The sequence below is a fragment of the Solanum dulcamara genome, chromosome 9 (genome assembly GCF_947179165.1).
Source record: "Solanum dulcamara chromosome 9, daSolDulc1.2, whole genome shotgun sequence".
Classification (NCBI taxonomy): domain Eukaryota; kingdom Viridiplantae; phylum Streptophyta; class Magnoliopsida; order Solanales; family Solanaceae; genus Solanum; species Solanum dulcamara.
Window position 1 is genome coordinate 70,975,724 of NC_077245.1, and position 72,089 is coordinate 71,047,812.

Below are 72,089 nucleotides of genomic sequence, written 5' to 3' on the forward strand. Positions count from 1 at the left end.
AAATTCCATGTTTTAGTTCAGGCTTACATACCTAGACTCGAAAAACAATCGAGAATTTAAAGACCTCGCTTGAAAAACTTGAACCCTAACATTTCTCTTCTTCTCAAAATCTCATTCTCAAATAATCTAAGTGTTAATAAGAGTGTTATGCGTTGAGGGTACTGATAAACGGCTCAAATAGTATCAAAACATCAAGATTTTTGCTTGTAAAAAGTGGAAAAAGACAATCTACCTTCACTAAAACTTGAAATTGGTCGTCTAAGAGTCGTCATTACGACTCATAGAAACTTTAACCGGTCATCAATTCCATTCATGGAACTGGGCTGGAAAATATTGTGGTCTACAATCAGGTCTATGAGTCATGAACTACTCGATGAGTTGTAGACTCGACTCATCCTACAGGTCTTTAAAACTCAGAGAAAATTGAGTCTCTGAACTTTTCCTATGAGTCGTTCTTACGACTCGTTGACTCTTTGACAAGTCATCGACTTCACTCATAGAAGTGACTCAGAGTCTTGAAATTTTGGCTAAGTGTCAAGGGTATCTATGAGTCATTTCTACGAATCGTGATACTTTCTAGGATTAGTCGTGTCAACTTGTAGCCAAAGTACTGAGGCTTATCTTTTTCAGAATTTTGACCTTGACCCTACGACTCATTCTTACGAGTCGTCAATAGACTCGTAGAGTCACTTCTAGGCTTGACCAGATTTCAAACCTCAAGCCAACTTATGAGTCCCTCCTACAATCCGTATGAGTTCCCACAACTCGTAGGTCGACTAGTACAAATAGACACAACTCTTTTTTCTCAATTTTTCTAATTGTCCTCAAACTTAGTGTAGGCTAGAATAACACGGGGTGTTACATAAATGATGGTTGTTGGTTAGAAAAACTCCCTACAATTTGATGGTTGAGTTGCATATCATTGAGTTTATTTTCAAAGCATTGTCTATTTTCTTTAAACTTGCTTGCTTATTAAGTTGAGCATTTTCAGAGTGAGTCCTTTGAGTTGAGTTACATGATATTGAGTATTGTTGATCGTATTTCCTTTAAGCTATTTTACATACTCGTACTTTTATGTACTAACATCATTTGACCTGCATCATTTATTGATGCAGATACAGGTGTCAGATATCCTCAACAGACGCTTAATTGATTTTCTTTATTGGAGTAGTTCTTTTGAGGTTGTTGTGGGCCTGTCCTGTTACCTTCCTATAATGAGTTTAGAGGTTTCATAGACAGTGACAGAGTAAAGTTGATGTTTTCATTTTGAACTTGTTTTGAAAAATTATTCTTATGATTTTGAGTTGGTTTGATCTGTTTATTAAAAAATATTTCTTTATAGAGTTGTTGAATTGTAAGCTCACTTGACTGTTTTCTTTGATTTATCTAAGTCTCCTGCTTAGTGATTCAATGAGTGATCAGACAAGTGGTTCGCTTAGAGCCAATAATGGTCTCCGAGTGTTGGTCACGCCTAGGATTTCCTCTCGGAGCATGACAGTGCCAAGGACACATGTATTACTCTTACGATACGTACGAAAGGTTTCATAAAGGTTTTAAAAAAAATTGACCAAATCACTATAGTATTTATGAGCTAACACACACGAAAAAAAAAATTGCCTAATTTCTCTTGTGCAACCACTAAATGTTATGATTACGCCGTGGGTCGTACCAAAACAACATGTAACACTCTCTTGGATACTTACAGAAGGTTCCATAAAGGTTTCAAAAAAATTTGATTGAAATTCATATCATCAAAATATTAATGGTCTAACACACGAAAAATGAGAAAATTGCTTAATTGCGCTTGTGCGACTTCTAAATGCAATGAATATGTTGTGCATTATTCCGAGGCTATACGTACTACTCCCCCGGATACTTACAAAGGGTTACATAAAGATTTCAAAAAAAAAACTGATCGAAAGGCATATGAACAAAATATTTATGAGCTTATACACATGAAAAATGAGAAAAATAGCCTAATTTTGATTGTGCGGCTCCTAAATGCTATGAATACACTATGTATCGGATTCACATACTTCTCTCCGATACTTACGAAGGGTCGCATAAAGATTTTGAAAAAAATTAATCAAAAGTCATGTCACCAAAATATTTATGGGTTGACACATGAAAAATAAAAAAATCGTGTAATTTCGCTTGTGCGACCCCTCAATGCTATGAATACGCCATGAGTCATGCCAAAATAACACGTACTACTTCTCTGGGTACTTACGAAGGGTCCCATATAGATTTTAATTTTTTTGGACCAAAAGCCTTATTACCAAAATATTAACGGGCTAATATACGAAGAATAATAAAATTGTTTAATTCTACTTGTACAACACCTATCTATGAATAAGTCATGGAACACGTCAAGGCGGCACATACTTCTCCCCTTAGTATTTTTAGAGGGTCCCATAGAGGTTTCATAAAGAAATTGATCGAAAATAATAGCACCAAAATATTCATTAGCTAACACAATGGAAAAATGAGAAAATCATCTAATTTCTCTTGTGCAGCCCCTAAATGCTATGAATACGCCGTGAATTGTACCGATGATACACATACTTCTCTATCCGATACTTACGGAGGGTCCTATAAAGATTTCAGGAAAAAATTGACCGAAAACCATATCTTCAAAATATTCATTGGATAATACAGATGATGTTTGTTGATTTGGTAGTTTAGGTGTTAAAGATGTCAGGTGAAAAACATTTTATGCACTCTTAACTCTTAAGGGAATTAATAGGTATTAAACAGGAAAATGCTTTCCTAGTTTTTTATGTTAAACCAAATGAAATCCTTATGAATCTCTCCAATGCTCTGACAAGCACTGAGAAGTTATCCAAAGCACATGTGGAGTTGTCTATGCTGAGTGTGTGCGATGATATGAAACAAGGGAAGAGTTTTGATAATACTCAGTGTAGTAGTTTTGATAATTTGACAAATTCAGAAAACATGTAGAGGACCTGGTCCCTTTGAGGACACTTTGTTGATAGCGACAACAGATAAATAGTACAAAATGGATCCTTCCAAGTCTGTAACTCTGTGTGTACGCGGCTGAGTCCTTGTGCAGAAAGCCAGTTGTCTAACCAATACAAATCATCCAATGCATTGTATATGTCACGATCCAAAATGGGTCATAAGTGGCACTCACACTTAACCTCCTAGATGGAAGAACCAATGATACAACCCCAACTTACATTACCGATTCAACTTATAAAACATGATAATAACGCGGAAGCTTAAACCTCATTAAAGTAAGAAATAACAAAAGCCACTAAAATCTATTACATAGCATTCTCCAAAATCTAAAAGTCATAACATTAAGGACATCTAAATTCTAAAACTAAGTCTAAAAATGTCAAACACCAGAATAAATAAATAACAAAATATGCCTGAAACTAAGGACACCATGCCATAACCGGGAGAATCCATCACGAGCTAGAATGATAGCTCACCCTGAAATCTTATGAACTAGAGACTGACTAGAACTGAGGTCGAGTCGAAGTCGGTGGAACACTCACTGCACTCCACAAAATAAAACAAGAAAAGATACAAGTAGGGGTCAGTACAGGACAACCTGTACTGAGTAGATATTATCGGCCGACTCAAAATAGAAATTAATATGCATAAAGTAATAGCGGGAAATCAACCATAACACTTCATAGGTGGCAACCAATGAACAATTACATAACCATTCAACAATATCAAGATCACACACGAGGACTCAGGCCTCCACATCACGTTCTTTTGGAAAATGAATTATTGGAGATTGGGTAACATTAAATCATTTTAATTTATTTTTCTTTAATATTATCGTACCAGAATATGATACCCGATCTAATATACCGTGTCAAAATGTGACACCCGATCTAAATATACCGTGTCGAACGTGACACCCGATCTAAATATAATTAATTTATCATTCTTTATTATTACATTCCACTTCATTAACAACATTTCATCAAGCTTTCTTTATTTAAGGCACCATTTTTGATAGAGCAAGTTCAAGATTATTGATTTCACAGTCTCAGAATTTCAGATCAATCACAACTATTAAATGCATAGTAAACTTCACACATTACTCAATGACTATCAATCGCTATTAAGAGTCTATATATGATATAGAATGGAATCATAACCTACCTCAACTGAAGAACCCAAGTCAAGCAAGCTAATCCACCAGTGTTTTTTCTTTCTTCGATGCCTCAAAATATTTTCAATCTATCAAATATATAATATTCATAAGTACACGAGTCTATAAACACCATATTACTATATATCTAGCCTAGACTTAATAACTCATCCAAATCTATAATCAATTCCTAAATTTTGATACCAACTAATAGCTCAAGTCTCATATTCCTAAATATTAAGCAAGGGTTAAGTCTCAATTCCTCCAAATAACATAACTTTAATGGTATCTATATAATACAATATACCTAATATTTAATTACCTATTTCAATATATCAAAACATGAATAGTTAATTAAAAGTGAGGCTAACTATCAAAAATAGTAGCACGATTTTTTTTAATTTTTTTTTTAAAAAAAAAACAAAACAAACCAGTTGCTAAACCAATTTTATGTTCCCTTATAATATTTTAACCAAATTGTTATCCCACTCAAAAATGGCATAATCATGGTCCAAATGATTAGGTGTAATCATTGGCCAATGATTGCCTTGATCCCTTTACCCAAATTCACAACAAAAAAAAGGTACAAGTGCATTACTTCTACTAGTTCCCAATTAAATTTTGTTTTTCTCACTATAATACTATAATAATTGGCATCTATAAAATAAACAAATATTCAATTCAACATTAACTTCGGGCATTACCTCAAGGAACGACGACTGCTCTCGTCTGCTATGTAGGTATTTTTTGTCTTTCTTTTTTTATTAATTAGGTATTAAAAATTATAACCCTACTAACTTATTTTAATAAATATAGAATAAGTGGTACAAGGTATTAAATATATTACCAATGTAGCTCATTAATTAAATAAGTTATCTAAATGCACCCCTTAATTAAAATAATCATAGTTATCGAATAGTCCAAAATACCCATTAAAAATTTACAAGACGAGTCTTTTTATGAAATAAAAAGCTCAATTAATCAAAACGACTTTATGGGTCGTTACAGTATATCGTTGATATATACATTATTTACAACCCATTCTCATTTGGCCTTTTGGAATCACTAAAATAGAAATATCCATTGAAGCTCATGCTCTAAAGTATCTGAAATTTGATCTTGAAAAAGACCAAGGATCTGATAGAGTTATCAGTGTTTTATTTTTGTTTTAGAGTTGTAATTCCTTGGTCTTAATCTTGTAAGATCTACTCCTAATCTGTAAAGGAAGTTAGATCAGTTCTTGTTTCTATTTCGTTTGTTCATTTTGTCGAAGTGACTAGAGTTAGTTATGGAGACCACCTGAACTCTGAATCATCTAGGAGGTTAGTGATTTAAGAAGCAGTAGAGTTATTGCTTTAAATCTGTAATAGAGTTGTTACAAGGAGAGAAGATGAATTATAGTACAATTTTTAGATTACAATAGCTTGTAATCTGAATCTTTGGCTTAGTTGTTACAAAGTAACATATTATTATTTACCTTTTATAATATAATTTCAATTCCAACTCAAGAAAATAAAATAAAAAGTTGTAAATGGATAGATAAATACTAAAAGATATAAAATAGATAGAAATTTATACCTTCAATATGGGAACATATATTATACCAATGCAAATAAAGATTCTTAAAACGGATAAAATTAGAGATTAAATTGGCTCAATTGAAGATTTTTTTAAAAATGAGTTAAGCTTTGAATGGATTGAGAGTGACCCAATTGAATCTTGGGCACAACCCATAAAATTTCAGGCGGGTTGGACGGATTATCTATATTTGGGCTCATTTTGACACTCTTTATGAGACTTGTTTTTCCTAATTTCATTTAGAAAGGACTTTTTACATAAATAAATTCTTTGAAATTAAATATTACTCTTTTTTGGGATATTTTTTTTTATTACAAGCTATAGCATAATTTATGTACCATGAAATCACCGACTGTTCCCCTCTTCTCTCTCCTTCTCCTCCAACCCCTCATCTCCCTCATCTTCCAACCCCACTTTTTTTTTCGTTCTACGGCGAGTCCTTCTCCTCCAACTCCTCATCTCCCTCCTCCTCCAACCTCATCGGAGATGGCTTCTTTGGCGAACAAAACAACAAATAACAACCATCACCCAACTCTCATTTTTCTTTCTCACCTCCACACCACTATCAAATAGACCCAACAACACAAACAACATAAAAATCAAATTGGAAACCCATCAAACTCCAACAAAAAATTATCAGCTTCGGCGAGCTCCATAAAAATCAGTGATGACAAGTCCATGTTTCTTTTTTTCTTTCATGTTATTTTAATTTTATTTTTCATGTTAGAACTTTGTTGCCGTTTAGATCTGACTGGAAATAACTCTCTTCGACGACGATTCATCTTTAGTGAAGTCAAGGAGAGACAATGGGCAATATGGATTGTTGTGACGTTTGTTGGTCACTTCGGTGTATGTCTTTGCCAGAGAAGAGAAAGAGGAATAAAGGGGTGGAGTACGGTAGTGGTGGTGTATGCACCGAGAAAATTGGGGAAAAAAGGAATTGGATGGTTGCTTTGTGGGTGGGTGGACTGCGTGGTTGTTGTTTTTTGGTTGGTTTGGTAGTCTGACGATGGTCTGGTGGTGGTGATTCAACAAAGAAGAAAATGTGAAGATTTAAAAAGTTATATTACAATTGTATTAAATACAAACGATAGTTATAATACAATCGAATTCAATATTATACATTGTTTTGAATTCGATTATTGTTATTCCAACAAATATTACATTTCTAACAACATAAATTAATTTTAATAGTACTAGAATGTATGAAATTCACACAAAATACTTATAATAAATTTGTATTAAAAATATTTTAGTTATATATTCATCACGTGCATTAAAACATGCTTATAATATGTATAATATATTGAATTCAAAATGTATTACAATTATTATTTATATTATTTTTATTGTGTTAGAAATGCATTATATATGTATTTACATTAAAAAATAATCTAATTTAAAAAGTAGTAAAAACATCATTTTCATAATATCTAATCCAAAATTAAAATTTTAAATTAGGATAATTAATTATTATTTTTAAAACAACGAAAAAGAGAAAGAGAAAAAGAAAAAACAGACAAAAAAAAGAGAAGAAGGAGAGAGAGAGGGGAAGAAAGAGAAGGGAGGTTTTTTTTTTGGCCATTTCGGATAACAAAAATACTATTTTTTTTTGTAAAAATAAAACATGTATTAAAACTCGTATTTAGTGTTATATAATATATTATTTAAGTAATTGGACCTTTATGAAAATCATTTTTCTCGGAGTGACTTCACTACCCGAAGAAAGAAAGCTACGAACTTATTTTTTAGAAAAATATTTGCCAAAAATAACATTTGATCAACTAAATTTAAAAATATTCTCTAAATATTTAGACAATTCCAAAAAAATGAAAAGTTCTCTGAAATGAATGATTCTAAAATAGTGTCATTGGATGTACATGTGGATGATCGATATTTATAAGGCTGTCTCTTTTTATAAGACATAAGTATCCTTAAACAAACATTATTTTCAGATAGGTAACAATTCTTAATAAAACCAAAAGCACAACATTCCTACAACAACCAGCCACATTAAGAACCACACATTTAGTTGATAATAAGTAGGGTTAGTCATAAATATCGAAAAATTAAAATATCGAATTGAACCAATTTTTTTTGATTATTTGGTTTTGATATTTCGATATTCGATTCATATTTTTGTAACTTTGTTTTTTCGGTTCTATTTTTGGTAACACATTTTGTAGTACTTCGATATTTCGGTTAATCAAAATTTAATCCATACTATATTAGATATTTTAATAATTAAATACTTTTTATAATTATTTCCTTTTGTACCCTTAGCCTAGATTTTCAGTTCACTTTTATAAGTCTGAAATCTAAGTTCTGCAGGGTGGAATTTGAGGCAGGTTTTACATATGTTTTCCTTCTTCTAAATCAAATGTCTATTAACTTAGTTATTGCACAAAATTGTTGAAAATGGCACAAAGAAACAACTTTGAATGGAAGTGAGAAGATGTACACACAGGTTTTACAATATATGAGCTCCCAAAATTAAATGGCTACAACAGTAGAAAAAAAGGAGGAAACTTTAATTAAGCACCTTCAATGTTTTAATTAAACAAATACACTTTGCTCTTGGTAAGCTCTATCAAAGTTAACTGCATTAGGCCCTCCTACTAACACTCAACTAGAGTTAAAAAAGCATCAGTTTTAAGAGCTCAAAATTGACCTTGCACTACATGAACTTGGATTCACTCATCAATATGAAAAGAACAATAAAAGTACCTGATTAGATTAAATTTGGATATTGGATTATGGAACGACATAGTCGAGGATAGTAAAAAATTGTATACCGAATATAATAGTACTTGTAAAAAAATCATATAATATAAGATTTTTAAAAAGTCCAGTAAGAAGGCCTATAACACAAAAAAAACTAAATTTAATAAATTGAATCGAACTGAATCGAATTACAAAAAATTGAACGGAACCAAATTGGTTCGATTCGGTATTCGGTACAACAAAAACATAAATCAAAAATTGAAAAAAATGAAATAAAAAAATTGAAATCGAACCGAATTATCGAATACCCAGTCCTAATAATAAGGGTGTGTCATGTTATTATCGTGAATCATATGAACATGAATTGATTGCATTGGTTTTGACATACTGTGCTGAGACTGAAAATGATATGAAACAAAAGGGTCGGGCCACACGCTTCGTGGAAGGTATTATGAAACAAAGGGGTCGGGCCACAAGTTTCGTGACAGGGTATGTATATTGAGGGGGCGGGTCATACGCTCCATGACAGGTAACATAGACAAAAATGTCCTCCATGGGTTTCAGACTATAATTCAGCGGATGTGTACCGATAGGACAGACATGCATTATCTCATTGCATTGCATCGTATTTTGTTGATATTGGTGAATTACTTGACTTAATATAATTCACTTGATGAGACTACCAATGAGTATTAGTGAATTGTATTATTATTATTATTATTATTATTATTATTATTATTATTATTATTATTATTGTGTAGAGTGTAGAGTTGAGCTGGTTTTATGCATATTGTATTTGAGGAGGTTCTGTTAGATGACAGGAGTACTTGTATCTATTGAGCTTTGTTTAGTTTTAGTTATCCACTTGCTGATTACTGTGTTGTTTGGTACCCACCCCTTGCTTCTACACTTGTGTAGGTTGTGAGTCCGGACCTACTTGATCTCCTAGTGTTTCCTACTACTTCTGAGGCTATCATCTCGAGTGTTGAAGTAGCTGTTACATCCATATAGCGGACACCTCTTACTCTTTTAATATGTTTTAGTCATATTCTAGAGACAAAGACATTGTGATTATATTTTTCTTTCGTACTTCGTTAATGTATTAGTAGCTTGTATACATGACAACCAATCTTGGGAGAGTTTGAGTTTGTTTTACATGTTTTTGGTTAAGTTAAATTTTGATTTATTTTCTTTTCTTCCGTAGCTACTTTCCGTTGGGTATTATGCTGACTTGTCTCGGTGGGTTGAGATGAGTGTCATCACCCGTGTTTGGGTTGTGACATGAACTCTTTTTTTAAGAAATAAAAATAAAATAATTAAGAAAAAATTATTAAAATCACAATCTTATTTATTAAACTCTAAGTTAGTAAATATATTCTTTGTGATACTCCGTTGGTATATTGATACAATATCGATATCATGTAGGACTGAGCTTAATTCTTTGTGATACTCCATCGGTATATTGATACTCCATCGATATCATACGTCAGCATAACGTCAACGTATGAATTTTAAAATAAATTTATATTATTTTAAAATAAAAAGAGAGTAAAAAGTAATAGGATATTTAAAGATAAATACTTTCTCTTTTTTAGGTATAAATGTTATTTTCCCTATATAACAAGTCAAAAATTTTGCACACCATTAATTCTTAACTTTTAAAAACCTTTAATTTTGGTTTTTGTTCTATGAAACACACCCGAATCCTTCTAGGTCCATATCATTTATACTCACACGTCATAAAAATCAAATAAACTTTTAAAAAAATTCATAAGGAAAAGGATTCTAATATTATTACGATAGCACAAATTATTACATTAGAATTCATATAATTGATTTTAACTTTTTGAGATGGAGGGACGTTTAAATCAACCACTTATTATAGTACTTGCAACAAAAGATGTAACAGTCATAATGATGAAGATTAAAATAAACCACCGTACTATCGTACCATCATTAAGGAATTACACAAATTACAGAGGCAAAGGATATTCCAAAGCCATGGATCATTCTGTTTTGTTATTTTATAGTATCATCTCCTATTTAAAAGTTATAAAAAGACATAAAAGATGTCACATGTGACCAAGCCATAATCATCAACAAATATTTATCAAATTTGATCAAGGGATTCATTCAATTTCATGAATTTTTGATGGTGAACTTGTAGAGGCAGAATTCCAACATTTTCCAAGCTTTGAAGCAATAAAAAATATAGTTTTGGTCAAATTCTCAAAAACTTGAGCTTTAATTTGGCCCCTTCTTGGTGGAAGCATAGTCCTCTTATGCTTTTGGTTCTTTGGAGGAGCAATAGACATTAATTGGTTATGTGATCGTCAAGAATGTATAGAATAGGAAAAAACAAACTTTTTGCACTATCAATATAATTTAATCGATATTAAATTTCGAAAGCGAAAAAAGAGAGAAAATATTGGAGGAGTGGGGACAAAAGTGAGTTAGTATTATTCAAGGAAGAGGAGATAATAGACTAGTAGGGATTTAGAGAGATTATATAGTCTCATTAATAAGAGATTGGAACTAACTTCTTGGCAAATGCATAGACAATTCATACTTCAGGACTCTAGTTCAATTAAAAGTCGGTGAATATAGTGGGGTCATCTTGTCATGCTTGAGAAATGCATGATATGAAAAATATTTGGTGAGCGTTTGGCCGTGAAATAAAAATAAAAAATTATTTTATTTAAAAATTTTAAAGTTGGAGTTGAAGTTATTAAAAAATAAGAAGAGATAAGTGTCAAAAATACATTTAAATTATATTTCTTTTTTGAGTTTTTATACATAAACTATTGTAAGTGTGAGTTTCATATCTAAACTATCACTTATTAGTTTAAGAAACACATCTCTCTCTTTTATTTCACTCTCATTATAGTGTGTGTACTACACTCTCTTTTTCATTTAAAAAAAATTATCTCATTACACTCCACATGGATAAAATATTTACCTTGATAAAAATTAAATAAATTATTAGAAATTAAAATTAAAGATTAAAGTATTGAAACAGATAACTTACCTTATTTTGGTTAGGAAAAACTATATAAAATGGACCCTTTAAACAAAATATTTACCATTCCATATCCCACTTCAAAATAATTTTTTCCCGCATCCATTTGGCTCAAACTAATTATCCGTGTGTCTCCTTTAATTATTTTTAAATTTGCGGGTGACGTCATGCTGACGTCATCGTCCACCCTACATGATACCAATAGGGTATCAATATACTGATGGATTATCACAGAGGATTAAACTCAGTCCTATATGATATCGATATAGTATCAACATACCGACAGAATATTACAAAGAATACATTTACTAATTAGTTTAATAAATAAGATTGTGCTTTAAATAGTTTTCTCTTAATTGTTTTATTTTTATTTCTTAAAAAAAGAGTTCAATCCCATATAATACCAATAAGGTATCAATATATTGTTATGGTATCATTGGGGATTTAAAAAGTATCTCATTAAGTATTTTCAATATCATAATAATATACGAATATACTGTGATAATATTATTAATGTAATATTGAATGCCTTAGGAAAACCTTTATGATACCATCACAGTATATATACATACTATGATGGTATCATTCAACATTTGTGATGGTATCATGTTAGTAGATGATATATACTTGAAGGACTGCTCATTGGTGAATGATACCATGCTATTATATATGTTATTATGTGATGACATCATTGATATTCACATACTGCGATGGTATCATACATGATTTGAGGAGTGTTACTGACTATATGACACGATCCTTAATGATACCATGCCAGAATATGATGGTTTCATGGAGATATAATTGAAGGATTAAAGTAGACATCAATGAAGCAGCCTCAATGATACCATGTCAGTATATTGATACTGTAACGGTATCTTGATCGCGAATTTCATGCTTTAAGGGTATGAATTGTAAAAGGATATTTATCTGTAATTATTTTGTTTTTATGGCATGAGCTTAGTTTTCCCATTTGTTTACTACATAAATCCACTTTTAAGGAGGATAATATGTAGATATCCTTAACATGACCTGATAATGTAAGAAATTATTTACATCGCCAATGGACCTAATTACATATATAGCCAAAATTTACACAATGATATTTTTACGGGGACGGCTCAAGCATTAGTGGCCTAAGGCAAAAATCGAATGAAGGCCTTACTCTTTAATATTTTTTTAATTAATATTATTAATATCAATCAATTTAATCTTTATCCTAGATATGCTAAACTTCTTTCAATAATTCTCTCTTTTTATATAAAAATTAATCTTTGTTATAAATAATACTTATTCAATATTTTTTTTCTAATGAAAATCTATAACCTATTGTTGCTAAAAAAAATGAGGCACTTCAATTTTTGGGAGCTGAGACACTTGCCTTTTTCTAACCCTATCGAGCCGCCTTTGTATTTTTATAGTGGGGATTAAATTTAGGAATAATTACAGTAGATGTCCATTCAGTCATTTTAATTATCAAAAAAGGCTATTCGGTGTGTATTCATGTGTACTCAATGTATATTTCATGTATAGAATGTATCATAATGTATATTCAATGTGTAGCTCATGTATAAGTAATTTTTATTGTATAGTCAGTTTATTCTTTCTATGACTTTTGCAAGCTATATTGTATAGTCATTGTATATTTTCTATGATTTTTGGCTATTTTTATGTAATAAAACATGACTGTATTTGCTGTAAACTAATTAGTTTATTACATATATTTGAAATAATCCCTTAAATTTATCGTTAGAAGGATATTCCTATTCAAAATTACCATAATTGATCCTTTTCGGACGACCATAAGACAACTATTGATATATGTAATAGAGTCGGGTGAGTGATACCGCTCAAATTACAACAAATTTTTGTAACCATGTTTAGGCTGGGCTTAGAGCGCATGAAACTCAAGACGTACAATATGGTCTTCACTGCCTGATTGTAACAAAAGCCATGGTCCATGCATCATCAAAGGATTAGGACGATAAAGGTACCTTTCAAAATACAATGTGAAACGAGAAAAAGAAAGTAGTCAATTAACTAGAGAATGCATTCTAGGAGACCAGACCATTTTAATTTCTAGCAAAAAGAAGTCAAAAGATTTGAGAATCAATTTTCACTTGACCAATGTTAAGTGTCTCATATTCTCATATATATCGTGTTCATACATAGTGATACATCACAGTACAAGTTGTGGTTTTAATTGACACTCGAGTATATAAATAGGTAGGAGAAAAAAAGGCACGTATTTCCTCATCAATTCACGTGAAAATTAATTCATTTCATACGTATGTGTTAGAATATTCATGATTCTGACTCGAGTCGTAGCTTCATTGTGAGCCTTATCATAGATAGGTTATTGATGTTACCTAACAATATAAGAAGTAGAATATGTTGGAAAATTATATGTACAACGAAAACATATCAGAATCATATTTCTTACATGAATAATAAATAACACATATGATTATACTAGAACACATAAATTTGCTGAAATTTAATTCGATAAATACATCTTAAAGCGTGAGTAGATGCCTTCAACCGAATCCACAAATTAGACTGCAATTCTGCGATCTTCTACAGTGATCCCAAGCTTACAGTCGAACTATCTCAACACTTGAGTAGGCAAGTATCGTACAGAAAACTTCTTCTTTTTTTAGGTTAGAAGAACCTCTACTTATAGAGATTTCTTCCCAGACCAAAAGGGAGAAGAAAACACACATTTTTTCTTGAAAACAAGAAGCACATGTTATTCCTCTCCTTTTCCCTTTTGAAATAAGATTCTGCGTTCTAGTTAAATATGGATACACTAGGAACCACATAATTAATTACTAAGGCTCCTATTATGAAAATAATTCAATTAATTTGATTATTTTTATCTTAATAAATTACAACTCATTTCACTAGAAATTTATAATTGCACTCCTCCATTTACATTTTAAGATGCTCCATTAAACACTTATGTAATTGCCAATGATAAGATTACAGATACAATGATTAATTTCTTTAGAGCAATACTTAACTTATTTCATGTGTCGAATTCATAAATCCACTTGCAATGTTTGACACTATGAACACTCATAAGCTTCTCAAAATGACATATCATCGATCTCTATACCGAGACATAAATTCCATCAACTAACTTATTATTTCACCAATATATATTACTCCGTCTGTCTCATATTGGATGGACATCTTATTAAAATAGTTTTTCCATATTACTTGATCACTTACTATATTAGGATATAATTAATTAAATTTATTCACATTTTACCCTTACAATTAATATGACCTTTTGAATATGAACAATTTCCAATACTAGCTATTTTTATACTATATGTATATTTTTTCTAACCTTTTTTTATGTGCATTGATATGAACAAAGGACAAATAGTAAAGTTGATCAAACTATTAATGATTTCCTAATCACTCTGTAAAATAGAAAGTACCCATCTAATATGAAACGAAGGGAGTATTATCATACAATCTACCAGGCATAATGACCCATCTCAAAATCTCACCTTTTAATAAATCAAAACGATAATGAATATATACAGCTCATAATAGTTATATCAAGATTGAGAATATAAGTACATTTAACATTTTTTTTTCTTTTAAACACATTTTTTAATAAGAAAATATTTATCCTACTTCAATTCAAAAAATATTAAGAAACAAAAATATTTTCTATTTTATTCAAAAAAAATTATCTTTGTTTAAATGAAAAATTAATGATGGGGTTACTATAATGTTATGCATATGACCTATTTTATCAATTAAAAGGTACATGAAGTATTTTTATTTTAATTGTAAAATGAGATTAAGAAGAAAAAAAATTATATTCACTTAGTTATTAGTTAAAGTGATTTTAGAAGAAAAGAAACAAGAATAATTTTTTTAAAAATAATATTTTTATCGAAATGCCCTCATAGTAATTATTCTATGCACTCATACTAACTCTATCACTAATTTTTATTTAAATAAAAATAAAAAATTCTAATAAAATAAAAAATATTTTTATTTCTTAATATTTTCTGAATTGAACTTAGGTTAAATAATAAAAAAAATCATTAGAAAAAAAATATGTTAAAAAATTATATTTATTTATAAAAGAAAAGTTTTGACCCATTAATAACAATAGAAGTATTTTTAAATCAAACTATTTTTATTGGTTTCAACTAATTTAAAGATATTTTTGAAGACAGACAAGTATTAGAGAAGTAAAATGGAAAAAGCATAGCGTTACAGCAATGGCAAATAACCGTGGAGGGAAAGAGGATATTTTTTGCTGGTAGATGGCAAACAAGCTCCTCAGCGAAATGGGTCTTCCCAAGTCCATAGCCAACATTTTTGCTGCTCGTAACCTTATTACTGCCAAGGTTTTTTAAATCCGTTTTCTCCCCATTTGTTTCTTTTTACCTAATGCAAATGTATTACACAATTCTGAATTCTTCAATCTTTAGCATTTCCATTATCTGAGTCTGTTTTAGTTCTTAGTTTTTTCAAATTTATGTAGGAAATGTACAGTTCCAGCCCTAATTTTGATTTCAATCTGAAGGGCAATTATGTTTAAAGATTGATTGATAATTTTAAATGTAGAAAGTCTATAAACACTTGTTGATGAACAATTAATAAAAAAAATAAACGAAAAAGAAGAAACAACTAGAATTTATGTTTCACTTGAAATCACTATGAAGAAAAGATGGAAATGCAACGTTGTGGTGTTTAGTGAAATTCATAAGATTATAAAATTGAGGGGGAATGTGGGGGTTGTTATGGAAATAAGTAGTGAAATATGGGAAGTGGGAATACTGTATTAGATGAAGGTGCAGGAAAATGGTATTCACAATAGGTAGACGTAATTGAAGTGAAAAACTACAGATGATGTTTGTTCATTGGTAGTTGAGGTGTTAAAGATGTCAAGTGGAAAACATTTTATGCACTCTTAAGTCTTAAGGGAATTAATAGCTATTAAACAAGAAAATGCTTTCCTAGTTTTTTTATGCTAAACCAAAAGAAATCCTTATGAATCTCTCCAATGCCCTGACAAGCACTGAGAAGTTATCCAAAGCACATGTGGAATTGTCTATGCTGAGTGCGTGCGATGATATGAAACAGGGGAAGAGTTTTGATAATGCTCAGTGTAGTGGTTTTGATGATTTGACAAATTCAGAGAACATGTAGTGGACCTGGTCCCTTTGAGGACACTTTGCTGATAACGACAACAGACAAATAGTATAAAACAGATCTTGCCAAGTCTGCAGCTCTGTGTGTACGTGGCCGAGTCCTTGCGCAGAAGGCCAGTTGTCTAACCAATACAAATCGTCCAACGCATTGTATATCATTGATATATACATTCTTTACAACCCATTCTCATTTGGCTTTTTGGAATCACTAAAAAGGAAATATCCATTGAAGCTCATACTCTCAAGTATCTGAAATTTGCTCTTGAAAAAGACCAAGGATATGATAGAGTTATCAGTGTCTTGTTTTTGTTTTAGAGTTGTAATTTCTTGGTCTTAATCTTGTAAGGTCTACTCCTAATCTGTAAAGGAAGTTAGATAAGTTCTTGTTTCTATTTCTTTTGTTCATTTTGTCGAACTGACTAGAGTTAGTTATGAATACCACCTGAACTCTAAATCATCTAGGAGGTTAGTGATTTAGGAAGCAATATAGTTATTGCTTCAAATCTGTAACATAGTTGTTACAAGGAGAGGAGATGGATTATGAGTATAATTCCTATATTACAATAGCTTGTAATCTGAATCTTTGGCTCAGTTGTTCTAGTGAAGTTTTGAGTTGAAATTCTATGGGACAGGTCGTGGTTTTTCTCCCTTGAGTAAGGAGTTTCCACGTATAAATTGTGTCTCTTATCTTTCTGTTCTTTAAGTTTCTGTACTAATTTCTGATAAGGGACCCAGTCTCAACTGTTCTAGTGGAAGTATACATTCTAGCAATTGATATCAGAGCAGGTTTTCTCTATCTGGTTAACACCAAGAAAAGTTCCTATAAGAATGGCTGCTCCACTAAATTTGGAAGAAGGTCAGTCGTCAACCAGACCTCCTCAATTCAATGGTCGAATCTACAACTGGTGGAAAACTCGTTTGCATGACTTTCTCATGGTTGAGGACAGCGAACTTTGGGACATTGTTCTTGATGGTCCCTATGTTCCCACAGTTGAAGAGAAAAAAAGAGAGGTTACTAGGATCGTTCCTAAAACTCATAGGCAGTATATTGACGCTGACAGGAAGAAGATTGAGAAAAATTATAAGGCTAAGAAACTGCTGGAATATGACATTGGTGCTGAAGAATACAACAGAATTTTTGCGTGTGAGTCTGCAAAAGAAATCTGGGATTGTTTGAGGACTGCCCATGAAGGAAATGAGCAAGTGAAAGAATCAAAAGTGGATATTCTAACCACTCAATATGAAAATTTCACAATGAAAGAAGGAGAGTCTATCTATGATATGCACACCAGGTTCTCTTCCTTCACCAATGAGCTTCGAAGTCTTGGTGAACCTGTTCATCCTAGCAAACAGGTCAGGAAGATTCTGAGGATTCTTCCCAAGTAATGGGCTAGCAAAGTGGATGCAATAACTGAAGCAAATGACCTGAAGGTTCTTACAATGGATGCCTTGATTGGGAGTCTACAAACACATGAACTAAATCAAGCTCAAGATGGTCTGAAGAAGGAGACAAAGCAGGAGAAGACTCTTGCTCTTAAAGTTGCTTCAAGCGAACTCTCAGCTGAGGATGAAGATATGGCATATTTGACTAAGAGATCTCATAAGATTGTAAGAAAGCACTGAGGGTTCGTCAAAAAAGGTAACTCCAGTCGACCTGCAAATGCCACAGATCTGTGTCACAAATGTGGCAAATTAGGGCACTTCATCAAAGATTGTCCAATGCACAAGGTAGAATACAAAGAATATATCAAAAATGGAGCTGAAAAAAGAAGGGACCTGGTACCTGATAAGAAGGGAAGGAAGGCTGAAGCTGATTATGTCATAAAAAGGGCTCTTGCTGTATAGGGAAACTCCTTAAGCGACTCTGAGGAGTCTACTCATCCAGAAGATGCCTCCATGGTGGCCTTAAAAAATGATGAAGAAATCTTTGATTCACTATTTGCATTCATGGCGCAGTCAGATGATGAAGAAGGTGATGCTGATGTTGAAACAGAAGTAACTCTTGCTGATCTTAGACAAAATTTGCACATCTACTCTGCTAAAAAATTAAGAAGCTTAGCAGCAGTATTGATTGACTCAGTCACTGAGTTGACAAATGATGAATAACACTATTAATATTTTTCAAGATGAAAAACTCGCTCTAGTATCTCAAATCACTGATTTGGAAGAGCAAGTTATGGTCCTGATTAGCAACAATGTTGAACTTGATCTAAAGCTCAAGAATTTGAACAAAAGTAGTGAAAATTGCAAAAATGAAGCCAGAAGTGTACAAGCTGAGCTTGAAGAAAAGTTAAAAGTGGCTGAGATGAAGATTTATGATCTGGAAAAGTAGATAATAGTCTTAGTAGCTGATAATGTAGAGCTTGATATTGAATTCAAAAAGCTGAACAAGAGCAGTAAAAGCTGCAATAGTGAAGTTAAGAATAAAGAGGCTGAGCTTGAGGAGAAGTTAAATGAAGCTGAACTGAAGCTATCTGATCTGGAGGAGCAGATTATGGTGCTAATGGCTGATAATGCAGAGCTCAATCATGAGCTTCAAAAATTCAACAAGAAATGCTTAAAGGGAAAAGGTGAAGCTGATAATCTGCAGTTGGAACTTGGAGATAAGATGAAGGAAGCTAATGTTAAGTTAGCCATGGCTCTTGAAAGAAACACTCAACTAGATGGAGATCTCATTCAGGCAAAAGAAGAGCTGAGAAAATCTTTGAAATAGACTGCTTCATCAAAAATGCTTGAAAATATGACAAGTCAAGAGCATAATGGTGGAAGAGGATTAGGATGCTTGAACATCAGTCTTCCTTCCAATCCTCACAACAAATATGTCTCTGTATCTGATAATCTTTTGTGTCTCCATTGTGGAAGGAATGACTATCTGAAGGAGTGTTCTACCTAGAGGAGCTCTCAAGAAAATTTCTCAAACTACCTTAAACAAAAGGAAAAACAGAGCAGAGGACCTGGTCCTAACTCTGCACATAAGGGTAGTATGAGAAAGGATATTTGGCCACACTGGACCAAAAATTCCTTGATTATGCCATTATCTGATTACTGGGAACTCCGTTTGAAATGGGTTCTGAAGCTTAACAATTAACTTGTGTTGCAAGGAAGTGAGTGAAGCGTAAGCCAATATTTGCTTTATGTTGAAGATATGAACAAAGTACATGGAAAGTAAAAGACTTCATCTCACTCAAAGGCACTTCAAGGAGAAGGTGTTTCATTCGCTTGCAACTCTGCTTGACTATGATCAGGATGCAGGTATCTCTAATCTTTGAAAGTACATGGAAAGTAAAAGACTTCATCTTACATTGCTTATTAACTGACTATGTGAACCATTGGGATTGCCACGTGTCAGTTATCTGTCTTCTGACCGTTGTCCTATTAATTAAAACTCAAACGTTGTGACTCTTTCGAAGGGACCTGATACACTATTTTCTTTTCGTTTATATAACCTTTTCTTCTTCAAATCAAACCCTAACTTGTCCTAAGAAATTCACTCCTTTCTCACAAAAACTGTATTTCTTCATCTTTGTCTTCTGTCTCTAAGATGTCTAACCCAAGTTCTACCACTCAGGATATGCTCAAGGTCCTTTAAGATATTGATCCTACTGCATTTCCCGAAACCTTTGACATTCCATCATCTTCTGCTCTACCTTTAAACCCTTCTGCGGATGAAGTGTCAGAGAACCCTGTTCTTGATTCCTCTATTCAAGCTAATGAACAAGAGTTTCCTATCATTTCCTCTGCTCTGGACTTGAATGTACCCCAAAACCTGTCACCAGATGAGTCTATTCAACCCAAATCCTTCTTTGAAACTGAGTTATCATTGTCTCTACCGGATATGTCTTCGAATGAGATTATAGAGCAACATTTTGAAGAGATCTTCTAGAAATAAAAGGAACAAAATCAAACATTTTTGCTATGAGTGAAGAGTTGGTAGTTGAAAATTTGGTTGTAGAAAGTCTTGCAACCATGCAGAACAAAATTGTACCTTCTTTTTCAGAAGAAGAACCAGGTAATGCTAATCCTTCTCTTTGTGAGGAACTATCCCCTAGAGTGAATAAAACTCCTAAAACTGCTCCATCATTTGTAAAAACTCCGGATGATGAAGATGCTGAGTTCAATATGACCTTGTCTTGGAAAGAAGAATGGTGCCAATTTCAGGTAAAGGTAAGGAGAAAGTAGTGGATTTGTAGGCTTGAAACCAAAATCTCACCCAATACAAGAAGTTCTTCACAAAAATTGATGAGTGATGTCATGAAAGTAAGCAAAGAGAAAACTACTGGGAGAAAGAGAAGAAGATTGAAACAAGTTGATGAGTCTGTTCATACCTGAGGAAGATGAAATCGTTGAAGTGTCTAAAGGAGAAGACGATGATGAAACTGTGTCAGATAAGGGTGAGGAAAGGGTTGAAAGAAGGTCAAAGAAGATTAATTCTAAAGGTAAAAGGGTCACAAAGCCCAGGACAAGGAAAAGTTCTGCAAAAATGCCGCAAGCAGGAAGAGGAAAATAAAAGCTGAGAAGGTGAAGGAAGAAAAGAAACAAACCAAAAGAAAGAGGGAGATATCTCTTGAGCAGTCTGGAGAAAGAGATACAGATGAATTGTTTGCCGCATATGATCCTGAACCTGAAAAGGGACCAGGTTCAAGCAGTAAGAAAATGAAGATTGAGAAGGAATTGTCCAAAGAAGAAAGAGTTGAAATTCTAAAAACTTAAAAGGTTCTAAATGGAAGGACATTTGACATTGATATCCTGGATAAACCAGGAATGTGTGATTTGGCCGACGCTGTGGAGGTTCAAGATTGGTCGCATTTGTTTAGAGATCATGTTCTTGTGCTGCATGAACAACAGGTTCGTGACTTCTATTATAATATTGAGTTCAGAGATGATGGGTGTTTATACACAAATGTTGGAGGAGAAGATGTTTGTTTGGATGAATTCGTGCTTGGTAGAAAATTCAATGTAAAAACTGAAGGGATCAGATCTGTTTTAGGGATGGGGTGTTCTAAGAAATTTGTTCAAGTTTGTGGGAAATCCAAAAATTAAATACAACGGGTATTCCCAAGAAGTTTCTCAAGGGAGTATATCAACTGTATTTCGAATTTGTGAACAAGGTAATGCTTCCAAGATCAGAGAAAAGAACAGTGGCTTCTGCCTCTGATTTGTTTATCATGGAAGCCTTGAGCAAGTTTGACTTCATCAATTTACCATCCATTATTTTGGAGCATATGCATAAGATTATCTCTGCCAAGGATGATAAGCATAGAATGAGGTATGGATATTTCCTCACTAAAGTGTTCAACTATTTTAAGGTTTCTCTTGGTGCTGGTGTAAGAGGAACTGTTAAGCAAACATTCTCAATGAACACCTTGGTTGAGTGTGAGTGTGTTGAGGGACAAACTGGGCAAGTAAGCAAGATGTCCGAGTTGTTGTTCGAGCAGGAACAATTGAAGCATGAGTTGGAAGATATGACAACACTCTTAAGTGCTAAAGATGCTGAGATTGCGAGGCTTAAAGCACAACTAGCTACATCACAATCAGAGGGAGCAGGTTCTTCTGAATTGCAAGCACTCAAAGAGGAAAATGCTAGCCTTGCAGCACCAGTCGTCACTCTCAAAGACAAACTGCTTCTGCATCATGAAAGTCATGCCGATCAGATGTTTCTTCTCCTCAAATCCCTCACCCAAAACCCCCCATCCACCTAGTGTCATTCTCTACTGTCATGTCCCTTTTTGAACTAATCACAATGGTTTACTTTTCAGTTAGTTTGTAATGTTTGGAATATTGTCCTTTAATTGTGATGAATGAATATTTCTATTCTCCCGTTAATCTCCTAATTCATTGCTTATTGACTTGTGCTTGTGTTGCCCTTAGTGACTCTGACTTTTGTATAATAGTGCATGCTCAAATTTTAGTTTACTGTTTTCCTTTTTAATGATGTCAAAAGGGGGAATATTGTAAGCTTGGTGAAAAGGGGGGAAAATGGTGAAAGGGGAAAAATTGGAAACTGGGATAGTGGTGAAAGGGGGAACATTGACTTTTTGGTGAAAGAGATCTGCTTCTGATTCTGTTCTCAGGTTGTAAAGGGGGAATGTTATAAAGGAGTTTGCCATCATCAAAAAGGGGGAAATTGATAATGCTCAGTGTAGTGGTTTTGATGATTTGACAAATTCAAGGAACAGATAGAGGACCTGGTCTCTTTGAGGACACTTTGCTGATAACGACAGTAGACAAATAGTACAAAACAGATCCTGCAAAGTTTGCAGCTTTGTGTGTACGCGGCCGAGTCCCTTTGCAAAAGGCCAGTTGTCTAACCAATACAAATCGTCCAACACATTGTATATTATTAATATATATATTCTTTACAACCCATTCTCATTTAGCTGTTTGGAATCACTGAAAAGGAAATATCCATTGAAGCTTATGCTCTCAAGTATCTGAAATTTGCTCTTAAAAAAGACCAAGGATCTGATAGAGTTATCAATGTCTTGTTTTTGTTTTAGAGTTGTAATTTGTTGGTCTTAATCTTGTAAGGTCTACTCCTAATCTGTAAAGGAAGTTAAATCAGTTTTTGTTTCTATTTCTTTTGTTCATTTTGTCGAAGTGACTAGAGTTAGTTATGGAGACCACCTGAACTCTAAATCATCTAGGAGGTTAGTGATTTAGGAAGCAGTAGAGTTATTGCTTCAAATCTGTTACAGAGTTGTTACAAGGAGAGGAGAGGAGAGGGATTGTGAGTACAAATTTTAGATTACAATAGCTTGTAATGTGAATATTTGGCTCAGCTGTTCTAGTGAAGTTTTGAGCTGAAATCTTGTGGGACAGGTCGTGGTTTTTCTCCCTTGAACAAGGAGTTTCCACGTAAAAATCTTGTGTCTCTTATCTTTCTGTTCTTTAAGTTTCTGCACTAATTTCTGACAAGGGACCCAATCCCAACTGTCCTGGTGGAAGCATACATTCTAACAAGTTTATTTACTGAGCACCTTTCCTTTTTTTGTTTTCCTGCAAAGTTTTGTTTATATATATCAATAAACACAGAGTAGGGTGAGGAGAAACATTGATCATGGGTGAATGCAGTAAATAAATCTTCAGATAGATTACTGATTATTGCTTTCCTCTTTCAAGTGTGCATATGTGTCTACTTTTCCCTCATACCGGTTTAAGTTCAGCAAAGAGCCCACTTGGAATAGAGAAGTTGATCGTAAGTGAGAAAACTACAAGCTGAGAGAAGAAGAAGAAGCAGATTGATGAACTCTCATTGAATCAACATTGAGAAACTACATATTACCATAGCCTAGCTGCTGTATATATAGTAGTGATTAGTTAGTAACTGACTTTGTATCTAACTAACTATTGGATAGTTAGTTATAACTAACAATCAGTAAATGACTAATCTACCCTTGCTTGTCACTTTGCTTCTAACTAACTTCTCAGTAACCAACTGATCTTCTTAACAGCTTCTATATCACAACACTCCCTTTCAAGCTGGGAGGTGCAAAAATATTCAAAATTCCTAGCTTGGATAGAAGGTGTTCATGTTGTACTCTAGACAATCCTTTGGTCAAGACATCTGCAGGTTGTTCCTGTGTTGGAAGGTAGTCCACTTTGATCAAGCCCTGTTGTAACCTTTCTCTAATGAAGTGACAGTCTATTTCTATATGCTTTGTCCTTTCATGGTATACTGGGTTTGCTGCAATCTGAATGGCAGCCCTACTATCACTATACACTTGAACTGGCAACTTGACTTCAGCCTCTACTTCTTTCAACATTCCAAGCAATCACACTTAACTTTGACACAGTAGAGGCCAGGCTCCTATACTCAGCCTCAGCTGAGCTCCTTGATACTGTGGTCTGCTTCTTGGTTTTCCATGATACCACAGACTTCCCAATCTTGATCATGTAGCCTATAACGACTTCCTGGTGAGTGGACAAAAAGCCTAATCTGCATCACAAAATGCAGTGACTTTATTATCTGAGCAACTAGACAGTAGTATGCCTTGTCCAGGTTGCCTCTTTAAGTACCTGACTACTTTTAGTGCAGCATCCATGTGAGACTTTTTTGGCTGATGTAGGCACTGACTCAATGTCTGAGTACTAAAAGATATGTCTGGTCTTGTCATGTTGAGGTACAAAAGCTTGCCTATCAGTTTTTGATACACTGTTTGATCTACCAAGGGGTCATCTGATGCTTCTTGCTTCTTATTCACATCTTCATCATACTGCTTTGATGTTAGTTTGACATTCACATCTATAGGTGTCCTTGCAGGCTTAGCTGCTGTCATACCAACCTCTATTATAAGTTCAAGAGCATACTTCCTCTGATGCATTAGTATTCCTTCTGTTGATCTTGTAAATTCAATTCCCAGAAAGTATTTGAGCTCCCCTATGTCTTTCATCTTGAAACCCTATTGTAAAGCCTTCTTTGTCTCTTCTATCAACTTCAGGCTGCTGCCAGTTATCAACATGTCATCTACATACACAAATATAATTACAATTCCTCCTTCTGATTTGCTGATGAACCAGGAGTAATCATATTGACTCTGCGTGAACTTAAGAGAAATAAGAGCCTCAGTAAGTTTATGGTTCCATCGTCTTGGGGCTTGCTTGAGTCCTTATAGGGACTTTGTCAGTCTACACATCTTCTCTCCTTGACTGACAAACCCCTGAGGAAGGTGCATATAGATTTCATCTTCTAGATCTCCTTGTAGGAATGCATTGAAGACATTCATTTGATGGATATGCCACTTCCTGGAAGCTGCAAGAGACAAGATAGACCTCACTGTGACCATCTTCACAACTGGAGAAAAATTCTCTTTGTAATCAATCCCTTCTTGCTGGCTATATCCCTTCGCAACTAGTCTGGCTTTGAACCTTTCTATTTCTCCTGTGGATTTGTACTTAACTTTATAAATCCATCTGCAGCCAATGCGCCTCTTTCCTGGTGGTAAGTTAGTAATCTCCCAGGTCTTATTGCTTTCTAAAGCCTGAATCTCAGCTTGCATAGCATCAACCCATCTTTGATCTTGGATGGCTTCTGAATAACTAGTAGGTTCTTTCACAGTGGAAGTAGCTGCAATATAGCACTGATAGGAAGGGTAGAAATGAGAATAGCTTACATAGACAAGGGATACTGCACGTTTTTGGTTATATTCAAGGAAACAAAGTCTTTCAGCCAAGGAGGAGTCTGTTTAGGTCTTGTAGATCTTCTAGTGACAGTTGGAACCTCTACAGGTGTAAGATGAGTGAGATCTGATTCTTCAAGGACAACTGCATCAGCAGGTATACTTGTGAGCTCAAGTACCTCAGAGAGGTTAAGATCCACATCAGTATGCTCCACATTAGCTTGCTCACAACATGTATCTACACCCTCTGATATGACATCCTGATCAGTACCTCTGAGTGACATAGGATCCAACTGAGTGAAATCTTGAACATCCAGACCTGACCCCTGCAGTGTATCTACAAACATCTGCTGCTTGTCAGAACTATCAACCTTGGCACATGGAAATATGTCCTCCCTGAAAATGGCATCTCTGCTTGTAAAGAAGGACCTGTTTGCCAGATCAAATAAAATATATCCTTTATGTACTTCAGAATACCCCATGTGGACTGCTGACCTTGATCTTGGCATTAGTTTATCATTTCAGTGAGGTTCTTTGCAAAGGACAAACATCCAAGTTTCCTTAAATGAGATAACACTGGTTTGATGCCATATAGCCTTTCATAAGGAGTTTTATACTCAATCACACTGCTAGGTAACCTGTTAATTAGATAAGCTGCAGCTAGGACACAATGTCCCCTAAATTTTATAGGGATTTTAGCTTGAAACCTTAATGCTCTTGTCACCTCTAGCAGATGTCTGTGTTTCTTCTCAGCAACTCCATTTTGCTGAGGGGTATAAGGACAAGACCTTTGACGAATAATGCTCAATTCTTTAAACATACTGTCACAAATTGAATTAACAAATTCTGTACCATTGTCAGATCTTAGAACCTGGACTGTTTTGCCAAACTGATTCTTAACATACTGTAGAAATATTTGAAGAGACACAAACATCTGACTTTTGTTTAAGCAAAAATAACCAGGTCATTCTTGAAAAGTCATCAACCATTGTAAGAAAGTACTTGTTGCCATCAAAAGTAGGTGTATTATAGGGTCCCCAAAGATCAACATGTATCAAGTCAAAACAACTACTACTTTTGATACTACTGGAAGGAAAAACAGGTCTTTTTTGCTTTGCATAGGGACAAACTAAGCACTTAGACACTTTACACATACTTTGTTTATTCATAGCAAACATCTTAGCAAAGTACTACTAAGGACACATGTCCAAGTCTTTGATGCCATAACTCCATATCTGACTCCTTGACCTCTGAATGGACCTTATCAACAGCAAATGCAGATTCCTTAACATCACTGGCATTCCTTTGAGTTAATTGTCCCCACAGAAAATACAAACCTCCTTTTTCTTTACCAACTTCCTTCACCTTCTCAATGTAGAGCTCTTGGAAAACACAAAAGTCAGGGAAGAAGGAGACTGAGCATCCTAATTCCTTTGTTATTTTGCTGACAAACATTAGATTATACTTGAAGTCAGGTATATGAAACACATTGGTAATGGCACTTCTAGCTGATAAACTACAAGAACCTATATGAGTCACTTGAGAGTACACCATTTGGTAAAAATACATCCTTAGGAACATCAAGCTTTGACACAGAACATTTTTTCAGCATATCCAAATTAGAGACCATATGGTTTGTTGCACCTGTATCTACAATTCATACTTCACTATTTTTAGTAACAAATAAGGCTTTACCTGCAACATTTACCATATTGCAATCAGATGTAGTAGCTCCTGGTTTTTGATTTATCATTTTGAGAATGTGCTCATATTGATCTTTTGTGAAGATACAACCCTGAAGTAACTGTTTGAAGGTTTAGGGAGTGTAGGAACTTCAGCTGGAACTCCATTAGTGCTGTGTTGATGATTAGGCTTCCTTCCCCACACTGGTGCATAGGCATCACTCACATTTGTGTTCAAACCATAGGAGAAATGAGCTTGAACTGGTTGTTGAGTTTGGCCAGAGTAACCATTAGTGTCAACATAAGCAGTATTTGCACTTTGCACCTTTCTCTTGGACTTGAAGTCAGGTGGATATCCTACAACCTTGTAGCAGAATTCTTTGCTGTGACCTTTACACTTAAAGAAATCACAGATTAAGAGTGAATTTTTCAACCTCTGGCTTACACCTGAACTACTACCAACCTTAGAGTACATAGCAGCAGACTCTAAGCTAGTAGAGTTAAGTCCCAAATTATTGGTACTTGTAACAACATATTTTTGACTCTCATCTCCCACTGTCATGGCATATGCCTGATTGATAGTTGGTAGTGGATCTAACATGAGGATCTGACTCCTTGCTTGATGATAGGATTCATTTAGTCCCATTAGGAACTGATATAACTTTTGTCTATTCATGTGAGCTACAAACCCTTTGGATTTTTCACAGTTACAACAGGGAGAAGGCACCAACACCTCAAACTCATCCCATAAGGTTTTGAGTCTAGTATACTACACAGAAACAGAGGAAGTACCCTGCTTTAAAGCAACAATATCTTTGTGTAAATTATAGGTCCTTGATCCATCTACTCTGTCAAACCTCTCTTGCAAATCAGTCCACACACTCAAAGCACTAGAAGCAAATGCAATTCCACTAAGTAAACTCTTTGAAACTGAATTCATTAACTAGGATAAAACAATGGCATTCACCCTTTCCCATTGCCCCCACAGTTCTTCACCATACATTTCCTTCCTGCATGTTCCATCAACTAGCACTAACTTGTTCCTTCCTAACAACGCTAGTTTAATTGATCGACTCTATAAGTTGTAGTTCTCAATACCAAGCAGTTGAAATGAGATAATTCTAATTTCAATTACCTCAGTAGGGCTAAGAAATAGGGGATGATTATAGTCAATACCTTGTCCTTGTATGGAATTGCTATTTGAAGAGATAGGTGTACCAGTTCGTTGGCCATTGTTGAGATTCTGAGATGGATCCAGTGCTGCTGCATTTTCACCTGCCATTTCTTCAATTTCTGAAAATACCGAGTTCCTTTAGAAATTTGTCGCGGAAGCAAATGTTGACTGCAGATGCCAGCTTCAATGGAGCTATGAACTGCAGATCAATCCTAAAACTGGACGAATCTGAATCAGACCTTGATTCTTTGATTCTAAAGCAGATCACCTCTCACAGTAATCAGATCAATCCTAAAACTGGACGAATCTGAATCAGACCTTGATTCTTTGATTCTAAAGCAGATCACCTCTCACAGTAATCACGGTGAAAGCTCTTATACCATGATCGCAAGTGAGAAAACTACAAGATGAAAGAAGAAGAAGAAGCACATTGATGAACTCTCATTGAATCAACATTGAAAAACTATAGATTACAATAGCCTAGCTGCTGTATATATAGCAGTGATTAGTTAGTAATTGACTTTGTATCTAACTAACTATTGGATAGTTAGTTATAACTAACAATCAGTAAATGACTAATCTACCCCTGCTTGTCACTGCTTCTAACTAACTTTTCAGTAACCACCTGATCTTCTTAACAGCTTCTATATCACAACAGAAGTCAGAAGTGAGGGGATCAATTTTATATCCTGTTTGAATCTTGTTTACTCGCTGACACATTGCTTTTAATGTGTCTCCATTAATTTATGTTTGTTTTTTTGTCTCAGGACGTATTCTCATTGACAGAATTTGAGTTGATGGAATTGCTAGATGTGGATTTATCTGTAGTAACATCAGCAGTGGCACACATTAGTGAAATTACATGCCCTCCATACCAAACGGTAGGTGTATAAAGGTAGAATATGTTGTTGATTTCTTCAAGAAGAGATGCAAGTTCACTTCTCCCCTTCTCCCCCCCCCCCCCCTGCTTTTCTGTGACTTCAGGCACTGTCATTGTTGGAACAGCGTGGTCAAAATGAGAACATGGCTGGCCATCTTCCAACATCTCTAAAAGGGCTAGACAATGCTCTGTGTGGTGGAATTCCTTTTGGTGTTGTGACAGAGTTAGTGGGTCCAGCAGGCATTGGTAAAACCCAGGCATGATTATCTGCTTCTAACTTGAAAGAAAATTTGTTTTCTGGACTTCTTTTCGTATTTGGTGGCTGATTGGAACTTTGGATTGCTTGGAGTTTCTTCAGTTCTATTTGTTGTCATTGCAAGTGTATGTATTGGAGTTTTTTCATATTTTTAATCATCAACTAGTATATCTTTCCATAATAGTGCTATGTGTTTCCTTGCTTTTAAACTGCTTCTTTTGCCTTTGGTATATTTTTTATTGAGCTTATTCTGTCTTAAATTGCAGTTCTGCTTGAAGCTTTCATTATTAGCTTCTCTTCCGTCGAGTTATGGTGGCTTAGATGGTTCTGTAATTTATATCGATACAGAATCTAAATTTAGTTCACGGAGGTAACTTTCAGGCTTTTGGTACTAAGGTTGCTATGTTTAATGGAAATAGTGACCTTTCTATTTCTGAAGTGTCTTCCCAGGATGATTGAAATAGGATTTAATAGCTTCCCAGAAGTATTTCAGACCGAAGGGATGGCACAGGAGGTATGCAACATATTGTCTAGTGCTTTCTTTCATAATTTCTTAAATTCAGAGGGACCACCTGCTGTACCTATGACTAAGTACTCTGGAACAACAACATTGAACAAGAAAGTGAAGTTTTTAAATCAATTTTCAATGAAGTTTATATTACGAGGATTCATCAACCCCAACTGATAACTCCATTAATGGAGCTTGAAGATTATATGAACAAAGTGGAAAAGAAGAAGTAGATACAGAGAGAAACAAAATGTATATTGAAGAAGGAAGAAGGCAGTTGCATTGTTTAAGCACTCATAGTCATTCATAGCACATGTGTACAAGTGCTGTATTTATAGGCTACATTACAGTTCTCTTATTCCTAATAGACTTTGCTGACTCATCTAACCATGGTAGCTTATTAACTCTACACTATGGTCAACACTGCCCCTCAAGCTCATGGTTTGAACAGATCCATGACTCCAAGATTACTCAACAACAGTTGGTGTTGAGCTTTACCATGACTTTTTGTAAGCAGGTCAGCTAGTTGATCCTCAGCGTGTGTGAATTCAATCTTCAGCATTCCTTGGTAGATTCTCTCTCACAAAGTGACAGTCTATGTCTATGTGTTGAGTCCTTTCATGAAAGATAGGATTTACAGCAATTTGAATTGCAGCCTTGTGACTCATTTTTACTGGCAACTCAATATGAACCCCAAGTCCTTCAAACAGACCTACTAGCCCAGTGATCTCAGCTGCACAGTTGGCCATACTTCTGAACTCAGCTTCTGCTGAGCTTCTGTACACTGTTTCTTGTGTTTTTGATTTCCAAGAGGTCAGTGCTCCACCAAACTTAACTAGATACCCAGTAACAGATTTCCTTGTTTCTAGACAAGCTCCCTAATTTGAGTCACAGTAGGCAAGAAGTTTACTTGTGTCTTCAGGTGGCATCAACAGTCCAAGACCTGGAGCTTCTTTTAGGTATCTAACCACCCTAAGTGCTGCTTCCATGTGAGATTCCTTAGGGCAGTGCATGTATTGACTCAGGACCTAGACTGGGAAGGCTAGATCAGGTCTAGTCATAGTGAGGTAGAGAAGTCTTCCCACTAATCTTTGGTACCTCCCAGGGTCCTGCAAAATGTGATCTTCAAATTTTCTTTCATGTGGAATGCACTCATCATACTTCACGGAGGTTAATTTTTGGTTCTGTTCAAGTGGAGTTCCTGCAGGTTTAGTTCCCTCTAGTCCATATTCAGCTATCAATTCCAGGGCATACTTCCTCTGAGACATATGAATCCCTTTGTTGGAACTAGCATACTCAATCCCTAAGAAGAACTTGAGTTCACCTAGATCCTTCATTTTGAATAGTTTCTGTAGATCTTTTCTAGTAGCATCTATAATACTTGAGTTGCTACCAGTGATCAGTAAATCATTCACATAGACCAATACAATAAGTATATCACTTCCATCTTGTCTAGTAAACAATGGGTAGTCATAGTGACAACGGTGAAATCCCAATTGGACCAAGGACTTAGTTAACTTCAAGTTCCACTGTCTAGGAGCCTGTTTGAGTCTATACAATGATTTGTGAAGTTTGCAGACCTTAGTACTACTCTCCCTCTGTCTAGCAAACCCAGCAGGAATGGACATATACACCTCCTCTAGGAGATCCCTATTAAGAAAAACATTGTGGACATCCATTTGGTGAATGAACCACCTCCTGGAGGCAGCAAGGGCCACAATGGATCTCACTTTAACCATTTTTGCAACAGGGCTAAATGTCTCACCATAATCCAGACCCTCTTGTTGACTGAAGCCCTTAGCAACTAACCTAGCTTTCAATCTCTCCACCTCTCCTGTGGACTTATATTTCACTTTGTAAACCCACTTGCACCCAAAAGGTTTCTTACCAGGAGGCAAATCCACCAAGCTCAAAGTATTGTCATCTTCTAAGGCAGTAATCTCTAATTCCATAGCATGAACTCACTGAGGATCAAGAGCAGCATCTTGGTTTGAGGAGGGTTCACTGATAGCTGAGTAGGAAACCACACTGGGACTATAAGATGGAGATAAATGATCATAGGACAAGTTATCAGACAAAGGAAAGGAACAGGTGTTACTTTTGGGTATAGTGACAAAGTCCTGAAGCCATGAAGGGGGTGTACTTGCTCTAGAGGACTTCCTGGGAAGGACAACAAGGATAGCTGGCTGAGACATAGCAGAAGCACCAAGGGAGCTAAGAGAATCCTCAGTAGAAGCTGGAGGAGCTGGAGGACTAGAAGGAGGTACCTCAGCTACCACAGAAGGAACATAAAGAGGAATAAAATAAGATGTATGTTCAGGAAATATTATGGTTAAGACTGGAAAGATAGGATCTGAGGAAGTCTGCATATCTTTTAAAGGAAAGAAATCCTCCTTAAACACAGCATGTCTGTTAACAAACATAGATTTGGAGTGGAGGTCATATAGAATGTATCCTTTCTGGGAGGTGGAATAGCCCATCATAACAGCAGGAACAACTCTAGGAGAGAATTTGTCAAGAACTTTGGGACATGCAGCATAAAACAAACATCCAAAGATCTTAATATGAGAAAGAGAAGGAGGATGCAAATAAAGCATCTCAAAGGCAGTTTTGTAGTAAAGGAGTTTAGATGGAAGCTTGTTGAGAAGATATACAACAGTGGTGACACATCCACCCCAAAACCTCAAAGGGACAGAGGCTTGGAACCTAAGTGCTCTGGCCATTTCTAAGAAAGTTCCGTGCTTTCTTTCAGCAACACCATTCTGTTGTGGTGTATAAACACAGGTACTTTGATGAAATATACCAAGGGTAGACAACATTGATTGAAAAGCAATACTAAAAAAACTCACTCCCATTATCAGTTCTCAATGTCTTAACACTTGTTGAAAACAAATTTTGAACCTGTGTAAAGAAATGTCTCAGGACTACTTTTGTATCTGATTTAGATGCTATAAGGAATACCCAAGTCAACCTAGAAAAATCATCCACAATATTCATAAAATACTTCATTCCATTATGAGTAGGTATCCTGTAGGGACCCCAAATGTCACAATGAACCAACTCAAACACTGCATTTGAAGTATGAGAGCTTATAGGGAAAGGAAGCTTAGTCTGTATAGCAACTAGGCAGATAGTACAAAGAGAATTCACTGCAGTATCTAAAACATCAATACTGGAAGATTTCTTTATTATATCTACATTGGCATGATCTACTCTTCTATGCCATAAGGAGATTAAGTCAGAAGTACCAATTGAATGAACACTACTACTTGCTAAATGAGCAGGAGCTAAACTGTTGAAACCTTCCTTAAGGATGTAAAGACCTTGATCTTCTCTACCAATCCCCTTGACCTGTCCACCAGAGAGATCCTGGAAAAGTGAACAGATCCTGAAAAACAAAGAAAGTCAGGAAAAAAAGCTACCATACACTGAAGTTCTTTGGTAAGCTGTGAGATAGATAGGAGATTGCACTTAAAGTCAGGTACACAGAACATTTCCAATGATTTGATCACCAAGAACTTTGGTACAACCAACATGTGAAACTGAAACTACATTTCTAGTAGGTAAATGGACCTGTCTCCTCTCAGATTGTGGCACTGTTTTGAACCTATCTGACAGATCAAGCTTAGATGTCATATGATTAGTGGCTCCAGTATCAACTATCCGCTCCTTATCAACATACTTGGACACTAAAGCAGATAAGACACTACCTGTAGTAGCTGGCTTAGTTGAATGCTCTCCTCCACTTTCACTTCCGTTGGCCAACATTTGCATGATCTGATGATATTGATCCTGTGTGAAGAAAGCTACAGGAGTTGGAGAGTTAGGCTTGTAGCAATATTTCCATTGTGTGATGAAAACTTCAGCCTGATTAGCATAAGAGCCCAAGTTTCCACCCTTTTTCTTTGACCTCCATCCAATTAGGGGTGGCAAAATCAAACCCAACCCGCCCAACCCAACCCAACCCGTTTAAGTTTGGATTTGTTATTGATCCGTCCATTCATTAGCTCAACCTATTTCAACCCATAAAAATTGGATTGATATATAACCCAAATTGGCTCATGAGAAATTTTGTTAAAATATTTTTTAAAACTTTTTTTTGTCAATTTGATATGTTATATAGAGCTATAATAAAGAAAAAAATAATTTTATTAGGTAATAAAATAGTTTAAAAGAACAAATAAAATAATTAAGCTTAGTAAAAATTGAGTTGAGTTGGGTTGGGTCTTGACCCATTATATAAACCATTACCTAACCCATTTTGACCCAAACTAATTTGGGTTGGGTTGGGTTGGGTCCTGACCCAATTGTTTACTTAACCTATTATGAACCCTCCAAACTTGACCCAACCCGCCCAATTGCCACCCCTACATTCAACAGGATAGCCTTTAACCTTGAAGCATTGCTCCTTGGTGTGTCCCCTGTAACCAGAGACTTCACACACAAGAAGTGGCTTCTGTGGTTTATACTAGTTATCATAATGTCCTCTTCCTAGATTCCCATCACCTCCTGATTGATGTCCAAAGTTGCCACCACCCTGGTTAGTGCCACCTCCTCCCTTTTGACTAAATAAAGCAGTGCTTTCAACAATTCTGGGAAGTGTACTGTCATGACCAGCATGTGCAAAGTTCCTTTGGCTTTTATGATCTATGATGGCTTTGTTCAAATTGGGAGTTGGAGTCTGCATCAGAATTTGGCCTCTGGCAGCTAAGTAAGACTCATTCAGCCCCATTAGGAACTCAAGTAACCTTTGGTTCTCACAATGTTCTTTGAACTTCTTGGACTCACCACACGAACACCCTGGGCAGGGCATAATAGAGTCGAATTCATTCCACAAACCTCTAAGAGTTGTGTAGTAATCTGTAACTGACATAGTTCCGTGAGTGAGACTGTGAATCTCCTTATGAAGTTGAAACACATGTGCACCATTAATTTTGTCAAACCTTTCCTTCAGATCACACCACACTTTATGAGCATCACTACCATATACAACACTATTAAGTAAACCAGGTCGAACAACATTCATTATCCAGGACAACACTACAACATTGCATTTCTCCCAATAATCAAATAGTTTAGGTGCAAACTGAGATTTAGGAAATCTACCATCAACAAAACCTTGTTTGCTTTTACCTAAGAGTCCAATACGCATAGATCTACTCCATACTGCATAATTCTCTGAACTAGTAAGTTGAGGGAGATTAGGAGCTACCTAGAGTGTCATTAGACTGGAGATACAACGGATGATTGTGATCAATAGTTGGAGCTATGTAGCTGGTTGTTCCAACAGTTGCATGTGTTGTGTTCGAGGTTAGATTGTCAGTTTCCAGTGATCTAGACACGACTTCAGCTGTGTTCATCATTGATTGCAGCTTTGAATCTCAATCTCTAGTTTGAATGCTTACTCGTGATTTGATTGAAGTTTCGAATCTAAGCCTTTAGACTTACTTAAACTTGAACAAAAACACTTCCTATCTAGCCTAAGATACCTCGAGGCTCTGATACCATGATAACTCCATTAATGGAGCTTGAAGATTATATGAACTAAGCGGAAAAGAAGAAGTAGATACAGAGAGAAGTGGAATTGAAGAAGGAAGAAGACAGTTACATTGCTTAAGCAATCATAGTCATTCATAGCACATGTGTACAAGTGTTGTATTTATAGGCTATATTACAGTTCTCTTATTCCTAACTAACTCTAACAGACATTGCTGACTCATCCATGGTTGCTTGTTAACTCTATACTATGGTCAACACCAACTTGTTTGGGACTGAGACATATTTGTTGTTGTTTCAAAGCTATTTTATATTTTTAGCAAGTCTATGATGAATTACTTGCAAATGGATTCCCCTTCCCAACTAATTTATTCTCCCCTTTGAGTAACTTCATTTTGAAAGTGAGCTATGAAATGGTCATGGTAGGATTCAAGTTCTAGTTCTCCTTTATCTTCTACAATTGGTTCACCGATAATCATGCCCATTTCTAAGTTGACTTTTTTCCTTGTGGTTTGAAGATCTCTAGAAACATGTTTCTTCCATGTTCATGTATATCTGGATGGCTTAACTCACTGTGTCTCAAAAATAAACTGATGAGTAAAGGGGAAAAAGTTAAAGAGCTGGATATTTTCTTAGTTTTGCAAGTCAACTATGTCATAGCGGTTAGTATAGTAAAACCCTTGACATATCTTGATGCTAATGCATGCACCCTTTAGTGTTTTCTGTTTAATGCATTTGATTGAAGAGCTTAGTGAGGATGTTCTCCTTGATGTTGCAGATGGCTGGAAGGATCCTGGTTCTAAGGCCAACATCACTTTCTGAATTTACTGATAGGTATGTTGCAGCTTTACCTAAGTGCTGTTATTCTGAGTCTTGACGCAGTACTGAATTCGCGAATATTTAGATTCTGGACTATAATGTTGGAAGGCATATGGGTTAATTAATGGAATTGAAATATGTTTTTGTTCGTCTTCTTCTTCTTTGAAGATTGGCCTTAGCATTTCAATCACTTCAATTGAAGATTAGGATGAAAGGTCCAAAGGAGTTACATAGTTTAAAATACAATTGATTAGATGGTTGGGAAGAAAGCATCTTTATGGGAATATAACTTGTTTGGTGAATGATGTTCATTTCCGTGTATACCTTACTAGTAAAACTAAAAATCCATGTTCTCATAAATTTATCATATAGGGATGTAACTAGATATCCACCAAAAATAGCAAAGAAAGAAGCTGCTGCTGGATGTCACTGTAGAATGAACATACATAGTTTTATTGAGGCAGTGAATGCATAACTCAACTCTTACCCAGTGGTAATCCCACAAGTGGAGCGATGCATGACTCTTAAAATGAAATAAAAATGATTTTTTAATGGATGATATGAGTTGATATTAGTTTTTCAATACAGAGATTTTTTTTCTGAAGTAGGAAGATAATAAAAAATAAAATAAGATGCATTTTTTTCTGAAATAGAACGATAAATATGTTTGATCAAAGATAGAAGTGCTGAGAGCCCATTTCATGCTTTTAACGTTATGTTTTCTTATGACGCCACATTATGTGTCAGATAGGATAGTTGGGTATTCAGTAGTCTATATGGCATCCCGTATTAACAGTTCCACAAACTCAGTATTATCCAATACTGCAGGAGAGAGTATTGTCAATAAATAGATAGTTCATCGATTTTATACAGCAGTCAAATAATGTAAGATCTCTTGCTTATGCTGTGAGGGATTCAATCTAAGATAATGTTGGAAAAAGTTAATAAAAAAGGTTGGAATCAAAAAGTAAACCCAATGGAAGTCATATATTATATTGTTTTAAAGCCTATATGTCTCCAATTTTACAAAACCAATCAAACATCTGATAACCAATGTATATTAAGTTCATAATGCACATATTTCATTTAGTTCCTGTATTATTATTCTCTCTTTTTCCCTTAAGTTCATAATGCATATATTTCATTTCGTTCCTGTATTATAATTTCTTTTCCTTCTGTTTGATCTTACTTTGTTCAAAACAGCCTCTTCTTTGATAAAGTAATAATTCATTTACACGTTTAGAAAATCCCAGTATAAAAAAATCAGAAAATCAATGCAATAGTATCGTTCTTCATAATGACACATAATCAGCTATATTAACAGGAACATGGGCACACCAAAAGTTAACTAGAAACAAAAGACAATCCCTCATCTATGCAAAACCATTTTCTGCTCCTTTAGAAGCTCTCCTATTCCTTTCCCTCCAAGTACCCCACATAAGAGCTAAAGTACCCACATTCCACCCTCTATGCATTTGTTTTCCTTCTTCTGAAAGCCTTGCTTAACATCACATCCTTAATTGTGGCAGGCATTGAATGCTATCCATAACAGCCTCTTATTTCCTTCCAATCAAATTCTAGCTTTCATTTTGACACTTGTCCAAATTGTGTAAGTATTGGAAGTTTTTAGTTTTTATGAATTATTTTCTGTGTGTCTGTCAGTTTGCAGAAAATCAAAGTTTCATTATTTCAACACGGTGTGAAATTGCTGATCATTGACAGCATGGCTGCTCTTCTTTCAGGGTAATATCTTTTTTCTTTCTTTTTTTTCCCACTTTTTCTGTGTGATTGTTCAACATATATTTCCTTTTCGAGTCCTGCTGGAGTAATAAACTCTTCACCTGGTTTCCACTTGAAAAAATTGTGAATATCTTGATAGTCCAGATAACATTTATGCTTATCCATGCTGATTTTTAGCTGTCTGAGTACTTCTCGATTTGTGCTCTTAAGCTATATACAAGAAAAATGTGTTATGAGGTATTGGATTCTATGCAAATTTATATAACCATTCTCAATGTGAAATTTTGGGTCTCAATACATTACTGTTTCTGGAATTCATGGTAGCCTGCTTCTGATGGGGGTATATTTTATAATTTCTTTGATCACACGAAAGCAGATCTTTGGCACGTAATACTCAGAATCCACTCTTTGCAATTGATGTAATTTCATGTTATGTGCAACATTGGTTAATAGTTTTCTGAAAACTCAATATGGTTAATACTGTTCTCCACATTTTGTCTTTTTCACCATAGTGATTCTCGTGAACTTTTCACTCTTTCCAGCGAAGGTGTACAAGGACCTCAGAGACAACACTCATTGGGTTGGCATATATCATTTATTAAGTAAGAACATTGTCTTTTTGAATGAGTACCTAGGAAGTATCTCTTTTCTTCTTCCCCTGTACCAAGCTAGTGATCAGTGTTTTGTCTAATCTGATGCTGTTTGTTTACCATTTTCAGATCAGTTGCAGAATTTTCACGAATTCCTGTAGTAGTGACCAATCAAGTGAGATCTCAAAGTCGTGATGGAAATTCCTACTATTCTTTCCAAGGTACTGTGGGTACTATCAGCCTTTCCTAATATTAATAATGATGGAAGCTTCTTCTTTTTTTTTTTTTGTAAAATGAAGAAATATATTTTGAACAATGGAAAGGATCATTGCTATCATAATATGCTTGGTTCCATTTCACTAAGGCATGTTTGTTTGTGCGTTCTTCCCTGAAATTAATGGGTAATTGTTTTAGTTTAGATTAATGAAACTAGATTGCAATAGTCTTAAAGCTCAAAATTTCAAGGAAAAACTGGAGTTTAGAAAAAACAGATATTGATAACCCATCCTTGAGCTTCCACCAATAACAACCACATAGAACCCGGTAAAAGAAGAAGTAAGAGAATGAGAGAAAGAGGAGAAGAGTGGTGAACAAAGATAGGAGATAGTGAATTTCTGGTTTGGTATTTACCAAATTCCACAACTGATTCCTCTCTTGTTTGTCCGCATTATATGGAATAAGCTGAACAATCTGAGCCCTCAATTAGATTTATTTCAGCCATTGATCTTCTGCTAGCTCACCAAGTTACCCCTACTATTATCTGCCTGTCTAAAATGAAGTTATCATATTCTTAGCTAAATGGTGTCATCTCATAACTTCCCAATTGAAATTTAATTTTCCTTTAGAAAGTCTACTCCCAGATCACTACATTTCTTCTGTCTTCGGAATCATGCTCGACCTCGAGCATGCTGTTGCGCGATAGACTCCTTACCTTCCAATCTTCCATATTGCTTCCTCTGGAGCTAAATATTCCCACTGTACAAGTATCTTCACTGACCTACATTATTTTCTTTTACCATGTTCCTTGGTAGTGTTGCAATAGGTTGAGTCAAAATCTGTCCATCTTCTCTGCCCAATCTATCGTTTCAACAATGAAATATGCAATACAGGGTAACTTAGAATCCTTGGGGAAATTATAGTCTATAAGTAACAGGTTCTACCCTTTGTATTTCTTCATACGGCCCATAAAACTTTAGACACTGTTAGAGTATCTCTCCTTGATTGAGAAAATGAGTTGTTGTCTCCTTATATAATCTTTGGGTAATCATCACCTTTATGAGCTAGCTTATGCTGTTTGAGTATTTTCTTAATATGGTATCAAAGGCAGCTACATTTCTATTCTTATTCTTGGTGACCCAATGCTGGGCGTCCATGTTATGTTGTCTATGCTCCAAATATACTTCCCTAGCGCAGGAGGGAAGTAGGTTATGCAATTACACCGAGTTCTCAGAATAAGAAAGCTTTACAATTACATTCTATTTCTTCTCTCTAGTTAACAGTCTGTGGGACATGGGAGACTATTACTTGTTGAAATATGAGGTATTGTTGCACAAAAGATGATGTAGAACTTCCTCTTCAGAGCAAAGCAGAGGTGAAAGTTCCGAAGCTGCCACAAAAGTTGATTCTCATCTTGTTGCTGCTTTAGGGATCCACTGGGCTCATGCTGTTAGTATTCGTCTTATATTCGAATCAAGATCAGGTTAGATCTTCTTCTTTTCTCCGGATTTGTGATGCTGGATTTCTGTGTAGGAAAATTGTGTTTTTGTGGTGTGGAAACTTGAAACTCACATTTGTGCTCACCTCTGGTTCTGAAGTGTCAACAATCTGCTTATGTCGTAACCCATAAAAGTAACTAGAGTAAGAAAATACTGTAATTACATTTTCGTTTGTTGGTCTTCTACTGATACATGCTCTTCAAGATTTTTGGTGTCTGGAGAAGTACTACAGAAGGATTATGCAAGGGAAAGGAGTTGATTGGTGTACAATTGGACGGGAGTGCGGAGCCAAAAGGGCAACATAATTGATCAAAAATTCCAAAAGGGCAAACAATTTGAGAATGAAACCAAAAGGGCCACAATGCAGGGACCCACGTTTCTTTCCTTTGACACCATGAACGGCGTTAAACAGAAGAAGTAAGGTACATGACGGCTTGTGCCTTGCAAGGGACATGATGGCTTGTGCCTTACCTTAAAAAAGGCGGCTGACATTTCAGTTGTTTTTACATTTTTCATTCTTTAGTTATTTTTACATTTTTCATTCTTTAGTTATTTTAATATTTCTTTTTCTTTCTTTATATAGTTATTTTAATATTTTAGTTATTTTTACATTTTTTTCAGTTTCATTCTTGTAATTTACATCTTGTTTGGGTGGTTGTATTGTATTGTTAGTTTAAACACAATGTTTGTTTTGATTGTTATGTAGTCTAAACACAAGCTGTCATGTGCCTTCATCAGTTTAACGTCGTTCACGGCGTCAAAGAAAAGGAACGTGGGTCCCTGCATTGTTGTCCTTTTGGTTTCATTCTCAAATTGGTTGCCCTTTTGAAATTTTTGATCAATTTTGTTGCCCTTTCATCTTCGGACTCAATTGGATAGTGGTCAGAATCAGTCTTTCTGATAAACTTTATATCATTGTATTATCTAGGACATTGTTACTCCGAGCTTAGGCCAAAAGCCAGCAGCTGATAATTAGGCTAAGTTAGCTAATTTACCTGAATTTATTTGTAATACATATAACAACCCATGGATATGTAATGGGAAGATTCCTCTTTATCAGTTAAACTGTACATAATGCGTGACTTGTATAATTATTTCCTACCCATGGAACTTTTGGAGAAGAAAGCGAAAGATTTGGAAGCAAAGATACTTAGTAAAGTTATTAATTGTCTTATGATAGGTCCCGTCTTGCATTGAATAGGGCCATTTCATCTTTTCAGGTTTATGCTCTACTCCGGGTAAAGATCTGCTAGCTCCATTTGGATTTGTACTTATAGGACAAATGCTTCCATTACCATTTCCTAGTCATCTGATACAAGTATTTATTAGAGTTGAGATAACTTTGCTCAACAATTAGGATATAACTTTGCTCAACAATTAGGATTCTGCGTAATAGAGAAAATCTTTCTTTCTAGGGAATATGTGCTTACTAAGCCTCCGTTTGAAGTAACCTCATACTCATTTGTGCTCTCAATTTTTATATTTCTAACTTGGTCTATTCCCGAAGATAGAATTTGATCCTTAATCTTTGGTTCACTACTTGAACTGATAATCATTGTGGTGGTTCATAACTTCTGAGAATGATACGTTTGGAGTGTCTATATAGAGCTTATAGTTTTTTTCTGACTTTAGCTTTCTGATTCTTGAGTAGAGTAGATTAACATCGATGAATGAAGGAGTGGCTGATTCTCTCTTCCGTCTTTCAGGTCAAAGGTTCATAAAATTAGCAAAATCTCCAGTATCTCCGCCTCTTGCATTCCCTTTCAACATAACGTCTTCTGGGATTTCATTGCTTAATGATGATGGAGTGGAAATGCCAGGGCCAGAGATACATTCAATAAGTTGTCAAGGTCTGATTTAGTATAGTGCCTTTTTCATTTATGGGTGGTGGGGCTATCTGGAATAGTGGCATTATTTCAGTTTGGTGGAGCGTTTCAATTTTCAAGTGCACATCCATACTATAAAAAAAGAAGACACAATCTCAAAAGGCGTTCACATGGAAAGGAAACTTTAAGATTGCCGTCTCGATGACAAATAGCAAGAGCCCTATGTTTAGCGCACTGTTCCAAAAATGTCATTTGATCACGTGTTGCTTGCTGGTTTCTATTACTGATAAGCCTCACCAATCTCTATACATAATGCAGGTCACAACGATGTTATTAATTTGGGTAGTGAAATGATGCATTGAGCTCCAGAAGCAAAGGTACCTTCTCTGACGTATAGTCCTATACATGTGTTGGTAAATTCTTCTTCTTATACTGGAACATTCTCTTTTTCTCCGAATCCTCAGAGTTTCACTTCGTTGTTCCATCTTAAGTATCTCAGTCATATCTATTTTAGGTGTAAATTCCATGAGTTGATGAACTAAATATGATTGATTTCTAAATGAATCTACTGTAATTGATTCGTTACCTTATGATGAGTAAGGTAAACTCACATCTTTTAAGTCCCCGTGTGGAAGATTATTGCCTATTGTATTGTTTCGTATTGTCAAATTTAGTACTATATCATGATTAAAAATTATATTTTATGGAATAATTATCTAGTGTAATTGTGTGCGGTATTTGTTCGAAATGCGAGTCTGTTTGGCCACTTTCTTCACCCTCTTTATTAAAATGATTAATTCAAGGACAAAGTTGTCGGTATACTATGAGGATAGATCTTGTCTTTCAAAGATTGATCTTATCGATCCGCTTCAACTCGATTGGATTATAGGATAGCTTGTTCGAGCTTCCTTGAGTCATGTCATGATGGCGCACTCGATGAAAGAGCTTTAGCGGCTTTTGTACATAACGAATCAAAGTCGAAGATGAATCAAGACTCAATAGGCCTGGGGTGGGGTAAGTTTTTTTCAAAGTAGCTGAACAATTGAATTGGCTGGTATAGAATCAGTTGCACATTATGAATAACCATCGATGTTAAAAAACAATCGGGATCCAGTGAGAATTTGTGCGTAGCTTGTGGTCTTTGACGTGTATAATGATTCTATCTCATACCTTATTTTAAAAATAATTTTGCAAGTTTATTTATTGTTGATATGTTATAGTATGTATTGATGAAAAATGAAAGTAAAATCTATCCAAATGTTGTATTCGTGAAAAAAAATAATTGTGAATATCCATAATAAGTGAAATTTTCCTAATAACTAACTAGGTAATTAGCTTAGCAACATGGACATTGCCTTTAAATTGGTATAACTTACAGAAATTACATAGTGTTAAAAGTAAATTATATTTTATTTCTATTTTTTTTTTAAATTACAATTTTTTTTATTTTTTGAGAAACTCAGATACATAAGTCATCTTCCCTGATACATAGTGATGCTTTTAATGTTGTTGCGGTAAAAAGGAAAATTAACGGAAGATCTGTTAATTGAATATTCTGTTACCTTTAAAAAGGGAAAAAAGTAAATTAAGAAAGCATAAAATTATGGGAAAACTTTATTGGCAATGGGATTCAATCCCTGACAAATTAAAACATGCTAGTACAATTCAAAATTCTACTTTCGATTTTTTAAAAAAACTCTTAATTTTTGAATCAAAATTGTCGACAAATTGTACTAATACAACATGAACCTGTTGATCTTATTGAGACATTTTGAAATCTGAAAAAGTAAGGTGAGGTATGAACGATTCAAAAGTGATGAAATTGTTGGTCAAAATACGGGAGTTGGTGGTGGTTCCGATAAGGGCTTTGAGTCAAGATCCATGGATGGCGCCATAGTTAAAAGTGAAAAAAAGTTACGAGAGTTGGTACAAAACAAAGAAGAATGTGTAGAAGGATTTCATCATGACATTTTTTTCTTTCAACAAATCAGATTGTTGATTTTTTTCTCGATTTTTGGTTGTTCATCTTTTTTTTGATACATATAGGTTCAGATTTTTAATGTATCTAGTTATTTTTCTTTCTTAAATTAATGTATCATGTCTTTGTTTCAATATTATGATGCCTTACATTTTTATCATGCACAATATATTGTGTTCAAATATTAGTTTTGATACACAACCTTAATTTATTAAAACACAAATTATTATGTATCGTGTTCATAATTATTTATTTGATACATAACTATTACAAATTTTATTATTTTTTACTATCAGATAGTTACACCTTAACTTATTCAACTAGAAGGTTATGTATCTGTAGACATTATCAAATATAATTGTTGATATATAAACACTAATATTTTTATAACAATATCAGTTTGTTGTTAATCTTTTTCCGATATGAGTTTTGAACATGATACATAAATTTGAATTTATAATAAATGTATCTGATACATAACGACTACCAGTAATGTATCTATCTCAAATATAACATCTTATAGGAAACAATTACCTATTTAATGTATCTAGTAGAAATATCGTACTTAACAATTCAAACAAGGTATATAAATAGTAATGTATCATGATAAGTTTATCCATCTCGAAAATACAATTCATATGCAATGTATCATATACATTAATTTAAGAAACAAAAACAATTAGATACATTAAAAATGTGAACCTATATGTATCACAAAAAAATGAACAACAAAAATCGACCTTCATCCATATGTATCATTAATTCTTTAAGATGGAAAAACTAAAATAAAAAAATAAAAAAATAAAGTGATGGAAAGGAATCTACCTCTTGAATAACTTGAAATCATTAATTGGAAAGAGAAAATATTTGAAATTCAAAAATAGATTAATAGATGTAAGTGTGGAGAAATTTGTGAAGTGAAAAAAGGAAGGAAATCATGGATATGGTATTTTGAATTGATGTATCCGAAAAAAAGAATGATGGGAGCAAAAGAAGGTTTTTTTGATATTTTTTGAAATGATAGGAAAAATAAAAAAAAATATGGTAAAAAGAGGTGTATAGTTAAGTAATTTTTCCTTTAAATTGTCCCCTTTTTTTCTCTTTTTCCTTTGGGTGCAAATGTCTTTTTTGCTTTTTTCCCATACATTTACTTAGTGGGCTGACTTGGGCCAGCAGAAAGATTGCAACTGGGCACAAGTGCCCAGTGAATTAAGATACCACTAAGTTGGTGGATTATCCCTCTTTTTTATATAACAAAATGTATTCAATGTAATTTCATAAGTAGAGTGTAGTAAGGGAAATATACATAGACTTTATGCTTATTTTTATAGGGTAGAGAGGTTTATCCGATGGATAAAGGAAAACAAGAATTCGAGTGTGGTAGCAAGCAAATACGACAACAAGATAGTAAGATACAAAACACATGAAGAAAATGAATAGCCAAAGATAGTACTAAGAGCCTTCTTGGATTGACTTTTAGTTTTTGACTTATAAGTCAAATGTCGTAAGTTAGAAATTTTAATATATGGCTTTTGGCTTATTTTTGTCATTTTAGCTTAAAACTAAGTGCTTATAAACACTTTTATAGTTTATTCAAGCACTTGAAATAAGTCAATCCAAACAGCACAGTTAAGAAAACGAAAACTATGTGATTAGTAAATAAAATAAAAAATGAATCATCTTAGAGCTCAATAGTTGTATCCAAATTGATTGTAATACAGTTTTTTTGGGGATGCTTTGGATGAAAATGACTTAACACCACCCACTAGTTCACCAAATCAAGCAATTTAAACTTAAAAGAGTCACAAAATAGATTGATAATATATGTATTATGTAGTATCATTTAACCATCATACTTTATAGAATTATTTGTATAGGACTTATGTCTTACCCTGCTTGGTTTAGTGCAAATAATTGTCTATGTGAACTACAAGGGGAGAAAAGCGTCTTAACAAAAATTTATTTAAAAATTCATTAAAATTACAACAAATAATAGATATGAATCCATAAGTTTAGGCATATAACGAATTTAATGTCAAAAATATAAAAGGTTGAATCTGTAGAGCTCAAATTTTGAATTCGCTTCTAAATTAGTGATATCCTAAACTCAATGAAATTCTGAATCTACCATTGAGTTACCTCCCAATTCTTGATTGTTAATTACACTATATATTATTTTAGGTTATCAAACTTATCTAAAGACACTGGCATTGCATGTGACAATCAACCTAGTCTCAAGTATTTTTTATTATATTATTGGAACAAAATAACAATACAGAATGAAATGACATATAAAGCCATGATCTAATAGATACACATAGAAATGGTGGAATAATAAGTGCAAAATATTTTTATGAGATTTATAGATCACATATTCAAATCGTAGAATCACTAATTAATATTTGTGTTAGGATATGTTGTGCTTACATCAGATCCTTCGTTATGCGTTTTTTTTTGAATTTATATGGATATGGGATATTTTGTTTGGAATAATAATACCTTAACATGCACTCTATCTTTAAATGATTCCTTCATTTTTAATCTTTCTTTTTAAGTATAGTAATTATTTTGTTTTTAATGAAACTAAAGGAATAGTTTTTGAATTTAATACTTCCAATAATTAAAGAATAAAAAAGAAACTATGAACTGTTAAGCCTGTAACCTACTGGTACGACACTTTTAAACCAAAAATTAATCATTAAAAATGAAACAAAAAAATGACACTTTTTTAAGGTTTCTCTTTCTCTTTCTCTTTATTATGTGTCCAAATCCATATAGTCATAGGTATTTGACCAAGAAAGGAGCCAATTTGCCTGACTTTTGGCATGTGATTGAACTTTGAAATATGTATATAAGGTTATGATTAAACTAATCTTTCTGATTTAATTATGATGAATTATATTGTAGTACGTGGATCTTTAATATTTTCTTTAAGATATAATACTCAAATTCTTAAGTACAAAAGAATATAGTAATTAGGTACCATACTTTACTAAATATCATGCAAGTTACATTTTAAAATGTGGGCAACTTGAGATTTAATTATTTATATTTAACACTTTCCTTAATCCAATGTATGATACATCTTTCCTGTATTAGCAAGTGGATATCTTGGTTTCATCCAATCTTTGACACAATTTGCTACGTCACTCTTACAACTTGACATTATTTTAACTATAATATAATATGTATTATATATTATATGACATAGTATATTATGATTTATGCACACACCTATGTGTGTTTGTGCATGTATAATGTAAGTAAACATACATACATGTATTAGACAGATGGGGACTTGACCAAAGCCATAAAATCTCATTCATATTTCCGACGTTTACGTGATTAACTTATCTATATATTTGGTGTTTAAAAATACACACATTTTTTTCCATAAAAATTCTATTTACTATATATAAGTGTTCAATCAAAACATATCATAGTTCGAAAGTCTAAATCTGATACTCCTTCTGTCCCATTTTAGTTGTCATGGTAAGATTTTAATTAGAAACATTATTTGATTAATATATCCCTTATTAATTCTTTAATTTTTATCTATTTACATGCTTCTTAATTCTAGAATAACTAATGTTAAAGGCAAAATTGGAAAAAGATAATTAATTCTCTTTTGATTGTTTAAATTGATAAATATTTTTAATAAATATGACAATTAATATGGAATGGAGGGAGTAATAAAGGAGTGTATATGGTGCATTAATTATGGGGTGGGGTGAGAATTTTTTAATTTTGTTTTGAACAGTGCCTTTCCCCTTTGATGGATACGTTTTTTGTGTGATTCATGTGAAGTGGACTTTATCATCATTTTTTATTATTTTTATATATAATATTCATAGCTTAAAAAATAGCCAAAAAAAAATGTATGACCTTTGACATTATTCAAAGCAACCTATATTTTCTTTACACGAGAATAATAATTGTAGTATCATTTTTAATTTTTCTTTCATCTGATCTAAAGAAAATCAATAGTATTTTTACTTTTATCTTTCACACAATTGGTAGTAGAGGTAAGAGCAAGCTTCATCCTCATAGTAATAGTTAACAACTCCTAAAAAAATATAGAAATTAACTAACATAGACAGGACATCATGATTATCAAAAATATAAAAATATTAATGATGAATATATTTTAAAGTTGAACAACAAATTTCATCGTTAATCCTATTTAGCAATGGATTAATTAAAAATTATGTTAATTATGAGAAATTTAATGATGAAGTTCGCAACTGATTCTTATTTTTTAAAAAATGAATTGGTTGTCCTTGTCATCATTTATTCAACATTTCAATAATTCATTCTCTGAATAGTTAGTAAACATAAAAACAATGTTTGTCAAAGAATTAAATCTACTAGACCTTTATTGTTTGTACTTTGTAATAGTGCTATTTATGTCCGATGATTTGAAAATCCAAAATTTGTCAAAGAATTAAATGTATCCAAAGCCCTAATAATTAATTAGGAGTCTAACGCTATCGATATAGGTTACAGTAAAATGGTTGAAATTCCACTATTCTTAATTAGAATTTTTAGAGGACTTGAGTTCAAGCCTTTTAGAAATGTTGAGAGCATCATACTTAGAATTGAGCCATGTAATGCTCAAAAATTTAAATTTAATCGAATTCTAATAAAAATATCAGATAACAGATAATTAAAAAAAGGCTAGTGTTGCTAAAAAGTCAATAACTTTTGTGATTGAGAAAATTGCTACATAAGAAAAAGTGTTTAAGGTAAAAAAATACCTAAATTATTATCTTTTTGCAAGTATCATTCATATCCCAATTATCTATTATTTTATTTACCTATCTAAAATATCATTTTCTTTATATTAAAACATACCTCAATGCTGAATGGTAATTTACGATCGATTGTCACTACACTAAAAATGATCTTTAGCGGCAATTAATTAACGACAATAGTTTGATTGCCACTAATAATGTCTTTTTAGAGACAATTAAAACTTTTTGTAAATGTCGCTAAAGTCTATAGTGATATTGAATCTAATGACAATTAACTAATGCCGATAAAGATTTTAGCACTCTTTGTTAATATATATATTTATTACCGCTAAATGTTGATTTTATGGTAGTGTGTTGTTGGTTGTTGAGTGTTATTTAGAGGGCTTTTCTTTGAATGAAAATTTAAATATAAGGAAGTAAGTAGATAGAGTCAGAGGGCCATTTGTTGTAAATTCCAGAATTGAGCACCAATTATTGAAGAAAGGAATGATTATTTTATCATTTATCATCAGAGTATGAGATAGTGAGAGAGAGAGAAATAGTTAAAAATAAAATAATAGTGGAGTAGTGTAATTGTCGAGGTGGAAAAATACTTCATTTGATCCCTTGTCAGATTTTTTAAATATAATTCTTAAAAAATATTAATTAAGTAAATAATTTGATTATATTTTTTTTACTATTCTTTGATTTTAATTTAATTTTCATTTTTTTCAATATATAATCTCTTTTAACAATTATTAAGTAAAAATAAGGTAAAGCGAATATTTACATCTTGATATTAATTAATGAACAATCTTTTCTTGCAATCCTGTAAAAATAGTTTTCTTAAATAAAGGAAGATGAAAGTTTGTGCACAACCTACTCCAGGGGCGGAGCCAGTAAGGCCGAGAGATTTTATTAGAATCCTCTTCGAAAAAATTACATCATTTATATATTGATAAAATTATATTTTATATATATATATAATAGATGTTGAATTTTTTTTGACCTTCTTGTATGTTTATATTTTATATTTCGAATCTCTTTTATAAAAAAAAATAGTTCCACTATTGACCTGCTCTATTTAAAATTATTTATGAAATTATATTAAATATATTATTATTTATTTAATGTTTTAAAATAATCATTATTTGAAATGGATGAGAGAGAGTAACAAATAAGCAAAAATAGGAAGCAAAATGAATGATTAAAAAGGAAGGGTTGACAAAACAAGGAGTAGATGGATTAATAAATTAAGAGGAGAAAAAAAAAAGAAGATAAAATAATTAAATAACTTACTATGAATGGAGAGAAAGCGTCCACGTCTTCCTAGGTTGCCCCTCAAACCTCGTACATTGTCTCCCCTTTTTTTTATTCATTTTTTATTTAAAAAATAATAATAATATATTTTTCGTACATTGTCTCCTCTTGCCGACAATATTATTTAAGGATCGTTTGGTGTGACACTTTAAAAAAAAATAGTCATGGAATAAAAAAATAATCTTGGAATAAATTTTTGATGTTTTGTTGGTCTGTTATGTTTGGGATAAGTTATTTCATATACATGGTGGATAGCTTATTTCACGATAACTAATCCCAGAATTAATAACTTGTTTCCAACCAAACGGCATATAGTATTCATATTTTAGTCATTCAATTATTGATAAATTTAAATTTTGAACTTTATATTATTCGGTTACATATATCTAATTTTTCATTAGTTGAAATGTATATATTTTTACCTTTTTTTTGGTAATTAAGTATTGTTTATTAATCACCAAAGTAGAGAATTACATATCAATAGCTTGTTACGACTCATCAAGCTATATCTCAAAATAAGCGAAACAAAATTATGAACTATCTAAGACTATTGTTGCTGGAAATACATAGTTATGAATGACAATTTGCAGTTGGATTGGAGCTCTAACACATACCATATATACAATCTCCTTTGCTATTGCTTTTTTGTATGTGAGTTTTCTTCTCAACTATTCTACTATTCCTTTTCTTCCACATTGCATGTATAACTTCAAGGTATACCATTTTGAACAATTGAGCTTGAGGAATCTTGCCTTTGGGTAGTTTAATAACCCATTGCAAATGGTGATCCCAATTGATCAAATCATATTGCGTTCTTTGCATTCATTTCAGCACTTTATCCCACACAACTTTAGTGAAAGAACACTGAACAAACAAATGTTCTCTAGTCTCATTATGTCGTTGACATAGGATGCACTTCTCATCTATCTCCAAACCCTATTTCAGGAGCAATAGGTTCTCTTGTAATTGTAACCATGTAGTAAATCTTGCCTGTGGTCTTGCTTGGTTGGAATACATTAAATCTTTTCATACTATCTTCGAGTGATCTCCAACTTGGTGACAGTATACCTCCCTTATAGTATCTTTAACTTGTCCAGCTTCTTGTACTCGTGTAGTATAAGCTCTTGCTTCTATGATCCTCCTAATCATCCAGCAGGCTTGCTTTGGCATCTGCATATTGCTTACTTGCTGATCTTTTATGTAATAAGTGTCTATCCATCTAATCCACATTTTGTCTGCCTTATGTCCCAAGTCCCAATATTTCTTTACTATTGCAGCTTTGTTCCATAGGTTGATGTTGGTAATATTAAGCCCTCCCATATATTTTGGAGTACATACTTTCTCCCAACCAACTAATGCTTTCCTTATAATGGTATTACGGCCAGACCAAAGAAAACTTCTACAATATGCTTCAATTAACTTTACTACTTTTAAAGGTAGCATGAATAGTTGTGCCCAATATGCTTGAATCCCAAAGATGACAGTTTGTATGAGTTACGCCCTTCCTGCATAAGATAGAGTCTTTGTTGTCCATGAAATAATCTTATATGTGATTCTGTCGATGAGTGGTTTCCATTGAGTAAAGGCTATTTTCTAAGTAGATAGAGGAACTCCTAAATATTTAAAAGGGAAATCTCCTAAAGAGTATCCCAAGTGAGTAATAATCTCGTTCTGCATTGCTTGAGACACTCCTCCAAAATATACTGAACTTTTGCCGAGATTAGCTTGTAGCCTTGAAGCTTTTGAAAATTTGTCAAAAGCCTGCTGTAGACACTTAACAGCTTTCAGCTTACCTGTAGAGAATAATAATAAGTCATCTGCAAAGCACAAATGACTTATATTCAGCTTAGTGCATCTTGGGTGGTATTGGAAGTCCTTCATGTTTTTCAGAATGTTAAGTTGCCTACTAAGATATTCCATAGCTATTGCAAATAGATATGGAGAGATTGGATTTCCTTGTCTCAGTCCTCGAGTAGCTTCAAAAGAAGGAAGTTGTTCCCCATTTAGTAACACACTGTAAGTCACTGACGTAATACATTCCATGATCCAGCCAATGAATGTTGTTGGAAAACCCAACTCAACCAGAACTTGCTTTAGGTATGGCCACTCCAATGAATCATAGGTCTTCTATATATCAATCTTGATTAGACATCTAGGAGATATAGTCTTCTTTGAGTATCTTTTGATCAATTCATGAGCTAGAATGATGATGCTCCCTATTCTTCTGCCTGGTATAAAACTAGCTTGAGCTTCACATATTATAGTAGGCATCACTTTCTGCATTCTTGTGGCTAATATTTTAGAGATCAGCTTGTATACTATAGAGCAGCATACAATAGGTCTGTATTCTCTGATGTTAGCAGGCTTAGCAGTCTTGGGTATCAAAGTAATTATGGTACAGTTAATTGGCTTATATATAGTATCTGTGCAAAAGAATTTTGTAACAACTTCAATCACTCATTTCTTGATAATGTGCCATGATGTTTTAAAGAAGATAGCATTAAAGCCATATATTCTTGTGCTTTATCATCACCAATAGCAGTCAGGCTCTCTTGTATTTTATTTTGTCACTGTAGCCAATAGTTTAATCCTTTGGTCTTGTGATAAAATAGGTCTTGTTTGCATCACTAATTTATTAACACTAGGCAAATTATGTGCAGTGGATCCTATCAACCCTTTGTTGAATGCTATAATTTTTCCCTGGATATCCTTAGGTTCAGTCAATATTACCTCAACAAGTGATGTTATCTCAGTAATTTATTTTCTTTGAATTCTTTCTTTCATCACAACAATAAAATATTTTATATTAGAGTGTCACGTCCCGGGAGGATACCCAAGCGAACCACTTGATCCAATTACACATCTATTTATATCTATCAATCAGCAGAAAGTTTAAAATAAAGAAATACTTTAGTGGACAACTCAAATCATCACTCTAACTCAAATAATAAAGGCCATGGGACAACAAATTGAACTCCAATCTATGTCGTTAAATAGTTTGACAAAAATAATTCAAGAAATAAAATACTCAATCGATCCATCACTATTTAGTCTATGAAGCCTCTATCACTACTATCTAATTGGTGCCAATGACATGTTCATGGCTACCTTAAATCAAAATGAAAAGGACTAAGCTCAACACAAGAATAACATAAGCGGTGTCCTCCGAATGTAGGGGAGGACTCACCAATAAGCTGAGTGTGAATAGATCCTCAATGGTGCCCTTATTGACGATCTCTTAAACATATCTCTACATCATGAAATAATGCAGGTCCAAATGGACGTCAGTACATAGAATATACGAGTATGTAATATGGCAGAATGAAACATACCTTAAGGTAGAATAATGTTAGTTCGGATATCTCAAATCAGAAAGATAAGGGAGACTCAATCAAGGTGTCATAAGTCTAAAGTAAGAACATAGTTTAGACAAAGAGCAATTATAAACCATCCAATCCAATCTATCATGTACAATATAATTCAATCAAATCATTCAATCCAATCCAATCACATATCATCTAATCCAATTGAATCACATACAATTAACTCAACAATCACGTCAAAGGACTCAATTCAATAGGTATGCAATTTAAAATTTAGCAATGTTATACAATCCAACTCAATCATCACAATCTCAATCAAATCAATCATATCATGCACAATCCACTCAATTTGAGAGTTTCTCTAACCGACAATCATCATCATATGGGCAAGTGATAGTACTACAAGCCGACGTTGTTGCCACGTCCATTCATACTTTGCCAGGGTATGAATGAATCAACCAATAATGGTTTCATCAATCAATCAAGTCCTATCATTTCAGGACAATGAAATAGGGAAACATCCAATACGGTACAATCCCTTCCTACGCTGGCTACGTAGTTCATGGGATTCAAGTATGAACTATACTCATACCCAATTCGGTGCTCAATACTCTTCCCAAAACTTAATATGCTCATATCTATCAAGTGAGTAAAATACTCAAAATACTCATTTAGTCTCATTGGACTCTTTCAAATCAACTCATTGTGTCTCATTGGACTCTTTTCAAAACTCAATCAAATCTGGCCTCATTGGACCTTCTTTCAAATCCCTCATCTCAAACCATCAAACTCTTATTTTAAAAATTTGATACCATCTCAACTCAATGAATGCAGAAAATATTAGATGTCTTTAAAACAAAATTTCAACTCCTCAACTCAAACTCAAAATAGGCATTTTTATGTAAAAATACTCAACTCGTTTATATTCAAAATACTAATGTTCAAAATAATTAAAAGACTTCTCAAACTCAAACCATGCTTAAACTCTTTTAAATCAAAGATGAAAATAATTATTCTTTAAACTCAAAATAGTGTATACATAATTTATGCAAAAATGTTCACAATTCATTTATTTAAAACTCCTTCTCAAATAATAATTTATACTCATATGAATCCAATCAAATCAAATTATGCAAATCACATATCATGTAGTCACATTAGACTCCAATCCATTTCACCTCAAACATCATCATCAACATATCCCTTCATCAATTATTCTACATATGTTAACTAACCACCATTCACATCATCATTCACACCATCATCAAACATCATCATTCACATCATTATCAATCATCTTGCTCCAAAATCCTTATTTTTACTCAATAGTCAATTTCATCAAATTCATATAAAATAATACCTCATTTCACTTTGAAAGCAATAGTGTTTTTATTATACATAAAAACCATCAAACTCAACCTCAAGATAAATTATGACCAAAAAGAAAATCTCATCTTGGTTTCATGTGAATGAATACATGAATTCATAATCTCAACAAATTCAACTCAAGAAAATCATTAATACATATGGATTTATATACAAAAATTCAAGAAACATTCATAGAAGGTTCAAATCTTTCACAACTTCCATCCATCACATCTATGGGTATATGGAAGAACTCAATCCATATTTTGGTTGGCCTTACATACCTAGAAATTGATGAAAATCAAGACTTGAAGGAATGACTTGAAATCTAACTCCTCTTCTTCTTCTCTAATTTCTTCTCTCCAAGTCTTCCATGCCTAAAATGAGGAGAAAACCCTCCTTGGTGTGATGAAGAACTGATTTTTTGTCTCAAAATGGCTAGGGTTATATTTGGGATGGGTGGGGAAAAGTCTGGAATGCCCTTCATCAAAGAAAATCTGGAAAATGGGTTAAAAACCCTGTTGGCACGATAGCTGGAGCGTCGCGCCAGCACCCAAACTACTGAGGCTAGTTGCCTGAAATTTCTGCAGTGATAGTCTGCGCCCTGCGGTAAAATGGTCATAAATTTTGATTCCGAACTCTAAAAAATACAATCTTAGTGGCGTTAGAAAGAAGACTCAAAGACCTTTAATTTTATAGGTCATGGATCACCCAATTCATTATATTGTAGGAGATATTCTTGTTTGAAGTTGACCCTTATACTAACTCATCCGAAAACTTAATCGATTAGAATTCTTTGGACTCGGTTTGGTGTTAGAGATCCCTTATGACCCCTAAACAAATATAACATACTTAAAACACTTAGGAATTTATCCTAACTCATATATAAAATTACAAGTCCTTCGGTTCGAGTCTACACACGTGAAGAAATATTCGAGTCTTTGCAAAAAAAAATCCGGGGTGTTACATAGAGTCTCCCAATTATATTCATTTTGCCCTGAATTTTTATTTCATAACACTCTCTTTTATTAGTGACCACTTCTCCACCTGCTACATAATAATTTTGTCCTGACTTTGCAAATTTTCACTCCACTGAATTCTAATTTGTTGTTGAATAGCTGCTAGCTCACTTCTAGCTTTCTCCATTTTCTGTGTAATAGGCTTATAGGCTTCAGTATTCAGCTTTTTGAGCCTAGGTTTCAAGGACTTCAATTTGTCCATACTTCTTTCATACTCATTGTTGGTAATCTTGAGTGCCAAATCCGCTGCACAATGTAGTTAAAATCTTTGTGATCAGCCCAAGTATTAAAGAACCTTAATGGTATCTTCACTTGTTGTTGTCTACTATGCACTGGCAATATCATAGAAGAATGGTCTGAAATATATGGCATATCATATTCTAATGTCAAATGTCCCCACTTCATCATCCATTCATAATTTTCCAGAGCCCTATCAATTCTACTACACACCCTATCCATAATAGATTGTTTGTTACTCCAAGTGTAATATGCACATTTCCATGACAGCTCATTAAGTAGTAGATCATGTATACATTCAACAAAATTCTTGATCTCTACCAATTGCACAGGATTCTTGGAGATTCTATCTTGTGGATATAGTAATGCGTTGAAATCTCCACATAAAACCCAAGGACTTTGAATATCTTGAGCTATAATTCACAGCTTTTCCTATAAAACTTTCCTTGCCTCTATAGTATTGTATCCATATATAGCATTATGTGACATTCCATCTGACTCCTTAACTCTTTTACAAAGCAATGCAGTAGTTGCCCCTCTTCTTCAAGCTATCATATATATCCGTATCCCAAATAATTCATATTCTTCCATTAGTAGCAATGTCATAATTATGAAGATGTCTCCAACCAGTCCTTATGTTATTTAACACCTTTTTTGCATTGTGTAGCTTCACTCTTGTCTCAATCAGACCAGCTAATTTAATACTTTTATTACGGAGGTATTTTTTTTACTTCTTTCTGCTTATACCGCTTATTATAAAGCAAATATGTAATATTCAAAATAATTGTAGAATTATATTATCTTGAAATGTGGAGTAATAAGAAAACGTTACCATAACATATCAACAATTTAATCGTTTAGCACTTAATAAATTGCTAAGTTTATAAAATATATGAATTGATTAAATATTGCACCATTTCATTTATTCTTTATAAAAAATGAATTTTTTTCTATATTATCAAAAGTTCAAGTGTTGTAATCATGTACTCCTAATTTATTTATTTTTATTAATTGTTACATATAGAAATCACTGACTCTTGATATTTGACAAATGGTTAGGGTACCAAATTGTATTATTTCCTAAAATATATACTAGTACAAAGGGACAAATATAATATCATTAGACTTTTTGGATAATGTATTTGTCTAGAATATCGACCAAATACCAAATCATCTTTTTTTAAGAGATTTGATGGCCTTTGTCCATCACAAATATTATTTAACTATAAAATAGGAATCCTATTTGTTGGATTGGCTAATTAAAAGCAAAGATGAGTTGGAAATATATTTTGGACAAATATTGGTGGGTGGTTTGGAGAAGGAGCTAGAAAGAATACGTGGCATGTGTTGAATTGGTGTAATAATTAATAATATAAAATAAAATAGTTGTGAGTACCAAAAGTTCTTTACGTAGATAATATAGAAAACTTCTTGGAATGTTGAGGTAATTGATAGAATTATTGTCATGTGTAATTACTAACTAGGTTATATCGTTATATGTTTGGATTGTGAAAATAATATATTATATATTGAAATGTAGGATAATTTTTTATATATATATATTTGTAATATGATTTTTTAAAAAAAATTATGTGCACAGCAAAAGCTTAATATACCAGACTATAGTTTTTCTTAAATATGCATCACAAAAGCATAATGATCATTGTGATACATTGTATTTTGCCTTTCCTTTGATTCATTAAATTAAAATAATTAATTGTGAGGGTAAAGTAATCTTATCATTCTAATGAGCTTAATTAATATACAAACTTAATAATAAAGTAAGGAAAAAAAGGCAAAAGATAGAAAACATCATGATTTGATCGATAGTTGAAATCCTTTCAATTTTAATTAAAATGTTATGTTTGATCTTTTGAAAATAAAAAAAATAATACCATTGAAAGAGTCGATTAAAAAAATAACTTTTATAATATATTAATTCAAATTTAATTAAATTTTAATATGAATCAGACATCGAATACGAAATAAATAAATCATGATTTGAGTGACTGACCGGCTGACCCTTAAGGCGGATATAATCCTTAAAAACCTTAAAACACTTTTTTCCTTAATTTTTCCAAATCTGGCAACCTTCTACTTATTCCATCTGACCCACAACGACCTTCGGACCCCCTTTTAATGATGATTCGTTGACACCGGCTATAACCGGTTGTCGGTAATCTTAAACATATCAACAATTCTATCTTTATTGGTCATCATATATCCAATCTTAACTTCCCACGTATCTTTAAATCAGCCGTCCATCTTTTTTTCCAATATTTACAAGTCAAATCCAACGGCAGGCTGAAATTACATAAATTTTATGGACAAAGGAAAATATATGTCTATAAATGTGTTCCTTTATGTATATCTTTTATTCTCTCCATCTTATTATTTTAAATTTAACATGAATTTTATATTATGAATTTGGTCGAGTTAATAAGTTTGGTTCAAACTTTACATTTGTCTTGGAAATTAATTAAACATGTATAAATTACTAAATTACTAATTTAGAATCAAATTTCAAAAATTCATAGATGTTAAATTTTGGTCCCTCCTTGAATTTATAACATGCCAAAATATTTTTTCAATTTTATGGATATAAATATATCACATAGGATTTTTCGTGGATATATATATATATATATATATATATATTAAAAGAAGTTAACAAATTAAACTTAAAAGAAATTAAGTTTAAAAGTTAATACGGGTCAGGCCTCTCTCTGACCTGATAACAAGTATCGCCTCCCCACCCAGCTCTATCAGCGGACCCTTTCTTTTACAATACTTAAAAGAGTCTCTCATGTTTCTTTTAGTAATATCTTTTGGGAAATTTATATAAATGTACTACATTAAGAAAATATTTATCATTTATAACAATAATATTTTTTTACTGAACACTTATAATACAATTTTAATACATATTATCGAGAATAATTTATAAAACTCATATAATACAAGTTTTATTAATGGATAATATATTTATCACATACTTTAATACACTTATAATACATTGTGTCAATTTTTTGCCAAACAAGTATAATATATTTTAAAACACTTATAATACATTTATATTGCATGCATAATTCACTTTTAATACATGACAGATATATCATAATATTGCTATATATTGCTATAAATGATAATAAATAAAAAATAACGCTAAAATCAGTAATTATTTATGAAAAAGTATTTTTCCTAGTAATTTTCCATATCTTTTTTGGTGTGAAACCCTAAGTACATAGTTTTGCTTTCCACCAATTTTGGTGTGAAATTGATACTTCCTCCATCCATTTTTACTTAGCTCCTGTTGACTTAGCACAGGGATTAAGTAAAGATAGACGGAGGGAGTATTTCATATTTCATCATGTTGGATTTTAATTTGACATGAAATTTAAAAGAATGTATTTTTTAAAATTTTGTGGTCTTAAATTTAAAATATATCGAATGTATCAAAATAATTTTTAATATTATGGTCTTAAAAATATCACGTAAAAAGTTAAAATTAAATAGCTGCAAAAAAGGAATATATTTTAAATAAAATAAAAAAAGTAAGATTGTCACGACCCGAATCCGAGTGTGATGACACTCATCTCAACCCACCGAGATAAGTCAGCCTAATACCCAACAGAAAGTAAATGCAGAAGTAATTGAGATAAAGCAAGGTTTAACTTAGTCAAAAACAAATAAATAATCTCAGAACCGCCCAAGACTGGTATTCACGTGTACAAGCCACTAATACATTACCGAAGTACGAAAGAGAATACAGTCACAATGTCTTTGTCTCTAGAATATATAGGACTAAAACATATTAAAGAGTAAGAGGTGTCCGCTAGATGGATGTAACAACTAGCTCAACACTCGAGATAATAGCCGCGGATGTGGTATAAACGTGAGGAGATCAAGCAGGTCCGGGTTCACAACCTACACAAGTGTAGAAGCAAGGGGTGAGTACCAAACAACACGGTACTCAGCAAGTGGATAACTAAAACTAAGCAAAACTCAATAGATACAAGTACTCTTGTCCTCCCGACCGAACCTCCTTAACTATAACCTACATAAAACCAGCCCAACTCTATACTTGTACAATAACAATAGTAATACAGTCCACGAATACTCATCAATAGTCTCATCAATGAATCATATCAAATCAAGTTCAGCATATACAGATCAATAAGTGGTAAACACGAATTTCACAAATATCAACAAAATGTGATACAATGCAATGAGATGATGCATGTCTGTCCTATCGGTACACATCCGCTGAATTACAGTCCGAAACCCATGGGGGACATTTCTGTCCATGTAACCTTCCACGGAGCGTGTGGCCCATCCCCTCAATATATATATCCTACCATGGAGTATATGGCCCGACCCTTTTGTTTTATAATACCTGCCACGGAGCGTGTGGCCCGACCCTTTTTATTTTATATCATTTTCAGTCTCAACACAATATGTCAGAACCAATGTAACCAATTCATGTTCATATAATTCACGATAATAACAAGACAACAACAATAATTTTTTCTATCTCACATCAATATAGTCATTTCACATGTCAAAAATAAATCCATAATCACAACAAATCAATTCCACCAATTCATGTCATTAGATAACCATTTTATACCCCTCATCTCCATTTTTTAGGTCAATCATACAGTCAATAACTCAGTCTAATTCTCATTACTCTCAATATACATAACACAGAAATACAAGCATCTACAAGCTTAAACTGAGGTTTAGAAATTCACTTATCTTAATTAATCAAGCAATCAATTCGGGACTTGAGCCTTTCCTTTTTGTTGAGCCTCCAAATCAACGTAATCTAGTCAAATAAATAATTGCAATAAGATTTCGAAACTAACAACACCCTTATTACCATTTTTTTAGTCTAGACCCAAAAATTTAAGCAAATCTATAAATACGTTCTTAATCTTGATGCCACTTAACATGTCAACTCCCATATTTTCTGAATTTCAAAACTAGGGTTAAACCTCAATTAAATTGAATAATCACTTTAAAACTTGAGCCTTTCGTAACGCTTCCAAAAGATCAAAATCTGTTCAAATACACAATCTTCATAAGAATACGAATCCAATGACACCCATATTGCTATATTTATTTTCGAATAAAAATATTGGGTCAAAAATTCATCCCGAGTCTTTGCAGTTAAATCTGAAATTTTCTTTCCGATATGTTCACTAATGATAAAATAAACTCACATGTCAAATTTCAGCTAAAACGAATCGTTATTCGACCCCAAATTAAGATTTTATGTGAAGAACCCTATGGTCATATTTTCTTATTTCAACGTTATTTCTCCACCAATATACCCTAAATTATGTTCATAATCTCATAAAAATTTAATGAAAAGGATGAGGATAATTACATCGACACTTTGAAATGAAAATCCCTATTTTTCTCTTTATTATTATTATTATTATTTATTTTCTTTTTTTCTAATTAATTATTTCCTAAAATAACAAACCTTACTAACCTATTTTATTAAATATAAGAAAAGTGGTATAAGTATTAAATAAATTAACACTTTAGCCCATCAATTAAATTAATTATTTAAAATCACTCATCAATTAATTAACTGAAGTTATCGAATAGTCCAAAATTCTCAATTTAAATGTACGGAAGGAGTCTTTTATGAAGGGAAGATGACTCGTTCTCAAAATTACTTAACGGGTCATTACAAAGATAAACAAATTAAAACGAAGAAAATAATTTTTAGTCAGTATTTTTTAAACAATTATTTACAAGTAAACTGATAATATAATTTTGTCGGCAAGGAAGTTATAAATATATTTGGTACAACCCCACAAAAACAAAAAAAAAAGGAAAAAAAAACGCCCCCAATAAATAAAAAAAATAAAAAAGAGACGTGGACTCTTCCCCTCCGTTTATAGTTAGTCAATATTTCCATTTCTTTTTCATTGTTGACTCGTTTCTAGAAATTAATTTTATTTTATCTTTAACAATATAATTCAAAGAAACTTTATTTTATTTATCTTTTTTTATTTAAAATAAAAACGATAAAGGAAACTCTCAAGTCTCAACCCCACTTATTTAGAAGAATAGTTTTGTATGTCGTATATATTTAACTAATTACGTGTCCAAAATTCTTTTTAAATGCATTAATTAAGTTAGTGTATGAATTTCTATTGATTAAGGGGTAGTTTGATTGGATGTATAAGAGAAAATAATATGTATATATATATATATATTTAATTTAGTTATGTTAATATTTAACTAGTATTTGTTTAGTAGAACTTTCAGCCATTTACAATTATAAAGTGGGTAACTACTACATAACAAATCACGATATTAGTAATACAAGAGTTATTAATATATGAATAAGGATGTATAGAGATAAAACTATCCTTAATACACTAAATCAAAGATGGATATAAGAAATAATCAGCATAACTAATCCCAAAATTAATTACTAATTCGAATGTTTACTAAACTCAAACACTATAATACTATTTTTATGCACTCTCGTACTAAACGATCCCTAAATATTGTCCAAGACCCTTTTTTTTCCCTCCAAGATTACATCAGATGAACATCCTTTTTTTCAACCCTAGCCGCCACCTTTTTTTCTCTCTGTGGGAGCTCTCAATTTTCAGGCAGATACTGGCCGGAATGGCCGAAGTAACCGGGGGAAGACCTCCTCTGGTAATGCAGAACACACCCAACACTTTAATCACCCAACCTACTATACCTCATACAGAAATCCAAAAAAACAATAACCAAAATCAATCTTATGCCAATCTCTTCAAACCTACAAACTCAGAAACAGTCATTACAAAAATACCACCAAAGCAGATTTCATACATCAACGGAGAACCTTTTATTGCCTGGAAATCCACTGAGATCCAGCAGATGATTGAGAAGGAGAAACTGCAGTATGCAATAATAGGTAAGTTTTCTTATGACAGCATTGATATTAAAGAACTAAGGAAGGTAATTCCAATACAGTGTGGAATTAAAGGTGTACCGATAATAGGACTGCTGGATGAAAGACATATTCTGATTCGACTAAATTTTCTAGAAGACTATGTTAAAATGATGTCGACACCTATATACTACCTCAAGATACATGATAGATATTGCCAAATGAGATCTTTTATATGGAACCCATGGTTCAACCCAAAGGAGGAGACATCAAAGGCAGTGGCTTGGATAAGCTTCCCTGAACTACCCCCAAATTTTTTTGTTAAAGAGGCAGTCTTCTCCATAGCAACTGCAGTAGGAAAACCACTAACGGTGGACCTGGCTACAGCAAACAAGACAAGACCAAGCTGCGCAAAAATCAAAGTCGAGGTAGATTTATTAGCAATTTTACCACAAAGGATTAATATTGCAGAAGAGGATGCTTCAGGAATACTTAAATCAAAATGGGTAAGGATAAACTATGACTACCTACCAAAATATTGCAAACACTGTAGACTTCAAGGTCATGAGGAAAAAGAATGTAGAAGTCTTAATCCTGAGTTGGCTAGACAGTTTAAAGAAGATCTACGGAAAGAAAAGACACAAGGAATTAACACGGACACACAAAATAAAGAAGACAATCATGGAAGAAAGGAAGGGTACACTACTGGTAAACAAGAATGGATGCAAAGAAGGAGAAAATACAAGAAGGATAAATCAGGGATTATAATCGGGGAAGCGAGTCCAATACAAAAGAAAAAGGATATAACCATGGCAAACACAAACCCTTTTGCAACACTGGAAGAGGTCCCAGAAAACCAAGATAATATGAATAATACACAACTACCACAAGAAGATACTAGAACATGGATTGAGAAGAGTTTCTATGCCCACAAAAATCAAACAAAGGAAACAGTCAATATTACCAATGGTACAGAACAAACACAAGGAGATAGCAACAAAATGGGACAGAAAAACTGCAACAATCAGCTGGAATCATTTACTGAACACATAGTAAATGACATTGAGGAAGATATCTTACCTGAGAATCCACAAATACAAACACCAAAACGAATCCTCCAAACAGATACTGCAGCATCAAGCTTCCAAGAGGAAGAGAATGAACAAATCAACAACAACAACACACAGTCCAGTGGGAACAGCAGCAAGACTACAGCCACAAGTAGAAAGGATCAAACACCTGAGGAACAAGAAAATATGGTAAAATTTCAGACCCCTGATCTAAATCAAATAGAACAAGAAAAGAAAAACAATAGTCAAAACAAAGATTTACCTCCCAACTGGAGGGAAGGAGAGAGACAAAAACAAAATCAACAAGAAAGAAAAAATAATACAAACAACATGGAAATTAAGGAAATCAACCCAAGAAATATAGAAGGAACATACCAGGGGAAAGAAATTCAAGAGATGAACAAGGAGCAGCAAAAGCAAGGAATATCAACAAAACCAAAACTAAATATGGAAAGGAGTAGCAGAGATTTAGATGAACATACCTTAGAGCAAAACTTGGAAGCAGCTTTAAGAGCAGGAGATATATCACCTAAACACCTTCATAAAGGGGGAAAAGAAAGGAAAAAATTACTCTTAAGAGAAACAAGTGTACCACCTGGTAATGGGGTACACACAAGAAGGCAGATTAATAAACTCAATCAACCATGATAAATGCTCTTATATGGAATATTAGGTCAGTCAATACCATGGAAGCCTTTACAAGGTTGATAAAGCTTAATCAAAAACACCATTTTGGATTCATAGGTTTAATGGAACCTTTTCAAGACACAGACAAGATAGAAGATTATAAAAGAAGGCTAGGCATGGAACATGCAATGGCCAATATATCTGGTAAGATCTGGACTTTTGTGGAGGATCTTTTTGAATATCACATTATAATGAATCATCAGCAACATTTAACCATAAAATTAAAAATTAGAGGAAGTCAAGAGGAAATACTAGTAACACTGGTATATGCAAAATGTACACAGATTGAAAGAAGGGAGTTATGGGACTCTATGGAGAATCTAGCTACCTCAGTTAATATCCCATGGATGATAGGGGGTGATTTTAATACAATAACATCAGAAGAGGAGAAACTTGGAGGCCTACCAGTAACCATTAATGAAATTATGGATTTCAGGGGATGTATCCAAAACTGTGGAGTGTCAGATTTGGGATTTAGTGGCAACAAATTCACCTGGTGGAATGGTCAACATGGGGAAGACTGTATCTTCAAGAGACTGGATAGATGTTTGGGTAACCAACTACTACAAACAAAATACTCCAGTATTGATATCAAACATTTGATTAGAAATGGTTCAGATCATGCCCCTATGTTAATCACCTACACAGGAGACAATAGAAACATTAAAAAACCTTTCAAGTTTTTAAACTTTTGGATAAAACATGAAGGATTTATGGAGATAATCAAACAAAATTGGACAGCTGAGTTTATGGCAAACCCTTTCATACTTTTTCAACATAAATTGAAAAAGGTGAAAGCAGCTTTGTCACAATGGAGTAAAACAGCCTTTGGAAATATATTTCATGAAATTGAAACCCTTGAAGAGATCATCAAGGTAAAGGAAACCCAATTTCAGAACTGCCCAACACCAACCAATAGACAGGAATTACACAAAGTGCAGGCTGATTTAAACAAATTCTTACACCTAGAAGAAGAATTCTGGAAACAGAAAGCTGGGATGCAGTGGTTTCAAGATGGGGATAGAAACACAAAATTCTTTCATGCACATGTACAAGGAAGAAGGAAAAGAATGCAGATAAGAAGAATGCAAGGAGAAGATGGGAACTGGATAGAGGAGGAAGGAGAAATAATCACAGAAGCCATCAACTATTACAAAAATCAGTTCACAAAGGGAGAAGAACCAAAGGATTATGAAATTCTAAACCACCTTCCCAAAATGATCTCAGAGGAAGACAACATGAGTTTTGAAGCAGAACCTACCAAAGAAGAAGTCAAGGCAGTGGTTTTTCAATTAAATAGGAATAGTGCAGGAGGACCTGATGGCTTTACAGGTGTTTTCTACCAAGACTGCTGGGAAATCATTGGAGAGGATATCACCAATATGATGAAAGCCTTTTTTTGTGGTGCAGAATTGCCCAGGTTTGTTACTCACACTAATCTAATACTAATCCCAAAGAAAGATTTGGTTAACACTTTTTCGGATATGAGACCAATTAGTTTGAGCAATTTTGTGAACAAAATCTTTTCTAGATTGATCCATGAGAGACTGATCTCCAAAATAACTAATAATATATCAATCAACCAAGCTGGTTTTATTAAAAATAGAAGCATAGTGGAGAATATTCTACTGACTCAAGAAATTGTATCTGATATAAGACTAAGAACAAAAGATGCTAATGTTATAATGAAACTGGATATGGCAAAAGCCTATGACAGGGTATCCTGGCTGTTTTTAACTAAAGTTCTTAGACAAACAGGATTTTCAGAAAAGAGTATAGACATGATCTATAGAATTGTCAGCAATAACTGGTACTCAGTCTTGATAAATGGACAACAACAAGGCTTTTTTAAATCAACCAGAGGAGTAAAACAAGGGGACCCTCTATCCCCTACCCTATTTATTCTAGGAGCAGAAGTCCTATCAAGGAGCCTAAATGCATTACACCAAGACTTTCAGTTTAAGAACTTTGGCATGCCTAAATGGAGTCCAAAAATCAATCATCTTGCATATGCAGATGACATGATTATCTTTACCTCAGCAGATGTAGTATCTTTACAAAAAGTAATGGGAATTTTAAAAAAATATAAAAAGACTTCTGGACAAAAGATTAACATGGACAAGAGTGCTGTTTATATGCATAATAGAGTTCCAGCCGACATCAGTATCACAGTTGAGATTGTAACTGGCATCAATAGAAAAGAATTCCCTTTTATGTATCTGGGTTGTCCTATTTATCACTGTAGGAGAAAGAAGGAGTTCTTTAATACATTGACCCTGAAAATCATGAATAGATTACAAGGATGGAAAGGAAAAATGTTATCTTTTGGAGGAAGGGCAATACTTATTAAACATGTACTACAAAGCATGCCAATACACATGTTATCAGCTATTAACCCCCCTATTGGAATTATCAAACAAATACACAAGATGTTTGCTCAATTTTTTTGGAGCAATACAATTGGGGGCAAGAGTAGACATTGGGTGGCTTGGAATAAGATGTGTATCCCAACCATAGAAGGAGGCCTAGGATTTAGATCACTACATGATGTGTCATTGGCATTGTTTTGTAAAATGTGGTGGAACTTCAGAACAAAATCTACCTTATGGAGTCAGTATATGACCAACAAATATTGTAGGAAGGAATATGCTACAGTGGTACAATGGAAACAGGGATCACAGACCTGGAAAAAAATGCTAGAAGCTAGGGACCTAGTAGAACACCAAATTTGGTGGCAAATTAGGAAAGGGGACTCACACTTCTGGTTTGATAACTGGACTGGACTAGGAGCTCTATACTATGTAGATCCAGGGAATACTTATGACACAAGAATTCAAACTGTCAAGGAAATGACAGAACAGGGGAGATGGAATAGAAGAAGACTAATGGAAGTACTCACAGAAGACATTGTTGATCACATAATTAATAATATAACCACCCCCAAGGAAGAAAAAGATTCTGATAGACCCTGGTGGATACTAGACACAAGTGGAGCTTTTAGTACTAAATCAACTTGGGAGTTTATTAGGCTAAGGGGACCTCAAATGAGCAAATACAATTTCATGTGGATTAAGGGTTTGCCTTTTAAAATTTCATTCTTTTTGTGGAGATGCTGGAAATATAAAATCCCTACTGATGATGTCCTAAAAAAGATGAACTTTAATATAGCATCCAAGTGTTGGTGTTGTATAAATCCTAAGGAAGAGACTATACATCATGTGTTCCTAACATCAGAAACTGCTAAAAGGACTTGGTCCTATTTCTGCAAGGCTGCAGGAATAAACATGGAGGGAGTGCAGCTGCAGCAACTAATTGGGAAATGGTGGAATGCCTCAGTAACTGCTAGATTGAAACAGATATACGCTGCAGTGCCATTAATTATAATTTGGGAATTGTGGAAGAGAAGAAATGGTATCAAACATGGACATAGGGAGATCAGTAGCTCAGTAATATATATAGTACTAAACTCTATCCAAAGACTAGTACTACACAGAAACCCCTCAATTAGAACTATCCCTACCGGTTGGAAAAATCTGGTACATATGATGGAGGAAGGCAAGGCAAGATTGAAAGTAACACAAGTTAAATGGAAATTTCCTCCACTCGGTTGGTGTGCTTGCAACACAGATGGAGCTTCTAGAGGTAACCCAGGGAGGAGTGCTTATGGTTTTTGTGTGAGAAATGCACAAGGAAACCTAATATATGCTCAAGCAGATGAAATTGGAGATGCCACTAATATAAAAGCAGAGGTGGTGGCTCTACTGGAAGCCCTAAAGTATTGTAAAAATCAAGGTCTTAATAATATTATCTTCCAGACAGACTCTCAAACCATTCAAAAAATTTTAACTGGAGACTGGAAACCTCCATGGAACATAGCAGACTGGATTGAGGAAATGGAGGAATACAAAAGAGAAATGGATGTCATCTTCAAGCATACCCTAAGAGAAGCAAATAAACTAGCTGATGCTCTAGCAAATTATGCGCTAGATGAAGGACCAATGCACTGCTACTTGTTTAACGATTTGACCACAAAAATGAGAAGTATCCTTAATAGTGATAAAAGTCAAATTCCTTATTTAAGAATCAAGAAATTCTGAGAAGATGGAGCAAAAAGGAAAAGAGACGCAGGAAAAAAGACGAAACCAGAAGGAGGAAAATGATTCCTCATATAACAGTTTGTTTATTTTGCAGGTACACACAAAAGAACTAAACAAAACAAAGAATAGGACAGCAATACACTTAAACAACAACGAATCGACTCCAGAAGACAGGTCAGACACACCAACAACTACAATGACGGAAAACAAACTGAGAGGAATAGGCACACATACTAGACAACCTTTATCACTAAGACACAACAGATTCAGCAAAGAGGAAGGGTGCACATCAGAAAGACCACACTTTTTAGCACTTTCATCATCAGCACACCTCAAACAGAGGACCAGATTAAGCAACAAAAATGGAAAACGACAAGGGGAAGGACCCTCTCCTAATCAAAGCAGCAAACACATATACAGGGCTAAAATACGCAAGATTCAGGTAAATCAGACACAAATCAGAAGAGAGTTAGCCCCTTCATCACTTTCATGAAAAACGATTCGGCAAAGAGGAAGGGTGCACATCAGAAAGACCAAAACACAACACCTTTTGGCACCTTCATCATCAACACACCATATGGAAAGACGACAAGGAGAAGGACCCTCTCCTAATCAAAGCAGCAATCACACATGCAGGGCTACAATACACAAGATCCAGGCAAATCAGACACAAATCAGAAGAGTTTTTAACCCTTTCATCACGATTCATGAAAATAGAGTCAACACACCGACATGCAAGGCTAAAAAACACAACAAGCAGCTAGATCAAGAACACATCAGAAAGGATCCATCATCAATTTGGACCCTTCATCATCACAAACAGAGGAAACGAAGACGAAGATAGATGAAGACGAGGAGACACTAGGAAAACAATTGGGAAAGTGGATACAGTGTATTCAAAACATTGACCAGTTCTGATAATAATAAGAAGCCCAAAGGGCGTATTTCAAAAAAAAAAAGAGAGTTGTTAGAATTTGCCTACTTATTTGAACAAACAAACGACATTTATATATAAACGGGCAAATAATTTATGACCCTAAAAAAAAAAAAAAAAAAAAAAAAAAAAAAAAAAAAAAAAAAAAAGATGAACATCCTTTTTCCTTTGTACTACTTTTTAAAGTCAAACAAATGATAAGAGTTGTTGAAGCTTGAAGCAATGTTTTTGTGTTTTTTTGACCTTTTAGCCACATTATACTCCTCGAAAAAAGAAACAAAATAACACAAGCTGAATTGTGTCTAATTATAATAAATATATAACCGACCATCTCAAGTACGAAGAAGAGGATTTAATTTTGCAATATTCCTTTTCCTCGTACCAACTTATGGTTTTAATCCTTTTATAATATTAACAACGACAGAGGGCTAAAAATATCTCTGAACTATAGAAAAAAGTTTTAAAATACCTTCTATTCTTTTTTTTTGGTTTAAAAATACCTTTTCATTCACCTTTTTGGCTAATTATAACCCTTAAAACTAACAATCCTTTTTTTATTTTTTTATTTTAAAAATATTTATCATGTGTCATTTTCTTATTAGATGAAATAAAAATCCACCTCGACTAAAAAATTTTCATAATTTATCTAAGTCAAAAACAATATAGCTCTTCAATAGGGGTGGGCATGGTAAGTTTATTATATGAATATATGTAAGTTGAAGACTTGCATTTGATCAAATTATGGTAACCGATTTACTGTACCGTAAAATATCGAAATCGAACTTTAAAATATCGAAGAGGTACATTGTTTTTGGCTTAGATAAATTATGAAAAGAAATTAGTGAAGGTCGAATTTTTATTTCATCCAATAAGAAAATGACACATGATAAATATTATTAAAATAAAAAAATAGAAAGAGGGTTGTTAGTTTCAAGGGTTATATTTAACTAAAAAGATAAATAAAAATGTATTTTTAAATCAAAAAGATGAGTAAAAAGCTATTTTTAAATCAAAAAACGGATAAAAGATATTTTAAAATCTTTTTCTATAATTTAGAGATATTTTTGACCCTTTCTCATATTAACAAACATAAATTTTTCAAAAAAGCATGGCCGTAATAATACATAGATTACCTACGACTATAACAAATAACTTATGGTAAGTGGATTGGTAAAAAAAAATCAATCTTGATTTTCTCAAAATTATTAAGGAAAGTTCAAAATCTTGGACTTGCAAGTTGCAATGCAAGTTGCTTGTTGAAAAATGAAAAGTAACAATAAATTGATGATAAATTTAAATATTTGCAACCAGTCAAAGTTATGACGTATAAATTTTTTATTAATGAAAAAGTTGAAAGAACACTATCTCATCGAAAGATTAGATACATCTCATGCCATGAATGAGCATCATTGTTTTAGGCAGGGCCGTGAGACAAGACATTTTACTTAGTATAAAGTGAGGTGTAAGCCTCGAGATATGGGGCGTAAACCTTATAGATTATTAAAAATTTAATTTATAATATAGTATAATAATATAATAACACAAAATTATAAAAATACATCAATAGTTTGAAATAATTACAAATATGATTAAAGAAACTCATAGAAAATAAAACTTCTAACATGAATATGCATATATAAATAATCTAATATCTTAACTTTCTAATAATAAAAGAATCATTATTTCTCAAAATATTTTTTATCATACTATACAAATTACCCCCTACAAGAAAATAATCAATAAAACTTACTAGTATTATAATAAAAACATCACTCCATCATGAATAAAAATAAAATTACTTTCAAATAGCTAAATAAAATATAATAATTTTGAGACATATGACAAAATCATAAAGACCAAAGATAGGTGAAAAAATAAAATTTCGCTACGTATTTTTTAAAAGAAATGTTACGTAATATATAATCACCTTCATAGTGTTACCAAATAGTAAAGATGTGATACTACAACTTGT

The 72,089-nt window shown here is 33.4% G+C and overlaps 1 protein-coding gene across 7 annotated transcripts; it reads left to right on the forward strand.

The window, feature by feature from the left end:
- Window positions 1-15,669: 15,669 nt before the first annotated feature.
- On the forward strand, window positions 15,670-43,654 carry LOC129903979 (DNA repair protein RAD51 homolog 2). Of its 7 annotated transcripts, XM_055979511.1 has the most exons (13): window positions 15,671-15,835; window positions 29,382-29,495; window positions 29,599-29,751; window positions 30,017-30,120; window positions 30,201-30,264; window positions 36,533-36,588; window positions 38,236-38,316; window positions 38,826-38,915; window positions 39,033-39,124; window positions 40,483-40,602; window positions 42,325-42,468; window positions 42,763-42,821; window positions 43,334-43,654. In XM_055979511.1, exons 1-12 carry the CDS (start codon window positions 15,752-15,754, stop codon window positions 42,804-42,806), a joined length of 1,146 nt encoding a protein of 381 aa, XP_055835486.1. In that variant the 5' UTR covers window positions 15,671-15,751; the 3' UTR covers window positions 42,807-42,821; window positions 43,334-43,654. The 7 variants fall into 7 exon arrangements, with proteins under 7 accessions (XP_055835489.1, XP_055835491.1, XP_055835486.1 ...); XM_055979510.1 differs by lacking the exon at window positions 43,334-43,654 and having other exon boundaries at window positions 42,763-43,078; XM_055979512.1 differs by lacking the exon at window positions 43,334-43,654 and having other exon boundaries at window positions 29,620-29,751; window positions 42,763-43,078.
- The last annotated feature ends 28,435 nt before the right edge of the window (window positions 43,655-72,089 follow it).

Coding starts and splice junctions, on each gene's coding strand:
- LOC129903979 (XM_055979511.1), top strand. CDS start 15,752: ATGGCAAACAAGCTCCTCAGCGAAATGGGTCTTCCCAAGTCCATAGCC. Junction 15,836..29,381: donor GTAACCTTATTACTGCCAAG/GTTTTTTAAATC, acceptor TTTTTGTCTCAG/GACGTATTCTCATTGACAGA. Junction 30,265..36,532: donor CCGAAGGGATGGCACAGGAG/GTATGCAACATA, acceptor TTGATGTTGCAG/ATGGCTGGAAGGATCCTGGT.